The 72,089-nt window shown below is 47.3% G+C and overlaps 1 long non-coding RNA gene across 1 annotated transcript; it reads right to left on the bottom strand.

The window, feature by feature from the left end:
- Nucleotides 1–33,263: 33,263 nt before the first annotated feature.
- Nucleotides 33,264–60,097, bottom strand: LOC138301989 (uncharacterized). Its single transcript, XR_011205207.1, has 3 exons — nucleotides 60,054–60,097; nucleotides 45,191–45,343; nucleotides 33,264–33,845 (listed from the first exon to the last, which is right to left on the bottom strand). It is a non-coding gene; the product is annotated as an uncharacterized lncRNA (long non-coding RNA).
- Nucleotides 60,098–72,089: the final 11,992 nt, after the last annotated feature.

Genomic DNA, 72,089 nt, shown 5'->3' with positions numbered 1-72,089 from the left:
CTCTCATGTAGATTTTTAGTAGTGCAGGTAGGGATTTTAAATTCATAGATGTGGCAGGATGTTGGGACTTTTTATCTGTTTCTCATTTCTGGTCACAATGATAATAGTGTTGAGCTTTTTTTATCCTAATCATTGCAATTCATGCCTGTTAGACCTGACAGCCTTATGGTGGTCATCCCCCAACATTTTGCCTGCCTCGCTCCACTCTTCTGACACTGTTTTTGCTGGTTTTGAGACTTCACACACTTTACCACTGCTAACCAGTGCTAAAGTGCATATGCTCTCTCCCTTAAACATGGTAACATTGGTTTATCCCCGACTGGCATACCTGATTTACTTATAAGTCCCTAGTAAACTACACTACTGCCCTGCTGGCCTCTGACATTGCTCAGAAGGACTCTGCCTTCCCCAAAAATGCTCTTCAAGGGCTTGGATTGAGCTTGTGTCCTGACGTTTTCTGAAGTCTCAGGGCCAAAAAGACTTAGGGGGTCATTCTGACCCTGGCGGTAAAATCCGCCAGGGCCAACGACCGCGGGAGCACCGCCAACAGGCTGGCGGTGCTCCCTTGGGCATTCTGAGCGCGGCGGTACAGCCGCGGTCAGAAACGGAAAACCGGCGGTGTACCGCCGGTTTTCCGCTGCCCTGGGGAATGATTCCGACCCCCATACCGCCATCCTGTTCCTGGCGGTTTTGGCCGCCAGGCACAGGTTGGCGGTATGGGGTGTCGTGGGGCCCCTGGGGGCCCCTGCAGTGCCCATGCCAATGGCATGGGCACTGCAGGGGCCCCCGTAACAGGGCCCCACCAAGATTTTCAGTGTCTGCCATGCAGACACTGAAAATCGCGACGGTTGCAACTGCACCCGTCGCACCCCTTCCACTCCGCCGGCTCCATTCGGAGCCGGCATCCTCATGGAAGGGTGTTTCCCGCTGGGCTGGCGGGCGGCCTTCTGGCGGTCGCCCGCCAGCCCAGCGGGAAACCCAGAATACCTGCGGCGGTCTTTTGACCGCGCAGCGGTATTCTGGCGGTTCCAGCCAGGCCGGCGGCTTCTGCCGCCGGCCGGGGTCAAAATGACCCCCTTAATCTCTTCAGGAAACTCCTTGTGCACCGAAATACGATGCACCGAAATCGACACGAAGCCTGCTTTGCAACCGAGAAATCACTGCACAGCCGACAGCAACTAGACAGCCTGACCTCTCGAGTGGAAATTCGAAGCAGCACCTGCCTTGTGATGGAACAATTCAAGGCATCACCTACTGGATCGATGCAGCGCCCGTGCCTTCTTCCAGCGCATCAAGGATTTTCCCCGTATTGCCCCTAGGTGTCAAAATATCACCGCAGTGAGGAACCAAGACTGCATGCCGAAAAATGACGCAAACCCCTTGCAGCATGGAAGGAAACAACGCATCATCTGTGTCGTGCCGAAAAATTTGACGCACCATCCTATTTTTCCACGCATCTCCTCCTCTGCGGCCTCCGTGCGTCATTATTTTTGACACATACCAGGAATTGTGTATAACAAAGAGACAAGTGTTTATTTCTCATCACTAAGACTCTTTTAAACCTTTTAAAAGTGATATTTCAACTTGTGCTTATTGGATCTTTGTCGTTTTTACCTTATTTTATTCGGATAAATATTATCTATTTTTCTAAATCTGTGTGCTGTATTATTGTGTTTTTTTCACTGTGTTGCTGTATGATTTATTGCACAAATACTTTACACATTGCCTTCTAAGTTAAGCCTGACTGCTCAGTGCCAAACTACCAGAGGGTGGGCACAGGATCATTTGGATTGTGTATGACTTAACCTGACTAGGATTGTGGTCCCTATTTGGACAAGGGTGTATACCTCTGCCAACTAGAGACCCCATTTCTAATATTGGTGGAGATAGGACTTGCGTTTATGCAGTGCCATACAATAGCTATGTGTGCACTACACACCCATATTCAAAGATCACTTTTTTTATTTGTTTCTTTTTCCTCCAAATTTCCCTGCTTGAAATTTTCTAATCTAATCCTATACAAGATGTCTCTGGCTGGGTCCACAAATGGAGCTGAGGAGTTTGACCTAGCCAAGCTGGAGACATATACTGTCAACTCGCTGAAGGGTTTCTGCAAATGGATAGGGTGTCTACCCGGGGAGTCTCCAGGGAGGAGGAGTACCAAAAGGCGCTGAGGGCCTGGGCAGAAGCCCATTCACAAGAGCATGTTGAGTTGGGAGAGCAAGTGGATGGCTCTCAAGAGGATCTGCCAACAGCAGTTGGGGATGATACCCCTGGATTTGTGCCCCCCTGCTAAACCAGGGAGCAATGTCTCAAGTCACGGTCTGACCGCAGAGGAAAGGAGAGAGGAGAGAGAATTCAGGCTGCAGTTGGCAAGATTAAAAATGGAGGCAAAGGAGAGAAAGGCTGAGAGAGAGAGACTGAGAGAGAAGCTCAACAAGCTGAGAGATCCTTGATAGAAAAGAAACTACTTCTGGCTCATGAACTGAGTCTAAAAGAGCTGGAACTCAAGGCTAGGCATTCTGAGTCCAGCAGGGATGGTGGTAGCATACATACAGGATCTGCTGGAGACAAGAAGGTTCGTATACCCAAGGATGTGGTGCCAAGATATGTGGTGGGAGATGGCATTGACAAGTGGTTTTCTGCTTATGAAGTTCCACTAAGGGCTCATGGAACCCCATGAAGAGCAATGGGGGGCAGGCTTGTGGAACACGTGCCAATACTTGAAAGGGACACACTTCTGACATTAGAGGCTGGGGACCAGAACAAGTACACACTCATGAAAAACAAATTTGGACTGACCCCTGAAAAGTACTGCCAAAGATTCAGGAACAGAACCAAGCTCCCCGACCAAACCTGGGTAGAATATTTTTACTTTTCTAGTAAGGCACTGAATGGCTGGGTGAGGGGCAGTAAAGTAAATGATTACATGGGTTTGTACAGTTTCATCCTGAGAGAGCATATGCTCAGTATTTGATTTGCAGAGTTGCGCTAGCACCTAGTTGACAGTAAGCTGACTGATCCCAGGAAGCTTGGTGAGGTAGCGGACCTCTGGGCTAGCACCAGAGTGTCCAAAAAGGTATTGGGAGGGGACACCCACAAAGGTGGTCAAGTTCCTCAACAGAAGAAAGAGGGGGAGAAAAACTTAAAAATAAGAAGTTCTCAAAAGGCCCCCAAAATAATTCTCAAAGGAATAGTCCCAGTCTGAGTCTAAAAAAAAGGATTATTTGACAGTAAGACAGGGAGGTTTGTACCCTAATGCATAGAGTGCACTAAGCATGGTCACCCGAAGAGCAACTCCAAATCTCCAAAGAAGGCACAGCCCCACACTGGAGGGCAGACACCTGGGTTGTCTAGTGTAATGCTTGGGGAGGATGTAGCGCCAATTAGTTTTGGGGAACAGACAGAGGTAACCCTAGTGTCCCTGGGGGATGCAGAAATAGTGCCAAAAGCCCACATGCCTGCCAATACTTCCAAGTATAGACAGTGGGTCACCATTAATGGGCAATGGGTGGAGGCTCTGAGTGTCACAGGAGCCAGCATGACTACTGTCAGGGTTCAGCTGGTGTCAGCAGAGAAGGTCCTACCAAACACTATCCACCAAGTCATAGCCACTGACAATCATAACAGCCACCTACCGATAGCTCTGGTTCCCTTTGAGTGTGGGAGGGGGGTCTCTGGTACTCTGAAAGTAGCTGTGAGTCCTGCCATGCCTTTAGATTGTCTATTACGCATACTATCTAGAAGGAGGTAGAGCTAAGGTCTCACTTGGAGATGATGGGATTGCCTGAGTGGGTCTGCATGACCACAAGGTCCATGGCTGCTCAGAAGGGGAGTCAAGGGCGTCTGGAGCCTGGAAGAATGGCCCAGACAGCTGCCAAAGAGAGGGGCAAGGGGTGTGGGAAACTGGCCCCAGAAGTTCCCAAGGTGGTTGAGGGGATCCCTGAGGAGGAGGCCCCTGAGCCAACCAGGGAGGACATTGCTGCCCTGGGTGACCTACCTAAGCTTGCTGGCTGGCAAGTTGAGGGTGTGCCCACCAGGGAAGAATTCTGCAAGGCGGAGAAGGAGTGTCCCACTCTTGTGGGCTTGAGGAAGCAGGCCTCAGCCCAAGCAGCAAGCTGGGCAGCACGTGTCCTGGTGGTCCCCCAGTATTACCAGGCCTTCCTACTAGGCCTGGCTCACGACATTCCCCTGGCAGGACATTTAGGCCAAGACAAGACCTTTGCCAGGCTTGTCACCCACTTCTATTGGCCCTGAATTCAGACGACCTCAGACACCTTCTCTAGGTCCTGTCCTACCTGCCAGGCCAGTGGGAAGACAGGGAAAAGGCTCAAGGCCCCCCTGATCCCACTCCTGTCGTGGGCACCCCCTTTTAAAGGGGTCTATTGGGCAGCAGGTAATAGACACCAGGCTTATCCTGGTTTTGGTGGACCATGCCACCCACCACCCAGAGGCAATCCCTCTGAGGACAGTGGCTGCACCAATGGTGACCAGAACTCTGATGAGAATTCCCAAAGGAGGTTTTGTCTGACAGAGGCACAGACTTCATATCTGCATACATGAAGTCTATGTGGGATGTGTGTGGGGTGACCTACAAGTTCACCACACCGTATCATCCTCAATCCAATGTTCCTGTGGAGAGACTCAACAAGACCTTGAAGGGCATGATCACAGTCCTCCCTGCGGCCATGAGGCATAAGTGGGACGTCCTCTTACATGCCTTCTCTTTGCTTATAGAGAGGTACCCCAGAAGTGGGTAGGGTTCAGTCCTTTGAGCTTCTCTATGGGTACCCTGTTAGGGGACCCCTAAGCATTGTCAAAGAGGGATGGGAGAAAGCTACCAAGGAACTCCCCCAGGATGAGGTCAGCTAAATGTTGGCCCTCCACAACCAGATGTAATTCTTCTGGAAAAAGGCCAAGAACAATCTCAAGGTCAGTCAAGAGGTTATGAAATGCTGGTATAATCAGAAGACCACCCTGGTGGAACCTGGAGACAAAAATTGGGTGATGGAGCCAGTAAAGCCTAGAGCTCTCCAGGACTGCTGGACTAGCCCATTTAAGATAAAGGAGCCTAAGAGGAGGCCACTTACATAGTGGACCTCCAATTTCCAAGGAACCCCCTATGGGTGCTCCATGTGAATAGACTGAAACCTATTTTGAGAGTACTGAAGTCAACATGCTTCTGGTGACAGATGAGGGTGTGGAGGAGGAGAGTGAACCTCTTCCTTACCTCCTCTCTGCGCAAGAAGGTGATGGGTCAGTGGAGGATGTCAATCTCTCTGACTCCCTGACCCTGGACCAGCGAGGGGACTGTACCAGCTACTGGAGCAGTACTCCTCCCTGTTTTCCCTCATCCCTGGACTCACACACTTGTGTGTCCATGATATTGACACAGGAGACAGTCACCTGTAAAGAATAACATTTACAGGTTGTCAGACAGGGTGAAGGCCAGCATCAAGGATGAAGTTGCCAAGATGCTGACTGTAGGAAGCTGGCTCTGTATATACTATATCAAAATGAGATATAGTGTGCACAGAGTCCAGGGGTTGCCCAAGAGGCTTGACAGAGGCAATAATAGATAATACTAATGTTCTATTTGTGGTAGTGTGGTCGAGCAGTTAGGCTTATCAGAGGGTAGTGTTAAGCATTTGTTGTACACACACCAGCAATAAGTGAAAACACACACTCAATGACTTAACTCCAGGCCAATAGGTTTTTACATAAAAAAATATATTTTGTTAATTTATATCTAGAACCACAGGATTCAGTTTGCAGGTAAGTACATTAAATGAAAGGTACTTTGCATAGGTAAGTTCAACACTTTGAATTAAATCAACAATACATACAGTTTTCTTTAAAATGGCAAAAAAGCTATTTTAAAAAGTGGACACTGCAATTTTCAACTGTTCCTGGGGGAGGAAAAGAAAGCGCAGTTTTGGAGGTAAGTAACAAACTTACGATTTCAGTCTCTGGGGCATAGGTAGCCCACCATTGGGGGTTCAAGTCAACCCCAAGCACCCAGCACCAGCAACACAGTGTCGGTCAGGTGCAGAGGTCAAAGAGGAGCCAAAATAACATTGGTGCATATGGAGACAGAGGGGAGTCCGGTTCCAGTCTGCTTGCGGGTAAGCACCCGCGTTGTCAGAGGGCAGACCAGGGAGGTTTAGAGGAGTACTGCAGGGGCCCCAAGTAGGTACAGAAACCACACCCTCAGTGGCACGGGGCGGCACAGGGGTGGCATCAGTGTGGGTTTATTGTGCTGAGAAGTTTGATACCAAACTTGTCAGTACTCAGTGTAGCCATTATGGTGCTGTGGAGTTCGTAATGACAAACTCCCAGACCATATAGGCAGTACGGGTACCCTGCACTTACAATGTCTAAGGATTGACTTAGACACTGTAGGGGCATTGTGCTCATGCAACTATGCCCTCACCTGTGGTATAGTGCACCCTGCCGTAGGGCTGTAAGGCCTGCAAGAGGGGTGACCTACCTATGCCACAGGCAGTGGTTTGAGGGCAAAGCACTCTGAGGGGAGTGGAATGTCGACTTTGTCTTTTCTCCCCACCAGCACACACAAGCTGCAAAGCAGTGTGCATGTACTGAGTGAGGTGTCCCTCAGGGTGGCATAATACGTGCTGCAGCCCTTAGGGACCTTCCCTGTCCACAGGGCCCTTGTACCTTTTACAAGGGACTTAACTGTGTGCCAGGGCTGTGCCAATTGTGGAAACAAAGGTGAAGTTTTTGGGAAAGAACACTGGTGCTGGGGCCTGGTTAGCAGGGTCCCAGCACATTTCCAATCAAAGCTGGCATCAACACTAGGCAAAACGTGGGGGGTGACCATGCCAACATGGGCATTTTCCTACACTGACTGTAGGGGTAATTGAGAAATCGAGCAGTCCCTGGTCCAGCCATGTGGTGCTGGTACCAAAGGCTGCCGCACCCGGTGCCAAGCCAGAACTTAGGTTCTGCAAGGACTACCGGGGTCTCAATTCTGTCACTAAAACTGACGCTCACCCCATTCCCGAGCTGATGAGCTCGTAGATAGGTTAGGCACTGCCAAATTCCTCAGTACTTTTGATCTCACATCAGGATACTGGCAGATCGCCTTGACTGAGGAGGCCAAGGAGAAATCTGTTTTTTCCACTTCTGAGGGGCATTACCAGTTCAGAGTGATGTCCTTTGGTTTGAAAAATGCACCCGCTACCTTCCAGCAGTTAGTTAACGGGGTCTTGGCTGGTAAGGATGCGTTCTGCGCCACTTAGCTAGATTACATTGCCATCTACAGTTCCACCTGGGAGGAACACCTACTCCACCTCCAGGAGGTGCTCCAAGCAGGCCTGGCAATCAAGGCCAGTAAGTGCCAGATTTGGCAGGGTTCCGTGGTGTACTTGGGACACCTAGTAGGTGGTGGCAAAGTGCAGCCCCTCCAGGCCAAGATTGAGACAATCACAGCCTGGCAAACACCTAAAACCCAAACAGAAGTGAGAGCCTTTCTAGGCCTCACTGGATACTACCATGGGTTTGCTAAGGGTTATGGCACCATGGTGGCCCCCTTAACAGAACTAACTTCCAAAAAGTAACCTAGGTTGGTGAATTGGACAGAGGTTTGTCAGAAAGCCCTTGACTCCTTAAAGGAAGCCATGTGCATGGCACCTGCGCTCAGGGACCCTGACTACTCCAAGGAGTTCATCGTGCAGACAGACGCATCAGAGCATGGCATAGGAGTGGTTCTAGCACAGCTGAATGAGGAGGGCCTAGACCAACCAGTAGCCTTTATTAGCAGAAGGCTATTACCCTGGTAACAGAGGTGGAGTGGCATTAAAAGAGAAGCTCTTGCTGTGGTCTGGGCACTGAAGAAGCTGAGACCATACCTGTTTGGGACTCACTTTCGGGTTCAGACAAACCACAGGCCCCTCAAGTGGCTCTGGCAGATGAGGGGTGAAAATCCTAAACTCTTGAGGTGGTCCATTTCCCTACAGTGGATGGAATTTACGGTGGAACATGGGACTGACCACGCCAATGCTGATGGTCTCTCCAGAATTCTTCCACCTTTGTGATGAGAGCTCCCAGGGAGTTGGGTATGTCTCCCCACATTCTGCTGGGGGACACATGTTAGACCTGACAGCCAAAGGGTGGTCATCCCCAACTTTTTGCCCACCTCCCTCCACTTTTCTGACACTGTTTTTGCTGGTTTTAAGACTCTGCACACATTACCAATGCTAACCAGTGCTAAAGCATATGCTCTCTCCCTCAAACATGGTAACATTGGTTTATCCCTAATTGGCATTTTTGATTTACTTATAAATCCATAGTAAAGTGCACTACATGTGCCCAGGGCCTGTAAATTAAATGCTACTACTGGGCCTGCAGCTTTGATTATGCCACCCACATAAGTAGCCCCTTAACCGTGTCTCAGGCCTGCCATTGCAAAGCCTGTGTGTGCAGTTTCACTGCCACTTCGACTTGGCATTTAAAAGTACTTGACAAGCCTTAAACTCCCCTTTTTCTACATTTAGGTCACCCCTAAGTTAGGCCCTAGGGAACCCATAGGGCAGGGTGCTATGTAGGTAAAAGGCAGGACGTGTACATATGTGTTTTATATGTTCTGGTAGTGAAAAACTCCTAAATTCATTTTCCACTACTGTGAGGCCTGCTCCTTCCATAGACTAGCATTAGGACTGCCCTCATATACTTTTTGAGTGGTAGATTCTGATCTGAAAGGGGTAACCAGGTTATATTTAGTATGGCCAGAATGGTAATAGAAAATCCTGCTTATTGATTAGTTTGGATTTTATATTACTATTTTAGAAATACCACTTTTAGAAAGTGAGCATTTTCTCTGCACTTAAAAACGATCTGTGCCTTGAAGCCTGTCTCCAATCAACGTCTGGGCTGGGATGGTTGACAGCTCCTAGTGCATTTCACCCGGACACCCAGACAGTCACAAACACAGGACACTCAGTCACACCTGCACTCATCTGCATATTGAATGGGTCTTTCTGGGCTGGAAGGGTGGAGGGCCTGACACTTGCATTTCAAGGCCAGTGGCCTACCCTCACACAATGGACTGCCAAACACCCTACTGGGACCCTGGCAGCCAGGACTGAACTGAAAGAGGAACTTGTGCACTTCAAAACCACTATTCGACTTCAAAGGCAATTTGGATATCTAAACAGCGTCTCTGACCCCACCAACTCTTCTGGACCTACACTGGCATCCTGTCAAGAGGAATTGCCTGGCTGCCCAAAGGACTCATCTGAACTGCTTTGCTGAGAAGGACTGCTGTCCTACTGTTGCCCTGCTGCCCTGCTGGCCTGAGAAGGACTCTGCCTACCCCAAAAGTGCTCTCCAAGGGCTTGGATTGAGCTTGCCTCCTGTTTTCTGAAGTCTTAGGGCCAAAAAGACTTAATTCATCAGGAACTTCCCGAGTGTAAATTCGGGGCAGCGCCTGCCTTGCAATGTAAAAATTTGGCGCATCACCTACCGGATCGACGCAGTGCCTGTGCCTTCTTCCAGCGCATCAAGGATTTACCCAGCATTATCCCTACACCGCATTGAGGAACCAAGGCTGCGCACCGAAAAATGACGCAAACCCCTTGCAGTGTAGAAAGAAATGACACATTGTCTTTGTCGCGCCAGAAAATTTGACACAACACCCAATTTTTCCACACATCTCCTCCTCTGTGGTCTCCGTGCGTCGTTATTTTTGACGCATACCAGGTACTGTGTGGAACTAAAGAGACAACTGTTTATTTCTAAGGATTAAGACTCTCTTAAATCTTTTAAAAGTGATATTTCAACTTGTGCTTATTAGATCTTTGTCGTTTTGACCTTATTTTATTCAGATAAATATTATCTATTTTTCTAAATCTGTGTGGTGTATTATTGTGGTTTTTTCACTGTGTTACTGTATGATTTATTGCACAAATACTTTACACATTGCCTTCTAAGTTAAGCCTGACTGCTCAGTACCAAGCTACCAGAGGGTGGGCACAGGATAATTTGGATTGTGTGTGACTTACCTTGACTAGGATTGTGGTCCCTACTTGGAAAGGGTGTATACCTCTTGCAACTAGAGACCCCATTTCTAACAATGCCTCTTTACATAGAATGCAGTTGCTTCAATAAATATATTGAACCAAATCCTGCTTCTGTTTGTCATTGCAAATATATGAGATGTTTGTCACTGAGAAAAAGGGGTAAGAACTGTACCACCACGACTTCCCTGAGAACTCACGGAGTGTCATGCTTCAGGCTTCCACAAATCACCTTTACTTCTAGGTTTTGGTGGAGGTGCTGCTAGCTAGTCGAAAGGATTAAGCTGACAGTTACCAGAGGGTTTGGGATAAGACTCAGTTCCCCACATGTGGTGGTGCTGCCGATCTAAACCAGCACTCATCCCCATGACGAGAGTCATACGACAGCATATGTGGAGGCTTTATATTAATATGGAAAAGGACGAATGTTGCAACACCTTTGCCAGAAAAACACAAACACTTTTAAGAGATTTAAGGATACCAAGACCTGTGACCCTGACGTTTTGTATTTGTGAGAGAAATGTCAGATTGTGGTTGAAGATCACCCAGAGTTCTTTACCATTATGACTGATATACGGGAGTCTCCCAACTGTACTGGCCAGAGATCTGAGGTTCAGTGGTTGTTATCCCTCCAACAAACAGCACCTCTGTTTTGTCCCCATTTAAATTTAGGATGTTCCCCATCAGCCAATGCTGATTTCATATGAGAAATTATTAAGCTTAGTGATGGAATTGTCAACTCCTGGTCAAACTGTTTTTAAAAGCTGGGTGTCATCAGCATGTGAATAAGTGTCAAAGCCATAAGACCATATTAGGCTACAAAAGGACTGTACCTAGATATTAAATAGAATAGCAGACACGACAGAGCTACAGAGAACACCAGAGAAGAGCATGGTTTTAGGTGAACAAAAAGTGAACATAATCATCAACTCTGGCTTGCTTGTCAAAAATAAAGAGAACCAAGAGAGCTTTGTCCAGTTGAATATAGCGGGTTAATTAGTAAATTGTGATTAACTGTGTCAACTGCTATGGACAGATCTATGAATAGGATCCTTCCACATATACTTTTATCTTCCCAAGTCCTAAGTTGGTTCAAGACCACTAGAAAAAGTATGCCAGCCCCATTTTTGGGCCTAAAGCCTATACACAAATATATATACAAATGTATATATATAGATGTGTGTATATATATATATATATATATATATATATAGATGTATATACAAAAAATGTTTCTCCTCAAGGCAAATCAGATCATTAAAAATAAGAAAATATTCAGATCAAGTAACAGGTTTCAGTTCAATGTTATGAATGATCACTACAGTCTTACAAAAAATCAAATGTAGCATGTGGCATTTTACATGTGTGGCTTCTTTAACGTTTTGCCATAGATTTAAATCCTCCAGTTTAGTGGCTAATTCCATATTGTTAGTAGCTAAAATGCTACCTCTGTGATAGAATAGGCCTCCTACAACTAATATATGGGCATGTTTAACGGAGACCAACCTACGTAATTTAGGAATGCGGAAACGATAGGTTAGTATTCTTGCCAATGTCTTGGAAAGGGTGGGTTGCGAGCCACATACTAATTATGTGGGGATGATATTTTAAATTTCCTTAATGACTTACGACCTAATTGAATCTTTATTAATAGCCACCCCACCCCCTCTCTTCCCAACCATATTACAGTGCATAGGTTAAAATAAATATGCTATCTAACTTAACTTCCTCTAATGGAGTCATCCCCAATTAAATAGGAGCGAGAGGCCTTGCAAATGGAGAGAGCAGAAAGCCAGTATCTGAAAAATTGCTGCAGTCCAGTGACCAAGTGTAGGAAGTTGGCTTTGTATATACCATTTCAAAGTAAGAAATAGTGTGCACAGAGTCCAAGGGTTCCCCTCTGAGGTAAGAGATAGTTACGAGATAAGAGATGATTCTAATGCTCTATTTTATGGTAGTGTGGTCGAGCAGTAGGCTTATCACAGGGTAGTGTTAAGCATTTGTTGTACACACACAGGCAATAAATGAGGAACACACACTCAAAGACTTACTCTAGGCCAATAGGTTTTTATATAGAAAAATATCTTTTCTTAGTTTATTTTATGAACCACAGGTTCAAGATTTACAAGTAATACTTCAAATAAAAGGTATTTCACTCAGGTATTCTAGGAACTTTGAATAATCACAATAGCATGTACAGTTTTGACAAAAATGGCAATAAGCTATTTTAAAAGTGGGGACACTGCAAAAATCAACAGTTCCTGGGGGAGGTAAGTAAATGTTAAGTTCACAGTAAAGTACAACACTTAAAGGGTTAAATGTTGGGTCCAAGGTAGCCCACCGTTCGGGGTTCAAGGCAACCCCAAAGTTACCACACCAGCAGCTGAGGGACGGTCAGGTGCAGAAGTCAAAGAGGTGCCCAAAATACATAGGCTTCAATGGAAACAGGGGTGCCCCGGTTCCAGTCTGCCAGCCGGTAAGTACCCACGTCCTCGGAGGGCAGACCAGGGGGTTTGGTAGGGCACTGGGGGGGGGACACAAGCAGGCACAGAAAGTACACCCTCAGCGGCACAGGGGCGGCTGGGTGCAGAGTGCAAACAGGCGTCAGGTTTTGTATTGGAATCAATGGGGAGACCCGGGGGTCTCTTCAATGATGCAGCCAGGCACAGGGGGGGCTCCTCTGGGTAGCCAGCACCTGTGTTAGGCAGAGGGTTGCCTGGGGGTTGCTCCTGCACTGAAGTTCGGTTCCTTCAGGTCCTGGGGGCTGCGGGTGCAGTGTTGGTTCCAGGGATCGGGTCCCTTGTTACAGGCAGTCGCGGTCAGGGGGTGCCTCTGGATTTCCTCTGCAGGCGTCACTGTGAGGGCTCAGGGGGGTCATCTCTGGTTACTCACGGGCTCGCAGTCGCTAGGGAGTCCTCCCTGAGGTGTTTGTTTTCCACAGGTCGAGCCGGGGGCACCGGGTGCAGAGTGGAAAGTCTCACGCTTCCGGCGGGAAACGTGGAGTCTTTAAAGTTGCTTCTTTGTTGCAGAAAGTTGCATTTTGTTGAACAGGGCCGCTGTTCTCGGGAGCTTCTTGGTCCTTTGGATGCAGGGCAGTCCTCTGAGGCTTCAGAGGTCGCTGGTCCCTGTTGGATGCGTCGCTGTTGCAGTTTTCGTTGAAGTAGGGAGACAAGCCGGCGGGGCTGGGGCCAAATCAGTTGTCGTCTCTTTCTCTGTCAGCAGTCCTTCTTCTTCTTTAGGTTGCAGGAATCTCTCTTCCTTGGTTCTGGGGGCCCCTAAATACTGAATTTAGGGGGGTGTTTAGGTCTGGGAGGGCAGTAGCCAATGGCTACTGTCCTTGAGGATGGCTACACCCTCTTTGTGCCTCCTCCCTGTGGGGAGGGGGGCACATCCCTAATCCTATTGGGGGAATCCTCCTTCTACAAGAGGGAGGATTTCTAAAAGTAAGAGTCACCTGAGTGGGGGGTGACTCCTCCTTGTTTCTCTCATTATCTCCTCCAGACTTGCCGCCAAAAGTGGGGGCAGTGGCCGGAGGGGCGGGTATCTCCACTAGCTGGGATGCCCTGTGGCGCTGTAACAAGGGGGGTGAGCATTTGAGGCTCACCGCCAGGTGTTACTGTTCCTGCAGGGGGAGGTGAGAAGCACCTACACCCAGTACAGGCTTTGTTCCTGGCCACAGAGTGTCAAAGGCACTCTCCCCATGTGGCCAGCAACATGTCTGGTGTATGGCAGGCTGGCAAAAACTAGTCAGCCTACACTGGAAGTCGGGTATGTTTTCAGGGGGGATCTCTAAGATGCCCTCTGGGTGTATTTTACAATAAATTGCACACTGGCATCAGTGTGCATTTATTGTGCTGAGAAGTTTGATACCAAAGTTCCCAGTTTTCTGTGTAGCCATTATGGTGCTGTGGAGTTCGGGTTTGACAGACTCCCAGACCATATACTCTTATGGCTACCCTGCACTTACAATTTCTAAGGTTTTGCTTAGACACTGTAGGGGCATAGTGTTTATGCACATATGCCCTCACCTGGGGTATAGTGCTCCCTGCCTTAGGGCTGTAAGGTCTGCTAGAGGGGTGACTTACCTATGCCACAGGCAGTGTGAGGTTGGCATGGCACTCTGAGGGGAGTGCCATGTCGACTTTGTCATTTTCTCCCCACCAGCACACACAAGCTGAGAAACAGTGTGCATGTGCTGAGTGAGGGGTCCCCAGGGTGGCATAAGACATGCTGCAGCCCTTAGAGACCTTCCCTGGCATCAGGGCCCTTGGTACCGGGGTACCAGTTACAAGGGACTTACCTGGATGCCAGGGTGTGCCAACTGTGGAGACAAAGGTACAGTTTAGAGAAAGAACACTGGTGCTGGGGCCTGGTTAGCAGGGTCCCAGCACACTTTCAAATCATAACTTAGCATCAGCAAAGGCAAAAGCAGGGGGTAACCATGCCAAGGAGGCATTTCCTTACATCAAGCCAGAAGAAAAACTGTTGCAGTACAAAACTTATAAATGGAATCATTTTCAGATGAGTTTGGCATGTATTTTTTAAAGATACTTCATTGTGTTTTATTTGAGACCAAACAAAACACGAGTGTCAACATACTAGCATATCACCATTCTACACAAACTCCAGATTATGTTTATTTTACAGTTATCCTTAATGTATTACACTTTCAGCTTTACATCTACAGTTCTCCACAGAATATGACAGTGCCGCAGTCAATCCCAGCCCCCTGATATATCTCCGTAAAAAAACTGTTGTCCAGAGATTTTCATTTTTGATTTCTGTTTTTGGATCATTAGAGAAGTAATTTAGCTTGGGTAGACATTGCTGATCTGGGCCGAATTTTTCTGGATGACATTTTTAAAAATGGCAGATGTCATGCAGTGATGATGTAATATTTTAGGAACCATGAGACCTATATTTGGTCATTTGGTGTCAAAACATAGGTTTCGGGGAGCAATCAGTCTTATAGAGACAGAAAATAACTCCTCAGAGCAACACTTCCGCCATTTTCCAAAATGGCTGCTATAATACAGGAAGAATAGACATATATAGAAATGAACCAATAATAAGGTGTTTTAATCCTTTTATGTATACACCAAACAATGTTTATGATCTGAATTTAAAAAAATAATGTTTATCACTCCTGTTTTAGACACATTTTCATTGTTCACTTTATTAATGTGTTTCGGCAATTGCTCATGGTACATTTGCAGAATTTTGAACATTTGAGAAGGACAAATCAACATTTTTTGTAGCATAGGACTTCCAAGTGCATGTACATATTAGTTTTGTGAGAAGAGGCTGTAGAAATTTCATAGGTTTTAGCACCCCATCAATATCTTCCCAACCAAATTCACATGGATCTTTCTCTACATCTGCATGATCCAAAACATTTACACATCTTCTGATCAAGTAGAACGCTCTTATAATGTGTCCACGCACAGAATATGACGTCGGTGGAAGGTCAGTTAGCAGGACTGATCTATTAAACTCACTGTACAAAGATTGTCAAATGCGTGGCAGTCAGAACCCATTTTCCACACATGCACAAGGTATTTTTCTACATCTTTAAAGTCACATTCTTCTTCTGTCCCAGCAAATCCTTTTAGAAACTTCATAGGCTCAGCAGTTAAAGCTCCAAGCTTTGTTCCAGTTTTGCTCTTAGTGTCATCACCTGTAAGAATATGTGCCTTGATAAAAACACTGGGTATCTCTGGGTCAAGTTTCTTGTACAGAATATGAAGCAGGATTAGGGGCCTGATTATGAACTTGGCGATCGCCAGACCGTCAGATTCACGGGTGGCGGTTTGACCGCCACCAAAGTGGCGGTCAGACTGCCATATTTCAACCCTGCCGGTCCCGCTGTGATGGGACTGCCAGCTCCACCAGAATCAGGGATCCCAGCGGTCTGACAGTAGGTGGAGGTCCTAATCCACCAGGGCAGCGCTGGGACTACGACCTCGATCTCCGCCATCCATTTCATGGTGATAGCACCACAATGAAAAGGCCAGTGGAGAACGGGTACAGGGGTCCCCAGGGTGGCCTCTGCACTGCCCATGCACTTGGCATGGGCAGTGCAGGGGCTCCCCTGGCCAGCACCATTGCAAAGTTCACTGTCTGCTTTGCAGACAGTGAACAATGAGAGGGTGATGGTGCACTCTGCACCCTGCAGCATTGACGCCGACTCAATTATGAGCCGGAGACAATGCTGTAGGCTGTTTCCCACTAGGCCAGCAGGCGGAAACTCAGGTTTCTGCCTGATGACCTAGCGGGAAACTCTTAATGGGCCTTGTGGTGAGGTAGCCAGTATGGCTGCAATCTCCCTGTCGGAACTCATAATGAGGCCCTAAGTGTATTTTTTGGCCTGTTCCATTATGTATCCATACCTCTGACAATCCTTGACTTATAAACATTGTAACAAATCTAAGTCGCACAATTATAACAACTGTCTCATTTAACAGTACAATGACTCGACTGGAAACATTTTGAACAGCCCTCTCAACATGTGGCACAACACGAAGGTCAGCTTCCTCCAATTTGCTGCTAAGTTCTAATATGGCCCATAACTTTTGAATATAACTCTGCAGGCACCAACCCATCATTGACAATCATTCCACTTGCAGTAATTGGAAATTCAGTGTTCACTGGAGCATCAGCAATTTTTTTGTGTGTTATCTTGCTCGATGTTGATGACCAGAATTTGTCAAGTTGTACAGGTAAAGGTGTTGAATATTGATGCAGGTAAAGTCAATTGTTCCACTTGTAAACATTCATCTCATTCTCTCAAATTTTTTGACAGATAGTTCAAAGTAACTGCCAAAGACAATGTGCAGTTCTTGCAAGGTGCACAATGACTTTGATATCTGTAGAACAGTCTGAATGACCTCTCCGAAGTTTTGCATGGATGAAATATTGACCATTCACAATTGTGACATATAGTCCACAACAACAATTGAAATTTAAATCTTCAAGTGAAAGTTTTTTTTCAAGCTTTTGTATGAGTTTCTGCTTCACTGGTATGACTGGCTGAGTGATTGATTTCCCCCCGTTTTCTTCCGTGTATCCCGAGTGCTTGGCCCCGTGTGACTGGCTTGAGTGATTGATTTCTCCCCGTTTTCTTCCGTGTAACCCGAGTGCCTGACCCCCCGTGAGTGCCCGGTCCCCCTGCCACGTTCTCTCACCCCCGTTGTTTTCTCTCCTGCCCCCTCGCCGTTCTCTGGCCCTCGCCTCGCTTTTTGCCTCTTTTTCCTCGGCTTTTGTCCACTTTTGGCCCCCTCGCCGTTCTCCGGCCTCGCTGATTTTTCCCGCCGTTTTTCGCTTTTCCCCGCCTACCCTCCCGCCGCCCACCTCCCAGCTGACCCCTCCTCCCCCAGCTACCCCATATATGGCGGCCGCTGCGAGGCGGAGGTTGCGACCCTTGACCCCAGGGTAGGTCGCTCCCCCACCTCCGCAGCGCCACCAGTGCCTGACTGCCTCCTCTCACCAACTCTCAGCTCCGCTCCAGCTGCCGTCTTGCCCGCTGGTGTCCTGCTTGGCCCCGTGTGACTGGCTGAGTGATTGATTTCCCCCCGTTTTCTTCCGTGTATCCCGAGTGCTTGGCCCCGTGTGACTGGCTTGAGTGATTGATTTCTCCCCGTTTTCTTCCGTGTAACCCGAGTGCCTGACCCCCCGTGAGTGCCCGGTCCCCCTGCCACGTTCTCTCACCCCCGTTGTTTTCTCTCCGGCCCCCTCGCTGTTCTCTGGCCCACGCCTCGCTTTTTGCCTCTTTTTCCTCGGCTTTTGTCCACTTTTGGCCCCCTCGCCGTTCTCCAGCCTCGCCGATTTTTCCCGCCGTTTTTCGCTTTTCCCCACCTACCCTCCCGCCGCCCACCTCCCAGCTGACCCCTCCTCCCCCAGCTACCCCATATATGGCGGCCGCTGCGCCCGAACCCCTGGCCCCCGCAACTCCCGCCTGACCTACGACTCCGCCACCCTCGCCAACCTCAACCCCGGCCGCATGCCAGGCTGCCACCGCGCCACCCCGAAACGAACCCACGGACCCTTCACCTGCAGCAACTGCCGCTTCACCTGCCAACGGACTCACACCGCTCCCGTCAAGAACGACTCCCCCGGAAGCAATCTCCACTGCATCCTGGTCAACACCCGATCCGTCCACAGGCACGCCATCGAACTGTGGAACCTCATCAACTCAACGAACCCTGACATCGCCTTCCTCACCGAGACCTGGATGAAGCCCTCCTCGGCACCCGACATCGCCATAGCCATCCCCGACGGCTACAAAATCATCCGGAAAGACTGCACCAACCGCACCGGTGGAGGCATCGCCATCGCACACAAAAGCTCCATCCGCATCTCGACCCACACCGACGACTCACTCCCTGACGCCGAACATCTCCACTTCACGATCCACAGCGACCCCAAGACCACCCTCAGAGGCACCCTCGTGCACAGACCACCAGGACCTCGCACCAAGTTCAGCGAAGACATCGCAGACTTCGACAACCTTCACGCACTCTCGTCCACCGACTACATCCTCCTAGGAGACCTCAACTTTCACCTGGAGAACCTCACCGACAACAACTCCACCGCCTTACTGGACAACCTCGCCAACCTGGGACTGAAACAGCTAGTCAACACCCCCACCCACTACGCCGGACACACGCTCGACCCCATCTTCTCCTCCAGCAAACACATCACCTTCAGCCACGCCACCGAACTCACCTGGTCGGACCACAGCTGTGTCCACTTCTGCTTCAAGAAGACCACCATGCATCACCACACCCAGCAACCACCAAGAAGACACTGGAATCGTATTACCACTGAACAGCTCGCATCAACCCTCTCCCAGAACCAACCCACCAACACCACCGACCCCAACGAAGCCGCCAACAACCTCACAAGCTGGATCTCCGACTTCGCCAACCTCCTGGCCCCCCTGAAGACTCAAGCTAACACCAACAACCACAAGAAAAACTCCTGGTTCACCCCCGACCTCAAGGACTCCAAGAAAGAATGCCACGCCCGCGAGAAGAAGTGGCGCCTCAACCAGACCGAGGAGAACATGTCAGCTCTCAAGGACGCCACCCGCCAACACCACCAACACCTCCGCGCCGCACGAAAAACAGCCTACCGGAACAGACTTGACAACAACGCCCACAACAGCAAGGAACTATTTGGCATCGTCAAAGAGCTCTCCAACCCGGACGCAGAAAACAACTCCATCCCTCCCTCACAAGACCTCTGCGACTCCCTCGCAACCTTCTTCCACCACAAGATCACCGATATATACAACAGCTTCACGACCGCCAACGCGAACCCCCCCCCGGAACCCGCCACCAACATCACCACCATCCTCACCTGGAGCCCAACCACCACCGAGGAGACCACCCGCGTCATGAACTCGATCCACTCCGGATCCCCATCGGACCCCTGCCCGCACCACATCTACAACAAGGCCGACAACATCATCGCACCGCACCTCCGAGACGTCATCAACGCCTCCCTCACCACCGCCACCTTCCCGGAGAGCTGGAAACACGCAGAGCTCAACGCCCTCTTAAAGAAACCCACAGCAGACCCCACCGAACTCAAAAACTTCCGACCCATCTCTCTCCTACCGTTCCCCGCCAAAGTGATTGAGAAAATCGTCAACGCTCAACTCACCACCGCCCTGGAAACCAACGACTCCCTCGACCCCACACAGTTCGGTTTCAGGGCCAACCACAGCACCGAAACCGCCCTCATCGCAGCCACAGACGACATCAGAGCCCTGACCGACAAGGGAGAAACCGTGACCCTCATACTCCTGGACCTCTCTGTAGCCTTCGACACGGTCTGCCACCGCACCCTGATACGCCGCCTCAGCAACGCCGGCATCAGAGGCAAGGCCCTGGAATGGATCGTCTCCTTCCTCTCCGGAAGGACTCAGAGAATCCGCCTGCCCCCCTTCAGATCCACAGCCACGGAGATCATCTGCGGCGTACCCCAAGGATCCTCCCTCAGCCCCACTCTCTTCAACGTCTACATGACCCCCCTGGCGAACATCGCACGCAAACATGGACTCGACCTCATATCCTACGCCGACGACACCCAGCTCATCATATCCCTCACCAACAACCCCAACTCAGCAAGGACCAGACTACATGACGGCATGAAGGAAGTAGCGAACTGGATGACAGACAGCCGGCTGAAACTGAACACAGATAAGACGGAGGTCCTCATCCTCGGTCCTACTCCCACCGCATGGGAAGACTCCTGGTGGCCCCCCGCCCTAGGCAGCACTCCCCAACCCACCGACCACGCACGCAACCTCGGCTTCATCCTGGACTCATCCCTCTCCATGACCAGACTGTCACGTTGTAGATGCTCCTCAGACTCGGCGCGATGCAAATAAGGGTCCGCCTCCTGACTCCACCAAGTCACCTATATAAACCACGGTGCATTGGAGTAATCGGGTGAGGGAAGGAAGGGGAAGGAACAGCTGGGACGGGATATCTGTAAAGAGAGGAATACACAGTGTTAATATCACATTGCCTGTCTACTCTCGCAATGTCTCGCTAAAGTACCAACGACCGTACCTGCCCATAACTCATGAGGGCAGAACTAATCCAACACCTATCTGTGCTCCATCTGAATCATAGATGGACGCCCCAAGCCAACAATTAATACCGATGATCTCCAATGGGTTGCTCAACACCCACATTTATACAAGATAGTCACGAAATAATGAGGAGACAGAAACAAAGAGAAAGGGAATAAAATTCACGATGATAAGAACATATCTCGTAGTCCTTTCTATGACTCAGTTAATCCATTAAGCCCCAGGTCATAGTCACGCAATTTGTAGGAATAACCCGATGTTATTTCATTACGTATCGAAAAGAAAAATCGTCCCGGCAGTTCAATTCCCGCAAAAATAAACATTAACCCCTTGTCGAAGCCAAACATATAATGTTCTCTGGCCCCAAGGATAATCGTGCTTTATTGGTAACTCAAACAAAAGACCGCCGTGCTTCAGAAGTTACCAGTGTCTTTATCGAACTGAAAAAGAAAGGCGAGGGATTCCGGCACCAAATCGTCTCACCGCTACCACTTCTCCTTCGTGGCAGGTTCCTCTGGGAAAATAAACTAGACACTCCCCCTGATATTGGGAAGGTCCCAGGCTCCACGGAAAACCGAAGGAGGAATTAAACCTCCTAAGCAAACAACTCAACCTCGGAAACGCCGTCAGCAAGAGCCCTCGTTGCCCCTCCGACTGGTTTCTAGGAAACGAATAACGCACATTACTTCCTGTATGTGCTTGCTTTTTAAGCGACCTCTTCCCCTCTAGGCGTCATGGGATATGTAGTCCAAAAGGACTATGTTATCCCGATCGGCAATGTAGGCGCCGTGGCTAACACCTGACAGTACGCCCGCCTCCAAAGCGCCTCCTAGGACCAGGTTTAGAGGGATGACGGGCATGAAACAGCCGTACTGCCCTAGGGGCATGGACATTGCTTTCCGGCTCCCATGAATCGTCCTCAGCATTGTACCCCTTCCATGAAACCAAGTACCACAGCTGACCCCCCCCCGTCGTTTGGAATCCAACACTCTGCGCACCTCGTACTCCAGTTGCCCATCTCTGACCACCGGAGGCACCGCCTGCCGGGTCGCTGAAAGAGCCGGTTTCAAAAGGCTGCAATGAAATACCGGATGGATCCTTAAGGAAGCAGGTAAGTTGAGACGGTAAGCCACAGGGTTTATCTGGCGTAACACCTCATAGGGACCAATGTAACGAGGATGAAAGACGCTACGCATCTTGAAGCGTATATACTTGGTGGAAAGCCACACTCTATCGCCTGGCTGATATGCCGGCCCCTCACGCCGATGTTCATCACCCCACCTTTTATACTGTTCTTTGGCCTTCTCTAGATTGAGTCGTATCTTCTTTTGCACGGATTGCAGATTCTTAATCATGGCATGAACCGTAGGTTGATCCGTGACTTCCCTAGGTATGTTTATGGGCAACATTTCCGCGTGGAACCCCGTGTTAGCACGAAAAGGAGATTCTCGTATCGAGCTATGCCAAGCATTGTTGTATGATAGTTCTGCCAGCCATAGCAACGAAACCCATGATTCGTGAGCGTCCTTTGCATAGCACCTCAGATATTTTTTCAGGGTTTGATTGAGGCGCTCCGTCTGGCCATCGGTTTGTGGGTGGAAACTGATGGACAGTGCGGATTCAATGCGCAGCACCTTGCACCACATACGCCAAAACCTAGCAACAAACTGGGGGCCTCTGTCCGAAATAATGGTTCTCGGTAGACCATGTAACCGCACCACTTGAGACAAAATTAGATGGGCGGTTTGACTGGCTGTAGGCAGATTTCTACAAGGGAGAAAATGACCCATCTTGGTAAGGCTATCGATTACCACCATGATAGCGTTGTACCCCTGATCCATTGGTAATCCTACCACAAAATCCACGCTGATGGTTTGCCATGGTTTATCCGGAGTGGGCAAAGGTATCAGTTTGCCCTGGCTCTTCGCGTTTTCTCCCTTGGCCCGTGCACATATCTCACACCGAGCCACCCAGGCCGCAACGTCTTTAGCCCAACCTTCCCACCTGAAATGTCGTCGAACTATTTGCGCCGTTTTGGTGTAACCAGGATGACCAGCCGTTACCGCATCATGACACCAATTAAAGGCTTGCACTCGGAGTTCACGTGTTGGCAAATACAAACGATTACCTTGCAACGGTATTCCATGCTTAAGGGTACGGTCCTGACTTAACTCCGCCCATTTCTTCCACTGAGCAGCAGACTTATGCTTAGAAACCTTTTCTAAGAAATGGGAGATATGAAGGGCACAAAGCACTCTTTCAGGTTTGATGATTGCTTCCTCAGGTCTTGAAGCGATGGTTCTCACGTCCTCTTGTCGAGACAGTGAATCTGCCTTGCGATTGTCAACCCCAGGACGGAAGGTCACCACAAACTCGTATTCTGAAAAAAACAGCATCCACCTCATTTGCCGCTGGGTAAGTTGTCTTGCCTCCTTCATATACTGCAGATTTCGGTGATCCGTATATACCGTGACCGGGTGTTGAGCTCCCCATAGGTAGTGTCGCCATTCTTGGAATGCCTTTTTGATGGCTAACAATTCCTTTTCTGCCACCGTATAGTTAAGTTCCGCAGCCGATAGTTTCCTAGATAAAAACGCAACAGGATGAAGCTGTCCGGAGGTTTTGTTTCTTTGTGATAACACGGCCCCTATCGCTATATCCGAGGCATCCGCTTCGACGATAAAAGGGGCACCCGGCTGGGGATGTTGAAGTATAGGTGCGGAGCAGAAGGCCTGTTTCAAAAAGCAAAAGGCCTCCTCTGCTTCCTCTGACCAAACAAAAGACACCCCCTTTCTTAGTAACCTTGTTATAGGTGACACAATGTGAGAAAAATGAAAGATGAATCTTCTATAGTAATTGGAAAACCTAAGGAAGCATTGCACGTCTCTCACACTAGTGGGTACTGGCCACTCCTGAACAGCCTGTATTTTTCTTGTCGACATGCAAAACCCTTCAGGGCTTAAATCCACCCCCAAGAACTCAACCTTCCGGACATGGAACTCGCATTTGCTCAGTTTGCAAAAAAGACTATGCTGTCGCAATGCTAGGAGTACTAAGGAAACATGGTCAGAGTGGCGCTCCAGGGATGTGGAATACACCAGAATGTCATCTATATAAACGATCACGAAACGGTCTATGTATTCCTTGAGAACATCGTTCAAAAAATACTGGAATGCCGCCGGGGCGTTACACAACCCGAACGGCATTACCAAGTACTCAAACAGACCATAACGGGTTTTAAACGCCGTTTTCCACTCGTCCCCTTCGCGGACTCTGACCAGATGGTAAGCTCCCTTCAGGTCCAACCTTGTATAGATTACCGCCTCTTTCACCTGTTCCAATAACACAGGAATGAGAGGAAGAGGGTATCTATTCCTTACTGTATTCTTGTTCAGCATTCGATAATCGATGCAGGTTCTCAACTCTTTATTAGCTTTAGCTATGAAAAAGAGTGGAGAGGCTGCCGGAGAACAAGATGGTCTAATGAACCCGATCTCCAGGAAGTGATCCAAGTATTTTCTCAAATGCTTGGTTTCTGGGTCGGATAGAGCATATACCCTACAGGAAGGAAGGAGAGCTCCAGGAATCAGATCTATCTTGCAATCATATACACGATGGGGTGGCAATGTCTCAGCCTGACCTTCGTCGAACACATCCTTGAACTCGGCATAAACAGAGGGCAATATCACTGTTTTCTCCATCACTGTGGCCAACTGTAACCCTTGAGCCAATGCTAACATGGGGGATTCGTCATACAAGAAGCAGTTATTCTCACACCTCGAGGACTGAAAACTAACCGTCTTGGTTTGCCAATCTATAACAGGATTGTGTTTTCTTAACCAGGGCATTCCTAAAATAATTTCATACTGAGGAGCCTCTATTATATCCAGTCTAATTCTTTCTTTATGTTCCGGAGATACCCCATTGAAGATCAACCCAACGTCCTCAGTATGTTCTGTAAGGGGCCCAGATTTCAGCGGTGTACCATCAACCGCCAACACTATTTCGGGGTCCTTTCTCGGAATGCTAGGAAGTCCCAATCTCCTAACCACCCCTGCATCTATGAAATTTCCCGTGGCTCCGGAGTCTATCATCGCCCATACTGGAAAATTTCGTTCTTTGGACACCAGCTCCACTGCTAACAAAAGGTGAGACGCCTTTTGCTCCTGTGGAAAAAGGGCTAAGGAAGTTAACCGTGACACCGGTTGGGGTTCTATAACGGGCAATTCCTCTTTCTCCGCTGTTTTTCCTGTCGTAACCGCTGCCTTTTGGGTGGGGGAGTAGGAGAATCTCTTACGTGGTTTCTGGGGACACTCTCTTACATAATGACCCTTCCTGCCGCAATACATGCACAACCCCTGTACCCTCCTACTCTCCTTCTCGGACTTCGACAAGGGTGCCCTAATGGCTCCCACGTCCATAGGCTCCCCGCCTATATCATTGGGAGTAGAAACAGATCGCACTTCCCTTTCTGGAATGCCTGGTCGCCTATCCCAAGCTCTACGCTCTCCCCTTCTTTCTGCTAATCTGTGATTCAGTCTCAGGGTAAGATTCATAAGATCCGTACAAGTGGAAGGCTGCGGGTCTATTTGAGCGAGTATATCCTTCATGTCGTCTCGTAAACCTTGATAGTAGAGAGACATTCTCTTTTCTTCTGGCCACCCTGATTCTGCCACCAATCTATTGAAGGTCGTGAGATAAGAGACCAGATCAGACCTCCCCTGTCTCAACTCCAGTAATTCCCTGTCAGCACTAAAAGTGGTTGTTCTATGATCAAACACCCTCTCGAACGCCGTCCGAAAGGCATTCCAGTCTGATAACAAGGGGTCATCGTTCCTGACTAATGGTACGGCCCAATTGGCTGCGTCTCCCGAGAGATAAGAAATAGCGAACATTACCCTGGAAAGGTTAGAGGGAAAAGACGCGGGTCTACAAGAGAATGTAGACACAACTGAGTTAGAAAGGCCTGAACTTTCCTGGGGTCCCCTGAATACCGTTCCGGGCTGGCCAAAGGGATAGGAGGGGAGACATTCACGGTTACCTGTGGTGTGGATGCTGAAGCATCGAAGGGATTCCTAGTAAGCCTTTCTACCTTTTCCTTTAACGCTGCTGCCTCCACCCTAGAATTAGCCAACTCTTGTTGCACTACTACTAACGCCTGTAATACATCATCCATAGATGCCATCTTTGTATCACACCGAGCGGGAGGAGCGTTATTCGTGGGTGCGTTATTCTGTCACGTTGTAGATGCTCCTCAGACTCGGCGCGATGCAAATAAGGGTCCGCCTCCTGACTCCACCAAGTCACCTATATAAACCACGGTGCATTGGAGTAATCGGGTGAGGGAAGGAAGGGGAAGGAACAGCTGGGACGGGATATCTGTAAAGAGAGGAATACACAGTGTTAATATCACATTGCCTGTCTACTCTCGCAATGTCTCGCTAAAGTACCAACGACCGTACCTGCCCATAACTCATGAGGGCAGAACTAATCCAACACCTATCTGTGCTCCATCTGAATCATAGATGGACGCCCCAAGCCAACAATTAATACCGATGATCTCCAATGGGTTGCTCAACACCCACATTTATACAAGATAGTCACGAAATAATGAGGAGACAGAAACAAAGAGAAAGGGAATAAAATTCACGATGATAAGAACATATCTCGTAGTCCTTTCTATGACTCAGTTAATCCACTAAGCCCCAGGTCATAGTCACGCAATTTGTAGGAATAACCCGATGTTATTTCATTACGTATCGAAAAGAAAAATCGTCCCGGCAGTTCAATTCCCGCAAAAATAAACATTAACCCCTTGTCGAAGCCAAACATATAATGTTCTCTGGCCCCAAGGATAATCGTGCTTTATTGGTAACTCAAACAAAAGACCGCCGTGCTTCAGAAGTTACCAGTGTCTTTATCGAACTGAAAAAGAAAGGCGAGGGATTCCGGCACCAAATCGTCTCACCGCTACCACTTCTCCTTCGTGGCAGGTTCCTCTGGGAAAATAAACTAGACACTCCCCCTGATATTGGGAAGGTCCCAGGCTCCACGGAAAACCGAAGGAGGAATTAAACCTCCTAAGCAAACAACTCAACCTCGGAAACGCCGTCAGCAAGAGCCCTCGTTGCCCCTCCGACTGGTTTCTAGGAAACGAATAACGCACATTACTTCCTGTATGTGCTTGCTTTTTAAGCGACCTCTTCCCCTCTAGGCGTCATGGGATATGTAGTCCAAAAGGACTATGTTATCCCGATCGGCAATGTAGGCGCCGTGGCTAACACCTGACACAGACAGGTTAACTCGGTGACCTCGGCATGCTTCAACACCCTCTGCATGCTCCGCAAAATCTTCCGCTGGATCCCCACCGACACCAGGAAGACCGTCACCCACGCCCTCGTCACCAGCCGCTTGGACTGCGGGAACACTCTGTACGCCGGCATCACCACTAAGCTGCAGAGGAAACTCCAACGGATCCAGAACGCTGCCGCACGACTCATCCTGGACATACCGCGCCACCACCACATCTCCGTACACCTAAAGAGACTCCATTGGCTCCCAGTCAACAAGAGGATCACCTTCAGACTCCTCACCCACGCACACAAAGCCCTTCACAACCTCGGACCCAAACTCATCAACAACCGCGTCTCCTTCTACACTCCTCCGCGCACTCTACGCTCGACCGGACAGGCCCTGGCAGCCGTACCCCGCATCCGCAAAGCCTCCGCCGGAGGAAGATCCTTCTCTTTCCTGGCAGCGAAGACCTGGAACTCTCTGCCCAGCCACCTTCGCGCCATACCTGATCACCTCTCCTTCAGAAAGCAGCTCAAGACCTGGCTCTTCGAGCACTGACCCCCCCCCCCCCCACCAGCGCCTTGAGACCCTTTATGGGTGAGTAGCGCGCTTTATAAATACGAATGATTGATTGATTGACTGGTATGGCTGCAGCTTCTCAATCAAATAATGCATTTGTTGGAAGAAGACCATGCAAAAGAATGTCCTTGATAAGTTCACCCCTTTCTTTTGCTACATCCATCTCTCTGTGTGCTTGTGAAAGGTGTTTTTTGTAACCTGTTTTGTAGTGGCTGGTTGGACGAAACTGTTACTATGGCAATAAAACCGTGGAAGTTTAGCTTTAGTGATTATGTCAGTTTTTTCTCTTTCAATACAACTCTCTCCTGCTTTAGTTCAGCGTATAGTTTTGATCAATGTTTCAGGACTCTTGTAGACATGCTTTTATATTGTTATCCACATACTGTTTGGTCACAAAAGTTGTGTAGTCACACAGGTTCAGTCATAACAAAGGGTTTTCCTTGCTGCTGCATGAAATGAAGAAGGCTGTCAACATGTTTATTATAACGTTCCCCTCTCTTTCCCACAAGTTTGTAGTGAGGAACAGTTCCACAATGGTCCATTAATTTTGAATTTGTCATTGCTCTGAAAATATTGCAAATAGAAAGGACTGCATGGTAAACTAGCTGCTATTGAGCAACATATTTACTTTTTTGTGTCTGACCAACAATACCCTTGGAGCATTTCTGTGATCTCTTGATTGTCTGTTCCAGTTTCTTATCTGGGGCCACAGCAATGAACCTTCCCTCTCTGTCCTTCACCACAAAATGTCTTTGGATGAATTTTCTGTAGAGGTATGGTTTTTCCACCTCTAGCTGCTTCACTCTTTCCAAATACCAGGACCCATATCTCAGGTAGTTTATGCAATCGAATTTACAAAACACAGTAATCAGTGACTCCACAGTCTTCACGTGCAGCTCCCAATTACCATGTACCAAGTTTTTCACTAGAGCCATCATGTGTAAAACATTTTCTCTGTACTTGAAAAGTTCCGATTTTTCTTCACATTCCTTGACAAATTCTGCGAACATGGTTTTCAGGTTTTCTGATTTTGGACACAGTGTAATGAACATTGCCTGGCTTTGTATTATGTCTTTTGAATGAAGTGCACCCTGTGTCTTGTTCACTTTTGAGATAAGATAAGCAAAACCTAATTTGTCCTTCTTGTTCCAGAAAGCATTCCAACGCAATGTTTCTATAGCCTCAGATATGATGAGCATACCTTGTAACGAGCGAACATAGTGAGGTTCGCTCAAAACTGACTGGCCAGTTTTGCTTCCAAAGATTTCAGCCTCAATAAGTGCATCATCTATGTCACATCCACTGAGATAACTTTCTGCACACCAAATGCCCATCATTAGATACAGATCTTCAGATTCTACTGGATTGCTCATAAAAATGTCCGCTGCAAAACGGATCGAACGTTCATTGCAGAAAATTGGCAGACACACATTTTAGATTTTTTTAGAGCTGTGTATACTGTTGCATAGTTTGTGACTGGAGATGGTATTACTGGTAAAAACCCAACTATCTTCAGTGGAACGGTATTCTGGGAGATCAGAGTATGAATTCCAGCCCACAAAGGTACTGGCTTTTCTTCATCCTTCAGTCTGCACTGAACAAGCAATATGATAAATTCAGGTAAATCAGCTTTTTGGACCGCAGCATCAGGTAGAAGAAGATCCATGTCCTCAGCCATTTTTAAACTTTCTGGTAGAACGGGACGTGTTGATGTCTTGTAGCTATTTTACACATGTTGGAAAGGCAGTTGGGTTATGAGCTTTTTTTCCAGCAGCTACTTCGTTGGTACAGTCTTGAAAAAGCACCATGATAGTATCATGTTTATTGGATGTTCCAGACAATGAAGAGCTGTCTTCAAAATTATCAAGAGCAGCAAATGTAAATCCTTTCCTGGTGAAGTGGTGTGCTGTCGGATTCACAAGATTTTACAGCATGAGCTGCTAACAAGTTCCTGCTCTGTACTATGTCATTATAACTTCTTGATACACCAATCTAATTCATTGAAGTGATTATCTCTCTACTTTTGCACTTATCATAGATTGCGTGGGCAGTCATCATGTGTAGCGGAGTTTTCTTTTTGCCGTAATGTAATTCATAAAACATGTCAGTACATATGCACAGCATAAGCCTGTAGGTTCCTGAGACTCTCTTCCACTTCTGTGCTTATATCTTCAAAGCCATCATCAATGCTTCTGTTCTGCTTCTGTTCTGAACTCAAGAATTTTAGTTTGTAACAGTTTTGCTGATATTAAACAATGATATAGAAAATGTTAAGACAACATCAGGCATTCTTGTTGACTCCCATGATTTGCGGAGATCTGGGACATCACAAACTTTGTCATTAAGTCCAAAATCTAAATCTTTCAGGACGTTTCTTAAAATGGTTCCTGCTGATTTTTCTGCATCCTGTGATCTTATTTTGCCAGCAAGAACTTCAGGAGTCAAATCAGCTGAGAACACCATAAGTAGCTCATTCTTTTTGTTAGACTGATAAAAATGAATTCCGTCATCTCACCAGAAAAATCTTAATTTCATTAATATGGATCAATAAGGTTTCATCAATGTTGACCATTATTTTTCTGATCTCACTGAGTGTGAACCCATAGCCAGTTTCCAGGAGTAGCTTTAAAACTTAATTTGCTTTTTCAAAGAGTGCAAACTTAACTGAAGGCTGACGGTTACATTGCTGCTTTCGAAAGTATGTATACATGCAGTTCAGGCGGGCATACAAAACCACTGTAAATACATTCACCTCATTGTGTAGATCAGCTACTGGACTGAAAACTTAATCTGCAAGAAACTAGCTGCACATAAAAACATATTTGCTATTTGAGAATCACATACTCTGTAGTTTGTTCTTTTGGCAATCCCTTTGGCCCTTGTTCTGGCTAAACCACAGATAACACATTGAAGATCCTCTATGTAGGAGGCTGGCCTGGTTTATAGTGGGTACCTTGTGGTACTTACACCTTGTGCAAGGTCCAGTTATTCCTTATTAGTAGAATAGAGGTGTTCTAGCAGCTTAGGCTGATAGAGGTAGCTATAGCAGAGCAGCTTATGCTGAACTAGGAGACATGCAAAGCTCCTACTATACCACATATATCCCATAGCACTATATCATAAGAAAACACAATACTCAAAGTTACTAAAAATAAAGGTACTTTGTTTTAGTGACAATATGCCAAAAGTATCTCAGACGATATACTCCCTTAGGAGGTAAGTAATATACACAAATTAGATGCACACAAACCAAAATCAGGTAAGTAACAGTTAGAAAAGTAGTGCAAACAATGTAGAATCACAATAGAATGGAATAGGGAGAAATAGGCCTAGGAGCAACCCAAACCATATACTCCAAAAGTGGAATGCGAACCACGAATGGACCCCAGGCCTAATGTAGTGTATAGAGGGTCACTGGGAGTGTAAGAAAACACTAAGGGTGTCCAAGACACCCCACCCCAAGACCCTGAAAAGTAGGAGTAAAGTTACCCTACTACCCCAGAAAGACAGTAAAGTCGAGATAGGGAATTCTGCAAGGACAACAACTGACTGCAAAACACTGAAGACAGATTCCTGGACCTGAGGACCTGTAAAGGAAGGGGACCAAGTCCAAGAGTCACGCAAGTGTCCAGGGGGGCAGGAGCCCACTAAACCCCGGCTGAAGGTGCAAAAGGGCTGCCACTGGGTGAAGAAGCCAAAGATTCTGCAACAACAGAAGGTGCCAGGAACTTCTGCTTTAGTCAGAAGATGTCCCACAGCATGCTGGAGGATGCAGAGATGGTTCCATGCAGAAAGACCGCAAACAAGCCTTGCTAGCTGCAAGAGTTGCGAATGAGGATTTTGGGTGCTGCTAGGGCCCAGGAAGGACCAGGAGGTAGCCCCTTGGAGGAAGAGACAGAGGGGACCCTCAGCAATATGGAGAGCCCATGCAGAAGCAGGCAGCACCCGCAGAAGCACCTGAACAGGCACCTAGAAGATCTGAGGACAGCGGTCAACTCAGAGTCACAAAGGAGGGTCCCACAACGTCGGAGTCCAACTCAGCGAGTTTGGCAATGCAGGACAGAGTGCTGGGGACCTGGGCTAGGCTGTGCACAAAGGAAGTCTTGCAAAAGTGCACAGAAGCCCGAGCAGCTGCAGTTCGCGCAGTACACAGGATTAGTGTCTGGCATGGGGAGGCAAGGACTTACCTCCACCAAATTTGGACAGAAGGGCCACTGAACTGTCAAAGACACTTGGACCTAGCTCCTGTGTTCCAGGGACCACGCTCATCAGGATGAGACGGGACCCAGAGGATAGGTGATGCAGAAGTTTGGTGCCTGCGTTGGCAGGGGAAAGATTCTGTCGACCCACAGGAGATTTCTTCTTGGCTTCCAGTGCAGGGTGAAGGCAGACAGCCCTCAGAGCATGCACCACCAGGAAAGCCGGCAGGATGAGGCGCTACAATGTTGCTGGTAGTCTTCTTGCTACTTTGTTGCGGTTATGCAGGCGTCCTGGAGCAGTCAACGGTCGATCCTTGGCAGAAGTCAAAGAGGGAAGTGCAGAGGAACTCTGGTGAGCTCTTGCATTCGTTATCTGGTGAGATTCCCACAGGAGAGACCCTAAATAGCCCACAGAGGAGGATTGGCTACTGAGAAAGGTAAGCACCTATCAGGAAGGGTCTCTGATGTCACCTGCTGGCACTGGCCACTCAGAGCTGTCCATTGTGCCCTCACACCTCTGCATCCAAGATGGCAGAGGTCTGGGACACACTGGAGGAGCTCTGGGCACCTCCCCTGGGAGGTGCTGGCCAGGGGAGTGGTTACTCCCCTTTCCTTTGTCCAGTTTCGCGCCAGAGCAGGGATGGGGGATTCCTGAACCAGTGTAGACTAGCTTATGCAGAGAGGGCACCATCTGTGCCCTTCAAAGCATTTCCAGAGGCCAGGAGAGGCTACTCCTCCCAGGCCCTTCACACCTATTTCCAAAGGGAGAGGGTGTACCACCCTCTCTCAGAGGAAATCCTTTGTTCTGCCTTCCTGGGACGGGGCTGCCCAGGCCCCAGGGGGCAGAAACCTGTCTGAGGGGTTGGCAGCAGCAGTAGCTGCAGTGGAGACCCCGGAAAGTTAGTTTGGCAGTACCCGGGCTCTGTGCTGGAGACCCAGGGATGCATGGAATTGTCAACCCCAATACCAGAATGGTATTGGGGTGACAATTCCATGATCCTAGACATGTTACATGGCCATGTTCGGAGTTACCATTGTGACGCTACATATAGGTATTGACTTATATGTAGTGCACATGTGTGATGGTGTCCCGCACTCACAAAGTCCGGGGAATTTGCCCTGAACAATATGGGGGCACCTTGGCTAGTGCCAGGGTGCCCGCACACTAAGTAACTTTGCACCTAACCTTCACCAAGTGAGGGTTAGACATATAGGTGACTTATGAGTTACTTATGTGCAGTGTAAAATGGCTGTGAAATAACGTGGATGTTATTTCACTCAGGCTGCAGTGGCAGTCCTGTGTAAGAATTGTCTGAGCTCCCTATGGGTGGCAAAAGAAATGTTGCAGCCCATAGGGATCTTCTGGAACCCCAATACCCTGGGTACCTAGGTACCATATACAAGGGAATTATAAGGGCATTCCAGTGTGCCAATGAGAATTGGTAAAATTAGTCACTAGCCTGCAGTGACAATTTTAAAAGCAGAGAGAGCATAAACACTGAGGTTCTGGTTAGCAGAGCCTCATTGATACAGTTAGGCACCACACAGGGAACACATACAGGGCATACTTTATTAGCACTGGGGTCCTGACTAGCAGGATCCCAGTGACACATAGGCAAAAACAAACATACATACAGTGAAAATGGGGGTAACATGCCAGGCAAGATGGTACTTTCCCACACTCTGCATTCTGATCAGTTGTTGAAGGTGGATGCGGGGTAGACATCGATCTTCTAAGTGGATGGGCACTGGGTTTGTCTGCCATCTCTTTCTCAAAAGACTAGGATTCTTGTTGTGATTCAGTGGTTTCTACCACATTTTGACAATTTTTTTCCAGGCTTTTTTCAACTGTGTATGACTTGTAGCATTGTTGTTACATATTTCAAATATTTGATCCTGTCCACCTATCAGTTTCAAGCTTTTGTGAACTTCGTGTTTCTGTATTTCTGCAACTCTCTTCTGTCTAGCCGCACTTGATATTAGCTTTTCTTTCTGATTAGTTTGGGATATGAAACAGTTTTCTTTGTTGAAGGATTCCTCAGATTTTGTAGTTAGCAACATTCTGTCAGGAGGTAAAGATCCTTTGCTATCACCTGCTTTGCTCATGTTTACGAATTTGAATCAATGGAAAACCTGAAACAAAAACAATATTAAAATAAATTACCAATGTGATGGCTAAAACACATCATTATAGAGCCGCCATTTTGGAAAATGGCAGAATGGTTGCTATGAGGAGTTATTTACTGTCTTTATAGAACTAGTTGGCCACCAAAACACCAAAATGAAGTATATAGGTCTCATTGTTTCTGAAATATTACATCATCACTGCAACACATCACCATTTTAAAAATATGTCATCCAGAAAATATTGGCCCGGTTTAGCAATGTGTACCTAAGTTAAATTACTTCTCTAATGATCCAAACATACAAATCGAAAATCTCTGGACTACAATTTTGCTACCGGGGTATATCAAGGGGCCAGGACAAAGAACATTTTTTCCATAAAACGTCTGCTATAGATGTCTGGCTCAAGGTGCCTTATTACTCGGAGGGTTTATTCATTTTGTGAGCATTTCTACTCATTTAACGAGATTCTCAGTCAATTTCTCGACTATGGCATGAATTTAGATTGAGGTTGAAAAACACTTTCTACAGATCGTCCTCTATCTACTTCTATTGTTTCATTCATCCTCTATCTACTTCTATTGTTTCAGCTGTATGTTCTAAACTTAATGTATTTGTGTGTTTATCACCTAATGATAAGAGAAAATGAATGTTTTCGCATTCTCTTAATGTGATTTCTGTCAGCAGTTCCAGAGGTTTAATTGCACCTTGTATGAGAGGTTCCAAAGTGATTTTTTGTTCTTCCAAATTGTTAAAAATAGATTGATTATCAAATTAGTCATATAAACATTTTGATAATACAGTTTATACACCACTTTGATTCAAAACACTTATTTCTTCACAATTCAGAAATGTATTAGGAATATTTGCAGCTAAATTATTTTTGATTAGTTTTGATTTTTCATGGTGTCATTCTATATTCATTCTAATATCCTTTCTTTTGTCCTTTCGGCAATCTCCGTCTTCAACTTTTGTTGCCACCTCTTTTCCCTTTTTTTGTTTTTATTATTTTTGCTGGTGGCTTCCCTTAATTTATATTTGGGGTCTTGACCGTTCTGATTCTTTTCACCTATTCTAAAAAGAAGATGTTGGGGAATGTCCAATATTGCTTTCAGGCCCTATAATGTAAGATACTAATTTGGATGAAGAAATATGTGTTCAAACTGATCTCTTTCTTTGTTCATTCCCATCCATCTTCTGAAATTAATCACATTTTTTGCGTAAGCATGCATGTTGGCCGGAATATAATCACTTGCACCTCTTCAATATATATATATATTTTTTTTACTTCTCTTTGAAATCTAGCTAATACTTTTTCAAACAGTTCCTAATTTGATTTGATACATTGTCAAGTTTCAAATTTTATATTTTTATTAAATATTTGTACATCTGTCATTTATTTGCTTGTTCCGATTCATCTTCAATATCATATTTACGAGCCATCCTCTGGAGATGCAAAACATGTTAATGCTAATAACGATTGTTGCTTGATTTATTATTATTTTTTTTCAATTCTGTTTATTGAACATTAAACAATGAACATCAAGCATTCCGGGTTATCGTAAATATAATCGGTCATGAAGAAATCAAAACTGTACATATAAAGCCACGCAGCACACACATGTCGACCATAACATATAATATCCATGCAAGTGTGGTGTAAGAGAGAAGGGAAAAACAGGCATCATTTTGATAGTGGTGCCGGAATCATGTTACAGGGGAGGAGCCCAATGTACCCCCTTGCTGAGTGAGAGGAATGTAGGTATAATTTATGCATGTATGTGCATACGAGACCACATTAGTCTCCAAGTACTAGGCATTTCACAAGATATCCCTTTGCGACCTATGCGTGTAAGTGTTGATCGGGTTTCGACCTATATTTGAACTGGCCCTTGTAATCCTCGTACAACCCAAGTTTGTGTTTAATTACTCTTTTGCCTGGTCACCCCGTGTGCTTTCCGTGGCCCGCCAAGCGAAATCTGTAGTCGGGTCTTTCACAAGGTGCAGTTAACCAGTATATGATGTGAGATCTTACACTTGTTCCGGACCACAGAACATGCACGCAGTTTAAGGTGGGTGTGTATCATTTTTGGCTTCCATAGCAACGATGAAGGCATCCCATATGTTGGATCCTCCCTGAGTTAATCCCTGTCACTGGAGCTGCCGGTGTGTGTATGCTTCTGCTTGCGAGGCCTGCATCAGGTCACGCTGCCAGTAACTGTGACCGGGGGTGTGTGACGCTTTCCAGTGTGTCGCTATTAAACGCTTAAATAGTGCGAAGGCCAAATCTATATATCTGTGTATTTGTTTGTCCCCCTTGTTGCGCCGGCGCAGACCGAGCAAACACGATTCTGGCATCACAGGCAATGTACTGTTTGTAATCTCTGCGACAGTGTCAGTGACATTCTGCCAGGCCTCTGCCATCTGAGCACAGGTCCACACCATGTGATAAAAGTCCACCGCTGGTTACGTGCACCTAGGGCATAGCGGATCAGTGTCCGGGAACATTCGCTTTATTCGGGCCGGGGATAGGTAAGTGTGATGTATGTAATTAAACTGAGTGTAGCGGAGACACGTGTTGCAAGAAATGCTTTTGATGGAGGAGAGCGCCGCCATCCAGGCACTTTGGGACAGAGGGGTGGGTAATACCTCGTCCAATCTTGCTTTGGCACGTAACAGTTCAGGACAAAGCCGATCCAGTAGCAGCAAGTATAATCGAGAAATTGCGCCTCTTGTGTTGCCGAGGGATAGAATTAATGTGAGCAATTGTGATTCTTGTGCTCATCGTTGCCCCCTCCCCACGTGGCTCCCAGCAAGTGTCTGATCGCGCAATATGTGATGAAGGCGCCGACCGGGATCCCCGCCGAACTCATGAGTTCGGCAAAGGTCTTTAGTGTAGAGTCCTCATATAGCTCACTCAAGTTTACTAGGCCTGCCTCGCACCATAGGGCTGTGTCGTGGTGTGCTATTAGGGTTTGAGCCTTAGGTAATTGTGTCCATGTCAGTATAGGGGAATATGGTATTGGGTCGCCTCTATTGTGGACATATCTCTGCCAGCACGATTTTGCAGCCAATAAAAGGACGGAGTCCTGTGTCGAGCAACACGATCGGTCCGATAGCCAAGCGAGCACTGGGAGCGATGCTAACATCTTCATCACCGTTGCTTGTTCTGCCGATGGGGCTCCTCCCAGCCACAGTGCCGGCCACTGCAGTTGGGCCTCTGCGTAATATAATTCAAAACTGGGAATGCCCAGTCCTCCCCTTAATTGTGAGTACTGCGTTATGGATAACGCTACTCTGCGTCTGTCCCTGCCCCAGAGTAGATCGGTCATAATGGAGTGTAATTTTTTTTAAAAAGGAGCGGAGAAGGACTATCGGGAGCGCTGTAAAGTAATACAAAAATCTCAGGAGGATAAGCATTTTGGCAATAGCTATCCATCCCATAGGTGATAGTGGGAGGAACAGCCAAAATCGTAAAGATCCTCGCACTGAGCATAGAACCCTATCTATATTGCCATCCTTGAGATCATCCATGGCATGGTAAATCTGTATGCCCAGGTATTTAAAAGTGGTATAGCACCATGGTAGTTGGTAATGTTGGAGGTCAGAGCGGCGCTCCGGGGATACCAGGGAAAGGGGAAAGATACAGGATTTTGACCAACTGACCCGTAAGCCAGATATGGACGCAAAGGTATCAAGTGTCTCCATGACTTCCTCCATGGAATCGGCGTGGTTTCGTCGGTATACCAAGGCGTCATCCGCATATAATGAAATGATATTATGCGTATTGAGTTCCGGGATACCCCACCTAAGCGCCCGCATGCACATCTTAGCTGCCAGCGGCTCCATGGCAATCGCAAAAAGAGGGGGAGACAGCAGGCAGCGCTGTCTGGTGCCTCTGTGTATTGGAAAACACTCAGAAATAACTTGCCCCATTTTCGCACGTGCCATTGGTCTCGCATATAGCGTCTTAATCCACTGAATGCAACCGGTCCCAAATCCCATAGCCTCCAGCGTAGCAAAAAAAAAAAAAACATCCCACAGTGTTGAACGCTTTTTCTGTATCTAGTGATATGGCCACTGCACGGGCAGGGAATGCCACCTCAGTGTTATGTATTGTATGTATAAGTCGTCGTATATTGAGTAAGGTGCTCCTGCTGGGTATAAACCCCGATTGATCCTCATGTATTATACGCATCATGTATGGAAGGAGTCTGTTGGCTACAATTTTCCCTAGTAATTTACAATCCGAGTTGAGTAAGGAGAGAGGGCGATATGAGCGTACATCAAGAGGGTCGCGACCGGGCTTTGGGAGGACAGCAATTAGTGCTTCATTCATTGAGTCAGGCAATTGTATTCTATCATATGCCTTGTTAAATACCCCCAGTAGTGGCTGCAGGAGATTAGTAGCCTGTGACGCCAGGTACTCTATTGGTAAGCCGTCTGGCCCTGGGGCCTTGGCGCGGGCCATCTGTGATAGTGCCAGACGCATTTCCTCTATGGTAATTAAGCCATCCAATGCGTCTGCCTGTTCAGGCTGCAGGCGTTTCTGAGGAGAGGATACCAAAAAGTCAGCCAGTCGTGCAGCCGGTGGGGGGGTTGGGCGAGTATAGGGATCGATAATACTTGTAGAAGGCCTCATTAATTTCTATTTGTGAGGTTACTATCTGCCCCATGTCCAACTTAATTGCACCTATAGGGGAGGGCTGGGAGGGTTGTCGGACCAGCCGGGCTAGCAGTTTACCCGCTCTATCCCCCTCTGCATATTTACGTGTCGTGTAGTGTCTGTAATCATATTTGCTGAGTCTAATATCTGCTTCTCTGTAACTCGTCCTCAGTGTTTGCAGCTCCACCACAGTCAAACCGCTGTTTAACACTGCAGTCTCCTCCATGCACAACTGGGACTCTAAGTCCGAGATCTTTCTCAGCAACACCCGTCTGACTCCTATTGAGGTAGCCATACAATAGCCTTGTACCACCACCTTATGGGCATCCCATTCTATCGCACGACTAGACGCTGAACCGTCATTTGTAGAGAAGTAAGTGGATAAGCATTGAGCCAATTCAGCGCAGAAGGGGGGGTCTGACAGTGCCTCTACCTGTAATCGTCATGTGGGGATCCGTGCACGCGGTTTCCCCCACCCTAATGTCGCATGCAAAGGGTTATGGTCTGATAAAGTGCAAGCCAGGTAGTCCGCTGTGTGGAGCTTGTGAACTACAGCCGGTGATGCAAGGATCATGTCTATCCTAATGTATAGGACGTGAACGGGGAAGTAGAAGGAATGTTCGCGCTGATCCGGGTGATGCATGTGCCACACATCACGCAGCCCATTTGACAACCACCAAGCATTTAGATCGCGCAAAATTTGGCCACTCTGGGTGGACGGGAGTGGCGGGAAGGAGCTATCCATGTGGGCATCCATGACACAGTTGAAGTTGCCTCCCCAAATGCAATCTATTGTTGGGTACAGAGCATGCCTACTGACAATGTATGGAAAAAATCTAGTTGATTAAAGTTGGGGGCATAGAGCGCTACTAATGCCAATGGTGTACCATCTAAGCTTCCGTCCACTACCATGTATCTACCATTGGTGTCCATACGTGCACCAGCAATCTCGTAAGGGACCCCTGGTGCAATCCAGATCGCCACTCCGCGAGCAAAGGACGAAGTCCCCGTGCCCAGTAGCTGTCCTCTCCAGTTCTTTTGAGTGAGGTCTAGAGTAATGTTTGATAGGTGTGTCTCCTGGAGCAGGGCAAAATGTACCTGATGGCATTTCAAATAAGTATGTATTCGCTGTCGCTTGCGTGGATTCGCCATCCCCCTCACATTCCATGTCAGGACGTTGAAACATGGTGTATGTGATTGTCTTTGTGTTGTCATGAGGGTGTGGAAAAGTGGAATGAGGGGAAGGCACAGGAGCCCCGCCCCAGGATGGCCATGTGGGGCATCCGGTGTCCCCCCTCCTAACCCGCTCATCCTTTGAAACCCGGCCTGTGCCCACCCTCCTCATCGTTGGTTGTGCCGTGTAACATTGATATAAGAGTCTCATATCTAGACCATGGGTGATCCCCGAAAAAAAAGAACTAAAATAACAATAACACTGATAACTAATAGCACTAAATGTGAAAACAGCGCCCGCTACTATGAGCAGGTATAGTGTCGAACCGGTCCATATGGAGGTCCCGCTGCTAGCCCAGCGGATGAACTTACTCCATCCACCGCGAGGCGCGTCGCATAGCGCGGTCCCAAACCATATAGTACATTATCTCCTCAATTCTTCCGTCTGGCCGCCCATGGTAATTTGGCCAAGTCTACGAAAATCCCAGGTGTCCCTAGTCCAGGCTGCTGACAGTATCAGGATATATATCAAATGTCGTCCGCCAAACGTGGAGTGAGAAGCGGACCCGTATGTGAGTCTACAGAGGCAGAATGAGTTTCGTGTTCCTGGTCGGAGTTTCCTACTTCCAACGTCTCTGCTAGCGGGTCCGCCTCGAAGCGTGTCGTTTCTCGCAGAAGCCGGGAGCGCTCCTCTGCCACCTGCTCCATGGATGGCTTAGTCCCCGTATGTGGTCGTCGTCTTAGTTTTTCTTTGGGAGATATTTGACCTTCTACTGAGTTTTCCTGCTGCGCAGGGCGGGCAAGGCCCTTGGTGTGCAGCCAGGTCCACGTGTCCTCCGGGGAGGTGAAGATGTGCACTTTAGGTCCATCTTGAACACGCAGTTTAGCGGGGAACAGTAGTTCCTGAGAGCACTTTTTTATCTGGTGGAAAGATCTACTTTTCTTTTGGACTTCGGCGGTGAAGTCTGGATATGCCGTGATTGATGCGTTCTCAAAATGCTGTGGGCCTCACTTGCGAAACAGCTATTATGAGGTCTCTGTCACAGTAATCATGTAACCTGGCTATTATAGGGCGGGGATATGCTCCTGGTGGTGGTGCTCTGTTTGGAACCCTGTGAGCACGTTCAATCGAAAAGAATTTAGGGATGTTGTCTCGAAGCACAGTGTCCGCAAGCCAGTTCTCCACGAACAGTTCGACACTGGGGCCCTCGGCCCGCTCTCGGAGCCCCACCAGTCTGATATTATTTCGCCTTGATCTACCTTCGGCATCCTCTGCTCTGCTCTTCAGTCCGTCCATCTCTGACTATAAGCGTTGCACTTGTTCTTGCAATGCCTGCACCGTTGGTGTTAATCCGCCTATGTCCTTTTGCGTCTCAGAGACTCGGTCTGCTAGTGCTCGTTGATCCGCTCTAAGTAGCCCAACATCTGCCACCACTGCACCAATCTTTACCTCCAGAGTAGTTCTGATTTCAACAATAGTCTGCAGGACCTTCTCGAATTGTGAAGTGTGATTGCGTAGCGTAATTTGCATCTGCCGTAATGCCTGTGCGGTAGGGTCTTGCTCCATAGCTGGGGGATCTGGGATGCTTTTGGCCCCAGAAGGTGCTTTCACCATTTTTGGCTTGCCAATTTAGTCAGCACTTACGAAAAAGGAGGTCATGCAGTGCTTAGGATTTTATGTTTACGTGCTCACAGGTACAGTTGGTATACGTGTATTTACTTCCATGCATGCTCCCGCACAGCTACTGCTCAGTGCACGGCGGCCAGTATACCCTCAGGGATATATGGGACAGTCTATCGCACTGAGAAGAAATACGATGTCTGGTGTTCTGGACCGTATCACTTTGATCATATGATGTACCGGTATGTGACAGGGGCAAACTCAGAACCAGACGCCGGGGGCCCCCGCCCTCCAATCTCCTCTCCGGGCATTGCTCCGACCAGTTGATCTGTAATGTGTAGAATTGTTGTAGCGCTTTCCCTGTGTGTCTCATGGCCCATAGGCCCATGTACGGTAATCTCTGCCAAGGGTGAATGCGGGGCGTAGGCCAGGAGTCCACGTCCTACATGCAGCGTGCCACGTCGCGGACCGGTGTATGCCACCGTACAGCCCGCCACGGCCCCCAGCACACCTCCTTCATCGCTCTCGGCCCGCCTCGACACTCCACCCCGGATCCAGCCCAGAGCGTTGGGTCACAACAGGGAGCCGGAGTGGCACCAGGCAGCCGGTGAGTGTCCCAACCGGACCGGGCCCGCTCCTCTTCGCGTGGTGCCTACCCTCCGCGCCACGGGCTCTGCATCCAGTCCGACCGGCTCAGGCCTCGCTCACCACCCACTAGCCCTGCAGCACCTCCGCTCAGGTCACGTCCTCCCGGGGTTCCTTGGATGCACCTGGTCAGCAGGAAAATGCACGATCCTTGCCTAGGATCAGTGCAAGTCGTAGATCCAAGGCCCGCGCCCACTGCACTGCTCGCCGCAGCCGGATGCGAGCGGCCGAGCAAGCCACTGCACCTCACCGCACACTTCCCTTGCCGCTCTCGGCCTGTCTTATTAGTCCACTCAGGGTGTGCCTCGGAGCAAGGAATCACATCGGGGAGTCGGTGCGAAACAAGGCAGTTGGCCAGTGTCCCCGTCGTTCAAGGCCCGCTCCTCTATGCGCGGAGCCTGCCCTCTGCACCACCTGCTCCGCCTATAATCCGCTCGGATCAGGCCTCGGTCACCGCCATCCAGTCCGCCTGCGTCTCCGCTCAGGTCGCAGTCTTCTGGCCCCCTCGGACGCACCGGGATGGTGGGGAGATATGCGATCCACTGAGAAAGATCGGGGAACGCTTATATTTCAGGAGATTTTACAGGGCCAGGATCAGAGCGCAGATTATGCTGCCACTCCGGTCGCCATCTGGGCCACGCCCCCCGTTGCTTGATTTATTTTCATAAATCATAAACAATTAAGTCTAAGAAAACATATTGATATAATGAGTAGTCACATCTCCCTTGGCCTTTCTGGATTTTTTTTTTATATTTGTAAATGGTATAATTCTTTAAAATGAAGGAATTTGACGAGTGGTATACTAAGATCTATTGGAATGATATAAGATCTATGAAGTTGCATTTATTACTTTATGCATTTTCTAGCCTGAAAATGTGAATTGAAATGTGTGAAACATATGCCAATAGCTGTTAGAAAGAATAAGCCAACTTAAATAGCCATATTTCGTTTTTTCATTAAAGACTAATAATCAACCTTGGTTGTGACACCGGACAAAACAATTGGCAATCAATTGAAAGAATACATATGCAAAACGATTGGTTCAAGTATTTTCCTTTAAATAGACTAAGTGAATGTAGCATAGTGCCCCCTTAAAACAGGTCACTAACATTATTACTGAGGGTCTCGCGCAATGATGTCAAGTCAGAAGCCCACCCTTGACAATATTTAGGGCATGCCCCTTCATCGGGCCAGAAGAGCAGTGTCATTAAAACAAAGGGGATCAGACACTAGCAGCTGGCCCACTTGAAAGCCAGACTAATTAAAACTGAAGGCCCAGACACTGGTCGCAGGTCAGAACCAGAGACTGGTCGACATTAAAACCGGGGGCTGCTAGCACAAGCATCAGGCTAGTATCTGAACTCCCCGTGTCATTTATTCAAAGGTTCACAGGTATTCACAGCATGCCAGAACCACGCTGTTCTTAAAGCTAATGGCCACTGACCATGGAAGGAGGGCAGAATCAGAGACTGACTAGGTAAAACTAGGACCTCTGAGCGCAGGCATCAGTTGATTATCTGAGGGTCACAGACACCGACAGCATGCCAGAACCACGTTATTCTTAAACCGAGGGCCTCGGATACTGAAATCAGGGCAGAACCCCACTGCCACTAAACAATGAAAATTCAGACACTGTCAGGCAGCCAGAAGTCTCCTGTCTTTAAAACTGAACCGATGAACATTTGGTGCAGCACAGAACCCTCTGCCATTTAATCTGAGGATCCCAGACACATGCAGGAGGCCGAGATCTCACCGCTATTAAAAATGAATATTGCATGGGGACACAGTATGGTAAACTTAACACTGGACAATGCTAGAAGACTGCCAATTTACTTTGCAGGGGCTCCATCGTTCTGTATGACTACATTGCCTCGAGCCAGGCTAGCTTGCAGGATGATGGTCACGCCATCAAGAAGCTGGACCACATGAAATTAGATCATGGATGTGTAGAAGTATCGCAGATCCCATAACTCCCCTAGTCTAATGCAGTTCACTGATAGATGTGGGTGCAGACAACCTCCCATGCGCTGAGATCGTGATCACTGGCTTGGGAACTATTGAGACAGTGTGACTCATACACAGTGGAAACCCAGGAGCTATTTGCTCATGATCAAGGGGTGCAGGTTTTATGTTGCAAACAATGCACACTGCGAGAGCTGACTCTCCTCTAAACACTCTCAGTGTTTTCGCGCACAAATAAATTAAAGGGGGGCCAAGGGACATCAAGGTATTTACCAAGGATCAGACAGTTTGATAAAGTAGCAAGTAGCCCTTCAAGAAATCCTCTCGGGGGAAGCCCTTTGTGAACCTTGAGTGAATTCACAGAATTAAATCAATGCAGAGTGAGTCTTTTTTTACAAGTTCTTCACTGCTGACTGACGCTCAGGTTCTGTAAAACACATTGCAGTTTCCGAACGTCAAGTGTCCAGTACTTTCGCAAAGAAGTCTTCATCTTTCACCAGCAAGCAAAAACGCAGGAAATACTTTTTAAATGTTATCATTTTCTAGAAAGTAATTTCTCTAACATTCCCTGCAGATCATTTCTTAAAACCCAATGTATCTATCCCCTTTATTCAGAAAAGGGAAATTTCGAAAAAATCACTTTTTTTGTACTTTCATTTTTTCAAATCAAATGATTCTCTGTTTCTTCAAAAAAAGATAAAATGGTGTCATCATTGACAGGCATCATTATAACCTGCAGGATGGCTCAATGGGATAAAAGTTCACCAACCAATCAGCAGGTTATGAGTTTGAATCCTGACAAGACTAACTCATCTTTCAATGCTTATGAATTGACTACTTTGGGAAATAGTGACATCTGTAATTTGCAGGGATCTGAAGCAACAGGTGTGTGGCATGAGCCTCAATGCACAAAACAAGATATTATTAACTCGCCATTTCGTACTTAGGCCCTCATTACAAGTGGCTAAATTGCACCTGGTGCGATAACTCCCAGTTAAGTTCTACCATCTGCAATAAAACATTTTCTAGCTTACTCGTCAAGAATTTTCAATTCTATTAAGGACACGGAGGCGAGGATTATGCTTTCTCTTGCTTTACTGACTTAAATAGCAGCCAATCAAATACAAGTAAACCAAAAAAAACTAAACATCCCATGATGCCTTGCATATCATCACATGGCCCAATCACCAAGCATGACCTCTGTCCATAAGTCTCTTGACCCTCAACGTCACTTCCTTTTTCTTTGGTAAAAACAGATAAAGTTAAAAAAGAATCAAAACTTCTTACACCAATCTCGAAAAACAGGAGTCAGGAACATCCACTCCCACCGGATAACCAGAACTTGAAGAGCTCAACTTGAAGGGAAACAGTCCCAGGAAGTAGCTACGCATGAAACTTTCCATGAAGCCGTGAAATTTCAGGAATTCTTCTGATCAGAACCTATAAATAATAAACAAGTAGGTAATATCCAAAATGGATTGAACACATTTCAATAAAATTGATATTTCTATAAATGACAATAAACTGGGTGGGTAAAATAACAATAGATCATCAACTTCAACCTTAATTTATTACCCAATATCAAATTGTTCTTAAGGGTGGGATAATCCTTGCCTCCGTGTCCTTAATAGAATTGAAAATTCTTGACGCGTAAGCTAGAAATTGTTTTATTCTATGTCAGGACCGGAGGTTCCGATTATGCTAGTTTAAAGCTGTTCCATTACTACAGTGGCTACGTCCAAGACAGGTTTGTGACAAAACTTACGAAAAGTATTTTCTGAAGACCAATCTGCGGCCCTCATAATGTCTTCTAAGCGGGAACCCAAAGCATATGATTTAGAGGCCATAGCTCCTCAAGCAGAATGAGCTCCAAAAAGATTGGTATCAATACCCGCTTCATTCATTAACCATCTCATCCATCTAGCTATAGTAGCTGAGGTAACTGGTGTAAAAGGTTTTTGCAAAGGAATTAACAATTGACCTTTAACATCCTGTCTAAACTCTTCTGTGACAACTTCATACTTCTTTAAACATTGGACTACACATAATTTAGAATTGTCAGGATATACTGGATAAGATACTGACCTGTAATTCGTTTTAGTCCTTCTTGCCACCGAAAATGTAACCCCATCCGGGGAATAAACTCTATCAGCTAAGTCTAGAGCTCTGACATCCAATACTCTTTTACAAGAAATGAGACATAAAAGCATGGTCAATTTTGCCGAAAGCTGATTGCGAGACAAATACCTGTTGGCAGGCCAAGAATCTAAGAATTTTAGAATAACATTAACATCCCATAATACAGAATATTTAGCTTGAGGAGGTTTAGAGAGACGTATACCCTTCAACAGTTTACAAATTAAAGGATGTTGTCCGACAGGTTTACCTTCCAGTTGAGAGTGCCCCGCTGAAATGGCTGATCTAAAATTATTGACCGTCCGGTAAGCTAAACCAGAACTTGCTAATTCTGCTACAAAGTTAACAATCAACTCAATATGTGCTTCCACTGGATTGGCACCTTTTCCATCACACCAACTAATCCATCTGTGCCAAGCTGAGGCATATGTTTTATGGGTACTACCGGCCCAGGCCTGTTTAATGTAGTCCGCAGCTTGTTGCGAAATGTCTGGGGTACTCCATCTTGACCTGAAATCAACCAGGCTAACAGAGTCAACTTCCCTGACAAGATCATTGGATTTTGAAGGCCCTCCGGACTCAAGAGAAGATTCCAATGAGGCGGAATGAGAAGAGGAGAGGCACAAGCTAAATGTAGAGCTATGGGGAACCAAGGTTGTGCTCTCCAAAAGGGTGTCACCAGAACAATCTCTGTCTTCTGTCTCCGAACCTAAGACAAAACCCTGGCAATCATCAGAAATGGCGGAAAGGCATAACCCCGAAACTGAGACCAATCTTGAAGAAATGCATCTGTATTCATCGCACAAGGGTCTGGGTGCCAACTGTAAAATTTTGGTATCTGAAAGTTGAGCCGAGAGGCAAACAGATCCACTTTGCAATTGCCCCATTCCTTGACTATCTGGGAGAAAATGAGAGGATCCAGTTTCCAGTCACTGGAATCTGTCAGGTATCTGGAATTCCAGTCTGCTATAGTGTTCTGGTCCCCTGAAAGGTATTCCACTATGACTACTAGGCATTGTGTCAGACAATAATGCCAGAAATCCTTGGCAATCTCTGCCAAAATTCTGGATTTCGTGCCCCCCAATTTGTTGACATACCTCACTGCTGAGGCATTGTCCATCCGTAATAGTATGCAACAGTCTGTCTTCTGAGGGGATAGACTCTTTATGGCAAAGGAACCCTCCAGAAGTTCCAGGCAATTGATATGCAAAGTTTGTTCCCATTCTGACCATCTGCCTCCCGTCACTAGAGAGTTGCAGCAGGCTCCCCATCCCCATCGGCTGGCATCGGATTCTATCACCACCTCTGGGTGAGACCCGAAAATCGCTCTGCCATTCCAGGCTTCCATATGATGAAGCCAACATTGAATCTCCAATCTTACCTTGGCAGTCAACGGAATCTGTTCCAAGTAACTCAGACCCTGTTGTAGATGCCTGATCTTGAGTCTCTGCAGAGAACGGTAATGTAAAGGGGCAGGGAAGATCGCCTGAATAGACGAGGCTAACAAGCCCACTACCCTGGCTATATTCCTTAATGGGACAGTCGGACTGGCCAGAATCGATCTCAATTCCCTTTTGATGTTGCAGATTTTTTGAGAGGGAAGAAGAAGCTGACATAGAATTGAATTTATCTGAAAACCCAGGAAATCTATCACCTGAGTCGGTTTCAACAATGACGTCTGCACATTGATAAGGAAACCTAAATCTTGCAGAAGACTGATGGTCCAATTCAAGTGAGATAGGAGGACTTTAAGGGACTGAGCAATCAGAAGGATGTCGTCCAGATATATGATCAATCTGACTCCCCTGGATCTTAGCCATTCCATCACAGGCCTCAGTAGCTTCATGAAGCACCAAGGGGCTGATGACAGACCGAACGGAAGAGCAAGAAACTCCAGGCACTGGCCTTTCCACTGGAATTGAAGAAATCTCCTGTGAGGAGGGAAAATTTGAATCGACAGATAAGCATCCTTTAGGTCCAGACGAACCATCCAATCTCCTTCTAACAGAATATCTCTTAACATGTGAATGCCCTCCATTTTGAAGTGCCTGTACAGAATCCAATGATTGAAATCCTTCAGGTTCAAGACTAAACGGTGTCCTCCCCCTTTCTTGTCTACTACAAAAATAGGGCTGAGAAAACCGTAAGGGTGAGGGGAGGAAAACTGATCGGCCCCTTTGTCTAACAAGGCCTGAACCTCTTTGTCTATAAAATCTTGATTTGCTAGGGAAAAACACAGCTGGAGAGGTGGAGAGAGTTGTCTGGGGGTACTGATAAACTCTAGGCGAAATCCCATGACCGTTTGGAGGATCCACGGATCTCCGGTGATCCTATTCCAATTTCCCAAAAACAATGGCACTCTGTCCCCAAGTTTGACCTGAGAAAAATGAATAATGCTCACCTGTGAAACTTGTATCTTGTATGGCTCCTTGTTGACCTCTGCGAGATCCTCTGAGGAAGTGAGGACGCCCTCCTCTGGGGCGAGTAGGATAGAAGGTGGGTTCCTGTTCACCGTACCAACCACCTCTGCCTCTGGGGTAATAGTTCTGGGGACTATTGAATGTTCCTCGGCCGGGCATGCGTCCTCTTTAACGACCGGCCCTGACAAAAAGGCCTCGTGTAAATACCTTTTTGAGAGACATTTGGACTTTGTCTAGAGAAGAAAAGGTGGAACAGAACTTAGCCAAATCCTTAATAAAATAGGACCGGAAAAGAAGCCCCTCAGTAGAAAACTAAGTTGCTAAATCTGACAACTTTGGGTCAATGCGCATTAGAATAGATTTCCTGCGTTCGGAAGAAATAGCGCAATTAGTGTTTCCTAGTTGGCAAATGGCTCTTTGGGCCCAACCGATGAGAACGTCTGTGTCTACAGAAGATCCTGATTCTTTAGCTAGATACGCCATCTCAAGGATCTTGGTCAGAGGACCGGAAAGATCCAAAAGCTTGTCCTGGCAATTACGCCATGATCTATCTAAACCTTTTTTGGGGTCCTTCGCAAACTTTCTCATGAACGTAACCATAGTAGGGTCTATTTCCGGGGTGTCAGAAACCTTGCCCTCTAAGTCTGGTCTGGGACATTCGGCTCTTAGTCGAGACTGGACTTCCTTATCAAAACTTTTCCTTAAGTTAGATTGAACATACTGGGCCACCTCAGGAGTAGGAACCCAGTTGGAACCTCTGGGGTGCATGATTTCTGTGGGGTCAAAGTCCGAAACCTGACAAGGTGGGCCGCTTTTTTAGCTCTCTTACTGGGAACCGGAGTATCTGAGTCTTCTGAAGCCTCAGATGAGGAATCTTTATCAGAGGAAGAAGGGGAGAAAGAGGCTTCCTTTCTTGAACTATAGTTATGTTCCCCACTACGCTTCTTGTGAAGTTTTTCAAAGGCGTCTGCGTGAATTTCGCTAACATCGGCTCGAGTCTCCTCCAGATTTTTTGCCTTAGCCTTTGCTTTTTTACCTTCGGGTTGAGGTTGTTGTCCTTGCACCCAACCCTGGGAACGTGCGTAATCAAAAAGTTGCCCTGAAAAGGGACCCAAGGCTCTCACCAGGGCATCATTTACTGATTACTGGACCCTAGTATCAAGGGCTTCCACTAAATTCAATTCCAATTGATTGCCCAATTCTTCAGTGTAGTATTCTGCCTCTTTGTCATCCCAGTGAGCCATGACCAAATTATCAATGGACAATATTATTTAATAAAAAATGAAAATATATATAGGAATAGGTAACTATTTTATTTTGCTTTTATTATCTTTTAATATGCTTTGAAAAGCCAGGGGGAGTACAAAAACCCCAAATCAGGCAAAGTAATAAGTACCCCAAATAAAGTGTGGAGGGAGTTGCCTGATGGCACTCTCGGCAGTGGCCCTGTCAAAAGTTTACAACCCAAGCTATTATTCTTTTATAGCTGGGCGTCAGGAAGCACACGAAGCAAGGGCAAGGAATTAGCCGGGACACTTGCGCTGCACATCGAATGAGCCGATCGATTCAAGGAAAAGAAATAGACCGGCTCGTTTTGATGCATGCGCGCGCCCACGGGCAAAAATAAATGGAAAGGAGACTGCGTAGGACACGCAGCTCCGCTCCCACTCCACAAAAATATACAGGCATAAAAAGATCGGCAAGCCGATAACAAATACAGCGCGAGGCGCGCTTAAGAAAAACAATGAAAGTGCGCTGAATCGCGACGCTTATGAAAATCTAATCACAATAAGATAATATTATAAACACATACAATAACAGAGATAACATTTGAGTATACTTATCTGCTGCGAAGCAGCAAAGAAAGAGGGGGTGACGTTGAGGCTCAAGAGACTTATGGACAGAGGTCATGCTTGGTGATTGGGCCATGTGATGATATGTTAGGCATCATGGGATGTTTAGTTTTTTTTGTTTACTTGTATTTGATTGGCTGCTATTTAAGTCAGTAAAGAAAGGGAAAGCATAATCGGAGCCTCCGGTCCTGACATAGAATTTCAAGTCTCCCTGCGTCCATAATTATGGGGTCTGCAAACTTCAGATCCAATAATTCTGGGCCTGTCTATACTGCTGCGGGGGCAAGGGCTCCAAGAAGCATCACAGCCTGACCCCTACAGCAGTACTGGGGAGCAGGTAGTGCACCCCCTGGACAAATATAAGCCTGTCCTGACCACTGAGTCCAACCATTACTGCCCTTTTCCAGACATTTCACTCCTGTGCAGAGCATGTTGAAAATGTCTGTGGCTTTCTTGCCAGAATTCGGGAAAAATCACATTGAAAAGACCCAGTATCTTCGGGTCTGAGTGGTTATTCCCCATTCCAGGAGATAATCATGTGCTTCCTACTATTTGATGAGGGGATACCAGATGTTTTTGGGGATTCTGCTCCCACAGTATCCCAGCACCAAATATTGGCTATCTAATGATAAAGGCGTGTCTTGGGAAATTACCTCTCCTAACAGTTATGTTATCCCAGCTGTAAGGAAATGCCTCCTTGGCATGGTTACCCCCTGGCTTTTTGCCTTTGCTGATGCTAAGTTATGATTTGAAAGTGTGCTGGGACCCTGCTAACCAGGCCCCAGCACCAGTGTTCTTTCCCTAAACTGTACCTTTGTCTCCACAATTGGCACAACCCTGACACTCAGGTAAGTCCCTTGTAACTGGTACTCCTGGTACCAAGGGCCCTGATGCCAGGGAAGGTTTCTAAGGGCTGCAGCATGTCTTATGCCACCCTAGGGACCCCTCACTCAGCACATACACACTGCTTCACAGCTTGTGTGTGCTGGTGGGGAGAAAATGACTAAGTCCACATGGCACTCCCTTCAGAGTGCCATGCCAACCTCACACTGCCTGTGGCATGGGTAATTCACCCCTCTAGCAGGCCTTACAGCCCTAAGGCAGGGTGCACTATACCACAGGTGAGGGCATAAGTGCATGAGCACTATGCCCCTACAGTGTCTAAGCCAAACCTTAGACATTGTAAGTGCAGGGTAGCCATAAGAGTATATGGTCTGGGAGTTTGTCAAACACGAACTCCACAGCACCATAATGGCTACACAGAAAACTGGGAAGTTTGGTATCAAACATCTCAGCACAATAAATGCACACTGATGCCAGTGTGCAATTTATTGTAAAATTCACCCAGAGGACATCTTAGAGATGCCCCTGAAAACATACCCGACTTCCAGTGTGGGCTGACTAGTTTTTGCAAGCCTGCCACACACCAGACATGTTGCTGGCCACATGGGGAGAGTGCCGTTGTCACTCTGTGGCCAGGAACAAAGCCTGTACTGGGTGGAGGTGTTTCTCACCTCCCCCTGCAGGAACTGTAACACCTGGCGGTGAGCCTCGCCTCAAAGGCTCACCCCCTTTGTTACAGCGCCCCAGGGCATCCTAGCTAGTGGAGATGCCCGCCCCTCCGGCCACTGCCCCCACTTCTGGCAGAAAGGCTGGAGGAGATAATTAGAAAAACAAGGAGGAGACACCCACCAGTCAGGACAGCCCCTAAGGTGGTCTTGTGGATGGAGGATTCCCCCAATAGGATTAGGGATGTGCCCCCCTCCCCACAGGGAGGAGGCACAAAGATGGTGTAGCCACCCTCAAGGACAGTAGCCATTGGCTACTGCCCTCCCAGACCTAAACACACCCCTAAATTCAGTATTTAGGGGCCCCCAGAACCTAGGAAACTAGATTCCTGCAACCTAAAGAAGAAGAAGGACTGCTGACCTGAAGCCCTGCAGTGAAGACGGAGACGACAACTGATTTGGCCCCAGCCCCACCGGCCTGTCTCCCTACTTCGACGAAAACGGCAACAGCGACGCATCCAACAGGGACCAGTGACCTCTGAAGCCTCAGAGGACTGCCCTGCATCTAAAGGACCAAGAAGCTTCCGAGAACAGCAGCCCTGTTCAACAAACTGCAACTTTCTGCAACAAAGAAGCAACTCAAAGACTTCACGTTTACCGCCGGAAGTGTGAGACTTTCCACTCTATACCCGACACCCCCGGCTCGACCTACGGAAAACCAACACTACAGGGAGGACTCCCAGGTGACTGCGAGCCCGTGAGTAGCCAGAGTTGACCCCCCTGAGCCCCCACAGCGACGCCTGCAGAGGAAAATCAAAAGAGGCTCCCCCTGACCGCGACTGCCTGTAACAAGGGATCCGACGCCTGGAACCAACACTGCACCCGCAGCCCCCAGGACCTGAAGGAACCGAACTTCAGTGCAGGAGCGACCCCCAGGTGACCCTCTGCCTAGCCCAGGTGGTGGCTACCCCGAGGAGCCCCCCCTGTGCCTGTCTGCATAGTTGAAGAGACCCCCAGATCTCCCCATTGCTTTCAATACAAAACCCGACGCCTGTTTGCACTCTGCACCCGGCCGCCCCTCCCTGTGCCGCTGAGTGTGTACTTTCTGTGCCTGCTTGTGTCCCCCCCGGTGCACTACAAAACCCCCCTGGTCTGCCCTCCGAGGACGCGGGTATTTACCAGCTGGCAGACTGGAACTGGGGCATCCCTGTTTCCATTGGAGCCTATGTGTCTTGGGCACCTCTTTGACCTCTGACCTGACCGGCCCTGAGCTGCTGGTGTGGTAACTTTGGGGTTGCCTTGAACCCCCAACGGTGGGCTACCTTGGACCCAACTTTGAACCCTGTAAGTGTTTTACGTACCTGTAAACTTAACATTTACTTACCTCCCCAAGGAACTGTTGATTTTTGCAGTGCCCACTTTTAAAATAGCTTATTGCCATTTTTGTCAAAACTGTACATGCTATTGTGATTATTCGAAGTTCCTAGAATACCTGAGTGAAATACCTTTCATTTGAAGTATTACTTGTAAATCTTGAACCTGTGGTTCTTAAAATTAACTAAGAAAATATATTTTTCTATATAAAAACCTATTGGCCTGGAATCAGTCTTTGAGTGTGTGTTCCTCATTTATTGTCTGTGTGTGTGTGTACAACAAATGCTTAACACTACCCTCTGATAAGCCTACTGTTCGACCACACTCCCACAAAATAGAGCATTAGATTATCTCTTTTTGACACTATCTTACCTCTAAGGGGAACCCTTGGACTCTGTGCATGCTATTTCTTATTTAGAAATAGTACATACAGAGCCAACTTCCTACATCAGCTCTGTGAGCCAATTCAATGTTGCTGTGAGTGTCTGTCACGGCAATCTGTCTGCCATAGCCTGACGCTTGTTTCTGTAATGTGAGTGAGAGGAGACAGAAGTATGTGACCTGTGAAGTATGTGACCTGGTACAGTAAGTCACAACTGCACTGGCCCTGTCAAAGGACCAAAGAAGGCTTGAGGTCACGTGGGCAAGTCAGGGGCTACTACGGATGCACCGGTTGTCTGGAAGCCTACGGTGGGCGTACATACTGGGCCCTATAATGAAGAAAAACATAAAAACACCCATGGAGATTTACATCTCTGCCTGAATGTATTTCTATGTTTTTATATTCTCAAGCATTCCAATTTGTGCCCCTGAAATGCTGTGGAACAACTTAGACTTCCACACAGGATGGAATAGATATCCGGAGCTGATCAATTTCCCATCCCACTTTAGAAGGGGTGGAATGTGTTTCCAAATATTTCCAGGGTGGGAAGAGGTCAGATTGGAGTATGTTAGACTTTTAATCCTTGGCGTGGTTTCCCTTAACTTTTTGCCTCTGTTTCCCAGGTTGTTGATGTGTGCTGGACTCTGTTTTTGTTACACTGGGCACTTTACCACTGCTAACCAGTGTTAAAGTGCAAGTGCTCCTATACAAAATGTGTATGTAATTGGTTCATCCATGATTGACATATTTGATTTACTTGTAAGTCCCTAGTACAGTGCACTAGAGGTGCCCAGGGCCTGTAAATCAAATGCTACTAGTGGGCCTGTAGCACTAGTTGTACCACCCACATTAGTAGCTCTGTAAACATGGCTCAGACCTGTCACTGCAGTGTCTGTGTGTGCAGTTTTTGACTGTAAATTCGACTTGGCAAGTGTACCCACTTGCCAGGCCTAAACCTTCCCTTTTATTACATGTAAGGCACCCCTAAAGTGGGCCCTACGTAGCCCCAAGGGCAGGGTGCAGTGTATGCTTAAGGTAGGCCATATAGTAATGTGTTTTATATGTCATGACAGTGAAATATTGCTAAATTCGTTTTTCACTGTTGCAAGGCCTGTCCCTCTCATAGGTTAATATGGGGGCTACCTTTAAATATGATTAAAGTGTAGATTCCCTTTGGGAGCGGATAGACATGTGGAGTTTGGGGTCTCTGAGCTCACAATTTAAAAATACATCTTTTAGTAAAGTTGATTATAAGACTGTGTGTTTGAAAAGGCCACTTTTAGAAAGTGGTCATTTTCTTGCTTAAACCATTTCTGTGACTCTGCCTGTTTGAGGATTCCCTGACTGGGTCAGTTTGACAGTTGGGCTGGTTGCACCTCTCACTAGACAGTGACACAAAGTGAGCTGGGGTGTAGTCTCCATTTCATGATGAGCCATCTGTGCTAGGAGGGAGGGGACGAGTGGTCACTCACACCTGAAAGGGCTGTGCCTGCCCTCACACAATACAGTCTCCAACCTCCTGATGAGTGCTTGGGACCTGGCCTCGGCAAGGCATGATTTCACAATCAAGAGAGACTTTCCTTTGAAGTAAGTCTACTTCAAAGGGCAAAATAGGTATAAGAAGGGCACCCAAAACCACAGACTTTAGAACACTTCTGGAAACCAAGAGGAACCTCTGCCTGGAGAAGAGCTGAAGAGCTGAGGAAGAAGAGCTGCCCTGCCAGGGGCTGTGCTTTGTGGAGCTATCCTGCAGTTGCTGCTTCTGCCTGTGCCAGAGGACAAAGACAGGACTTTGTGTTGCCCTCCTTCTTGTGAAGAACTCTCTAAGTGCTTGATTTAGAGCTTGCCTCCTGTTGTTTGAAGTCTCAGGGACAGCATATACTTCTCTCTGCCAGCACCTGGAGCCTCTGGAGAGACTCCTACTCTGCCAAGTGATACCCATCCAGTTCCTGGGGCCCTGAAAAGAGAAGATGGCAGCCCAAGAGTGAGAAAGCCACGCACCAACCTCTGTGCGTGGAAAAATCGACGCGCCACCGGCTTCGCGGCTCAAAAACGATGCTCGCCTGCAATGCGACCAGAAGATTGACGCCCGTGGCTGGAGAAACGACGTGCAGCATCGCTGATGGAGACTGCTGAGATCGCCACCCGCGCTGCGTGGTTTTCGGATCATCGTGCGGCTGAATTTCTGATGCAAACACCACTAGGCATGTCAAAACTACGCAAGGCCTGCCCGGACCCGAGAGTGTTGACCGGATCCATGCATCACTCTCCTGCAGAGAGAAGAAACAACGAACACTGACCCGACTAAAGGAGAAACTAGGCAAAGTCTCACTCGTGAGTGAAATCGATGCATCGCCAGCCCTTTTTGACACACACTCGCCCGTGCTGGGTTATTTTTGATGCACCCAAGGTACATTTTCATGCTAACACCGTTAGCGTTGTGTTTAAAATTACATGAAGACTCTTTTTGCATTTTTTGTGATAACTTGCCTTGTGTATTGTGGATTTTTATCGTTTTGGTCTTGTTCTGTTTAGATAAATATTTTCTATTTTTCTAAACCTGTGTTGTGTCATTTTGTAGTGTTTTCATTGAGTTACTGTGTCTGTTGGTACAAATACTTTACACCTAGCACTCTGAAGTTAAGCCTTCTGCTCATGCCAAGCTACCAAGGGGGTGAGTGGGGGTTAACTGAGGGTGATTCTCTTTTACCCTGATTAGAGTGAGGGTTCTTGCTTAGACAGGGGGTAACCTGACTGCCAACCAAAGACCCCATTTCTAACAGGGAATGCCTGCAAATGTACGAGTTGCTTAAACATATGTTAACAACCAAATACATCTGTGAATAGAGCCCATTGTGTTGAAGAGGCTAGATTTGGGGTCATAGTGTTGGCAGTTGATGCTCAGGCTGCTGGAGAAGAACTGAAATAAGAGCTGTAGAATGTCCTTTCAGTTCACAGGAAGATATCTTTGGGAATGGAACAGAACATACGAGTCCTGTCCCAGGACGGGTGGTTCCCTGTTAATGGAATGGAATTCAGGCCATAGTGAGATAGTTGGTTCAACTCCAATGGCTGAATTATGTAGTAAGCATCCTTGCTTTTGCCGCAGGAGCTCTCTAACGTGACCAAAATCCACAGTTAGTGTTCGTGTAGTACATTTCATGCCCCCAGCTGTAATCCCCCTGCAGATGTATTATGGTAGGAGTTGGGGTTTCAAGAGTACAGGCTTCTTCGGTGGCCATAAGCCTTGCAAGCTTTGGCCTAATGGCTGCCAGTGGCATCACCACAGCTCCTTGAGGCAGATGGGTGACTGAGATTCCACGTCCATTCTGTCCTTTGCCAAGGACCGGAGCTGAAGATTACTCATGTTGTAATAGAGACATTTCGGGACAGGCTGTTCTCTCTGTGAGCCTGGGGGGTTGGCAAAAGTAATCATATGTAAGGTGCCAAGACAGTCAGAGTAAAAGACATTAGGTGAGGTGGACGCCTGCCTGTCTCTGCGGTCCTCTGAGCACCTCCTGGAATTAAAGTTCTTTACCACCCACAGTAGAAGCAGGCATTGCCAAAGCCAATAGAATTGTCACATGCACTGGTGCACTAAAAAATTGACAAAAATGCCTTCTGCAAATATTACGAAAAGGTTACTGAGTCTACACAATGTCTATACAATGCATACATGTGTAAAGACATATGTGTAAAGGCAACGCGTACGTCTCAGATTTAAAATACTCCCTTCTGCATTTATATTGAGGCTGGGAATACACCAACGAGCTCATAGAACGAGGGCAAAAAACCTATTCCTGTATGCTGATCCAAGATATGATTGACAATTCCTCAAGCCGACGGCTGAAGTTTCTTCTTAAAACTCTAAGGACCAAGCAAAAAGGGGCAGAACGCTACGGATTTCTGACAGCCCGGAATGGCATTCACTGTGGCTTCAAGAAAAATGGCTGGCAGACTGTGACTGTTTGGCACGTACTATTGGCAGGAGGCAAGACATCTGCCCAGCGGGTGCAGATAGCAAGCTCAGACTAACAGGGTCCCTTGTTATCAGTCTGCAAGGCAAGGCGACTCTTTTCCTCACCATAAACGATACATATGCATCTCATAATCTATAGTTGATGGGTGGTCTGCGCTGTGTGTCACACCTTATATTATTTCTACCTTTTAGCCTACAGCACATTGCATTTTGGGATTTGTGGTTTCGCTTTCAAGGGCTCAGAAATCCCAGCACAGAAAGTGCTGTTGGCCAAAAACGCCAGGAGCAGTTGAAGGAGTGGCACATGATATTAGAGCACTTGCCAGCTGTGATGCTGTCTCGTGTGTGATATGTTGGTATGTTTGTAACTCCCAGGGTTTAGGCTGCATCAAGCATTCTGAACCTGTCATCCGGGATCATGTTTTTCCTTACGCAATAGCAAAACGAAATAAATACAGGCTGTATAACAGGTACTCGAGTGCACTGGAATTACAGCCCTGGCGGAAGGGGTGGGAGGGTTCTCATGCCATGAGGGCGAAGCGTCAGCACGGTCAAAGGTCGAATAGGCTGTAAACTTCATCCGCACCGCAGGCTACTTTATATGAACCTGACACAGCGGCGGGTACTCATTTGTATGTGGCAGACGTTTGTGTTTTTCATGTTTTCAGTGGTTGCAATATCTGTTAATTACAGGCATGACGTAACTTTTTTTTATGAATCATGGGGTTGTATGCTATTACTGAGCGTGAAACAAAACACCCAATTTACGTAATTCCAATAAAATACTCGCAGCCATTGGTTTTACTGCTATGGACCCCTTCTTCCTGGCAGAGGGCCGAGAGCTTTGACTGCTATCGACATGTGTCCGACTTAACTCGGTGACCCACAGGCAGGACGATCTTCAACTCTCTGCCAAGTGGTGGCGCCACCCTGTCTCGTTCAGAAAGTGGCCTTAAATATCACAGCCCCCGAACCCCGGCTCTTTTTCTACCAGGGTTTAACCGCTCCAAATCCCAGGAACAATGTAAAAGGAAAACATCTGAGAAAAATTAGATGAAAATGAATGCCTTACTCCAAGTGATCACCGATGATGTACACATGATTTATGGAGCGCAAATGACATCCAAACGTATTGTGATGTCATCTTTGTGAAATGATACATTTTCTGCTGCTGGTTTGATGACATTTATTTGATATCTGAAATACATATTTCAGATTTAATCTACATGGTCGGCGGCTGGCCAATAAATGCATTAAGTGGAGACCACTTTTGGTGGTCAGTGATGACCTGTTGGCGGTCATAAAGTTCTCAATGTACCCTCATTTAAACGGTCCACTCCTCATTTCACTTTCACTTTGTAACAGGAAACGTGCACATGTATGTATGTATGTATGTAGATTTGAATAGGGTGAACCGAGCTACAAAGTAAAGGAGCGCTGCTCACTAAGGCGGTTGAAAGGGGGGCGGGTGGGGGGTATTAATCCAGGACGAGAGGAAAGGAAAGAAAAGGTGAGGAGGGAAATATGTAAAAATGACTGTTTTCTTGCGATTACTCCAAAGTATTTATCCAGCCCAAATTCAATGAAACGTTGAAGTTATTCCTCCATTTTGATTTTAGAGGACCCTCAACACAATGTTCGCAAGAGTGTAAGGTCAGGGCGCCGATGACACCATATCAGGTGTTTGGTGCTATAGCTAACTCGAGGTGGCCAGGACACTGGGGAATATCACCAATTCACAGACAGCCTGGGGCCCTCGTGCTCTAGTGATGGTAGACTTGCATACAAAACAAAAAAACGCTGAACGTGTGGCTCAATCTACCACATCCTCAACTGTCAACCTGTTCCGCTACCTGCCCACTGCAGCCACACTGCACTCTAACTCTTGGCACATCCAGCGCCCCCTTGAACCATGCAACGCATCCTCGAACCTCACACTTGAACATGTGCCTGCCCCCACCCATCATGCGCTTCGACCCCTGCCTAACCTCCCTGCAGCACTTACATTTCTACAAACTAGAGGCCTCGCCCTCATTGTGTAGCTTTGCTTGCACACCTACCCCTCCCTGGGCCTCTACCCGAGGCCTCTCTCTGCATCACGATGCTGGCCCACTATGCACACGCCCCTTAACGTACACCCCTCTCCCAGTGCCTGCAGCCGCCGCCACACACTTCCCCTCTACCTGCTGACTCCCGTACCCAGACCCTGCATTCAGCACACGCACCCTTATTTATTCATTCCTTCGTTCATTCATATTTATATAGAGCGGGCACTACCCTACCCTGCGCTCTACCCACACCCACTTTTACCCTGGATCTCTACTCCCGCCCTGCACTTTCCCCTACACTGAAACCCCATCCTACCCCCTGATATCTGCAGCCCAACTCCCAGCCTACATTCCACCCCACTCTAGGCCTTCTCCCAACCTCAAAATCTGATCTCACCCTAACCCCCCCCCCTCCCCTCCGCCCCCCTCCCCCCCCACACCCGCTCGTACCTCGCACTTTCACGGCCATCCTCTACCCCCTTACTCTCTCCTCAGATTCCCCGCCCCTCCCTCCCGCATGGTACACTCCAAGGCTGCCCCAGAGCACAAACAGAAGTGAGGCCCTGATGTGAGCTGGGCACGGCGCCAGCAGACGGAACAGGAACACAATGTACCGAGAGCCGAGGGAACAGCCTGACTCAGCAGCTGGGGAAGTGGGTGTTCTGTGCGAGCAGATAAACCGCGCAGCGACGCAACCCTGACTCTCAACAGCTGAGCGCCAGAGGAAAACCCAGCCTGTACTCTGTACCAAAAAACATCCGTCCGCGCCCTATAGACACCGCCACCCTCGAGCCCCCGCCCTGGAGAGAAAGCAGGGTCACCTTCAGGTCTCTCTCCTTGCCGCTGCTCCCTATAGACACCGGCGCCTCAAGTCTCTTTAATTATGCGACAGGGTAGGGACAACATATGTGTCAGGACTCAATTATGCGACAAGAAAAGGCAAACTATATAACACAATGCAGCACATTTTGTGATAGCTTAACTTCATTATTTCCTCATTTTCTACTTGTTAACACTGTATGGACATAGGTCGTACCTCATAAATAAATAAATAAATGTTTAACCCTCAAGTATGGACTTAAGCAACAGAAATGTGACCAGTTAACCTCTGTAAAAGGCCTTCCACTGCACCTCAACAAATGTTGCTGCGTTTGTAGTAACTTTTGAACTAGAAACAAATTTGTTTTGTTAAAATCTGCAGATTATACAGCAGATGTTTTGATTACGTGGCAAATGCGGCAAATCCATGATTATGCCAAAAAAAACCTCAACCCCACAATCACATAATTTCAGTGGCCCTGATTATAAACCTTAGTCCACGTCTCAGAGACCTGCAGGCCGTCACTGCCTGTGTTCTCCTGCGCTGAAATCAGTGTCTCCCACAGGACGCGCCCACAATCAGACATCAAACGCTTCCATTAAAAAAAAGTCACCTAAAGAATTTACTCTGTAAGGAAAGACAAATATTATCTGAATAAAGGGCCATGATGCACACATTCCTTGCCATGATGAGTGAGTGAGGCATTGGGTATCGGGCATTTTAACTGGTAAATTAATAATAAAGTAACTAAAAAAAAGTCCAGTTTAGCCACTGGTGAATCAAGATTCATGCAAACGCACAGGCAGCCATCTTGAGTGCTTTTTGTTGTACTCAGGACATGGACGTTATTTAGAGGTCACTAGGGGTCTTGGCTTGCCTCTTATGACCCATAGCACTTCCTTTGCGATCCCTGGCCTTGGAGGTGTCAAAATCAGTGCCTGGAACACAGGGGCAGCTTGTCCTAACGGGCTTTTGTTGGGGCTCCACTTACCTGATTTTCTGCCAATGTTTTAATTACACAAATAGTGAATAATATTATTTACTATTCGTATAATAAAAATGGAGTACAAAACACTGGAATACGACCCTATATGGCAGCAAGTGTGAGTAAAAATGCTTCCAAATATTTGTGGTATGCATGTTTGAGTGTGTATGTGTGAGAGCGTGTGTGAACGTGTGTGTGTGTGTTTATGTAAGTGTGTGTGTGTGTGAGTCACAGTAAAGGTCAAATGGTATGTGATGTCACCTCCACTACCCTTGGCATTTTGGTGAATTGATGCCCATGCTTTAGGAGAACAACAAAAAAAACAAGGAAACCACTGGTTCATTAGCACACATGCTTAATCAGGTGCTCACACAGGCATTCATGCTAGAATGTTTTTTCATCTAAATAAAAATCGTTCCAAATGTACAGGTGCAGCCATCTTAAAATATATTTTTACCTCCTACTTTTTGAATTACCATTCCAACATGGATACTGGCCATTTCCGAGCAGTAAATTATGAAAAAGTATGCATAGTATACTATTAAATTCACTGAAGCAAGTGGCCTGGTAGCAGTGTACAATAATAAATAAAGCAGGAACAGGAATGGGGGGGGTTGGGGGGGGGGATCAGGCCAAGAAACCATCAGATGACCAGAATGGGAGGCAGAAAGAGAGACACCAGAAGCAAGGAAGGCAGAAAGACCAATGGAAAGCTCTCGCAGGAGAGACAGTAGACAACATAGTCCTTCATGCCTTGGAATGGAAGAACAATACAGGAAGTATAAGTATGTAGAAACACCCAATAGAATATGAGAGCCAATTGCCTGTGTGTTGGTATAAAAATGTGATTAACAATTCCTAAAGCCAATGGCTGGAAGAACACAGAAAGTCAATGATACGAAGTGGGCTCGCCAAAAGCCAACTCTAAGTACATGTTAAGTATTAGCTACACTAGGTCTGTTGACCACAAACGAGCTGAAGTTGTTCGTAGGCGAGTCCTAAAAAAGATGAGCCTCTAGAGCCCTACAAAGGTTTTATGATTTAGCATCAGTGAGTTGCTAAGAACAGCTGATTTCAGGTTTAAAAGTGACTTGCCACCGAGTACCCTTAAAGCAAAGAATAGCCAACTGCAAGGGGGCACCAAAAGGAGCAAGAGCAAAGGGTGACAGAGGTAAATCTTAGCCCAAATACACTTAGATCCTTCTATGGTCTCAGACTGTGCAAAGCCCTGGGTGCAGGGAGCCCTACAATAAATCTACTATGTCGCATGGAAGCTGTGTAACCCACAGAGAGTCCCAGGGATTGAACTATCTAGCTATTATAGCATATTAGAAGGAATAATTATTGAAATACAATGGATCCTAAAACTATAAAAATATATAGATTTCCTAAGAAAGAAAGCTATACAAATGAGGGAGACTGCATCCAGATATTTGTGCCTTCTTTCCATAATCACAGCCAAGCACCTAGACTCTCCTAAATGTGATGAGAGTGACAGAAAACCCTTAAAACTACAAGTACAATAATATATGTTTATGTTAAACTTATAAAGATGTCTTGACCTCTCCGTGTGTGTGGGTGCATGCATGTGTGTAAAATAGCATCTAGAAGAAATTTGTGAGATATGACAACTATGTGCAGGATAAACCCATTGCATATTATATTGCTTTGTTAAATTAATAAAGATGGATTGATCCAGAGTGTTTGTGCAGACAAAAAGTCACATCAAATAAAGACCTTGATTGTTTTTCTTTTCTGCCTGTTTCTTATTATAACACATCAGGACAGTATGTAGTCTCTTTCTTTACTCTGAATGATGCCTGTTGTTTCCCTTGCTGTCTTTACAAAATCCCATGGTCACAAGGGTTACCTTTGATGGAATTTACATGAATAATTGATGGTCTGGTGAAAATAAATGTAATTTTCAGGCTTACGTAACAGTCGCATAACAGTCTAAGTGATCTTTGAGGTTTCACAGACTTCATTAAAGGTCCTCAGACTAAACAGGTGGGCCTTACTCCAATGGAATAAGACTTGAATTGTTTAAGATGCCGGCTGAGCGAGACATTGCTTCACCTAATGAGACTAGAGATGCCTACTGTATTAAGTGAATGTTTATTGAGAAGTCTGTTTCACCCAGTAATAGAGACTTAGGGCCCTATTACGAGTTTGCAGACGGTTTAGGCCTCTGCCGAACTTCAGATGGGGAGGTTGCTGCCATAGTGGCTACCTCCCCGCTGGGACCAACAACAGTTTCCTGCTAGGTCAGCAGGCAGAAACCCTACAGTATTGTCTCCGACTTATAATCAAGCCAGCGGCAATGCTGTAGGATGCACCATGCACCAGCACCCTTGCAATGTTCACTGTCTGCAAAGCTGACAGTGAACATTGCAATGGTGCTGGCCAAGGGGTTCCCTGCACTGCCCATGCCAAGTGCCAAGTGCATGGGCAGTGCAGGGGCCCCCCTGGGGCCTCCTGCACACATTATCCACCTGCCTTTTCATGGCGGTGCTACCACCATGAAATCGCTGGCGGACAATGAGGTCGTAATCCCCAGGGCAGCTCTGCTTGCACCGCTGCACTGGCAGATTAGGACCACCGCAACTGCCAAACTGCCTGGATCTTTGATCCTGGTAGTGCTGGCGGTCCGACTGTGGCACGATCACCGTGGTCATAATATGGCGCTCAGACCGCCAGACTCGTGATGAGGCCCTTAATGTGTCTCATATGTGAGACTAGGGTGTCAGCTTCACCAGTGAGAATTGATGGGACTGCTTTAGCCAGTTAGAGTTCTGGTACCTGTCACACCCAGTGAGAGCTGAGGTACTTGCTTCATCCAGTTAGAGCTAAGGTATCTGTCCCACTCAGTAAGGAGCTGAGGTATCTGCTTCATCCAGTTACAACTGAGGTATCTGTTACACCCAGTGAAGGCTGAGTTATCTGTTCCACCCACTGAGAGCTGATATATCTGTTCCACCCAGTGAGGGCTGAGGTATTTGCTTCATCCAGTTATAGCTGGGGTATCTATTCCACCCAGTGAGGGCTGAGGTATCAGTTTCATCCAGTTAGACCTGAGGTAGGTGTTCCACCCAGTAAGGTGCTGAGGTATCTGTTTCATTCAGTGAGAGCTGATGTATCTGTTCTGAATATATGTCGGAACAACGCATGCTGAAACCATGCATGCCTGATCTACACGGTCGGAACAACAACCACGTTGTTACCACTAATGCCCTTACCACGAATGCCTTAACAACGATTTTTCATTGTAAAGGCATTCCTGGTAAAGGCATGAGTGTAATGGCATGCATGGTTCCAGCATGCGACCTCCATGACACCCCCACCCTGCCCCTAAAACTACCGCAACACCCCACCCCACCCCTAAAACCTAACTACCCCAACCCCCACTACCGACCCTAAAACTACCCCAACTCCCACTCCTGCCCCTAAAACTACCCAACCCTTCACCCACACCTAAAACCTAAAACTACCCCAACCCCCCACCCCGCCCCTAAAACTACCGCAACCCCCACCCTAAAACCTAAAACTACCCCAACCCCCCACCCGCCCCTAAAACCTAAACTACTCCAACCCTGCCCCTACAGCTACCCGGACCCCCCTACCCCGTCCCTAAAACCTAATACTACCCTGACCCCTCTACCCCAACCCTAAAACTACCCTGACCTCCCTATCCTGCCCCTAAAACCTAAAACTACCCCAACCCCCACACCGCCCCTAAAACTACCCCGACCCCTAAAAACTAAAATGACCCCATCCTTAAAACTACTGCGACCCCCACCCCACCCCTAAAACCTAAAACTACCCGACCGCCACCCCACCCGTAAAACCTAAACATACCCTGACCCCCACTCCGCCCCTAAAACCTAAAACTACCCCGACCCCCCACTCTGCCCCTAAAACTACCTGACCCCCACCCGCCCCTAAAACCTAAACTACCCCGACCCCTAAAACTACTGCAACCCCACCTCCGCCCCATAAACCTAAAAGTACCCCGACTCCCCACCCTGCCCCACCCCTAAAACCTAAAACTACCCCGACCCCTGACCCTAAAACTAATAAAAACCTAAAACTACCCCAACCCCGCCCCTAAAACTACCCAGTCCCCCCACCCGTCCCTAAAACCTAAAATTAGCCCCGAACCCCTACCTCACCCCTAAAAACAAAAATTGTCAACACCCCTAAGCTACCCCCAACCCTACCCCAGCCCCACTTACCTGACCACGTTCTCTCCGTACCCGAGTCTGTTTTCCTCTGCCTTACCACACATGTTCGTTGTTCAGACATGCGTGGTTAAGGCAGAGAAAAACAGGGTAGTTGTTCAGGAAAGCTTTGTTCCTCTTTCAACACCCGTTGTTGTTCAGCCGTCTTTGCTCAGGCTGCTTCCCATCTGTTCCACCCAGTGACAGCTGAGGTATCTGTTACACCCAATGAGGTCTGAGGTATCTGATCCACCCAGTGAGAGTTGTGATATCTGTTCCACACAGTGAGTGCCACAGTATCTGTTCCATCCATTTAGAGCTGAGGGATCTGTTCCACCCATTGAGAACTAAGGTATCTGTTCCACCCAGTGACAGCTGAGGTATTTGTTCTACCTATTGAGGGCTGAGATATCTGCTCTATCCAGAGCTGAGGTATCTGTTCCACCCAGTGAGAGGTGAGGTATCTGTTCCACCAACTTAGAACTGAGGTGTCTGTTCCACCCACATGGAGCTGAGATATCTGTTCCACCCAGTCAGGGATGAGGTATTTGCTCCATCCAGTTAGAGCTGAGGTAGCTGTTCCACCCAGTAAGAAGCTGAGTTATCTGCTTCATCCAAAGAGAGCTGAGGTATATTTTCCTCTCAATGAGAGCTGGGGTATCTGTTCCACCCAGTGGGAGCTGAGGTATCAGCCTCATCCAGTTAGACTTGAGGTATTGTTCCACCCAGTGAGAGCTGAGGTATCTCTTCCACCCAGTGAGAGGTGAGTTATCTGCTCCACCCAGTAAGAGCTGAGGTATCTCTTTCACCCAGTCAGTGCTGAGATATCTGTTCCACCCAGGGAGAGCTGAGGTATCTGTTCCACCCAGTTAGAGATGAGGTATCTGTTCCACCCAGTTAGAGCTGAGGTGTGTGTTCCGCCCACTTAGAGTTGGGATATCTGTTCCATCCAGTGAATGCTAAGGTATCTTCTTCATCCAGTAAGAGTTGTGATATCTGTTCTACAAAGTGAGAGCTGAAGTGTCTGTGGGTAAATGAGATGGAATTCACAAGAGTTGCACAACTATTCTTGGGCTACCACAGATTACTAGAAGGAGTTGTTGAATCATTAGCAAACTTTATTAGAGTCAGGAATTTACTCCGATTGTAGTGGGAAATCTACCAAAGCAAATTGCTGCTTTCTACGAATCTGGTCATTACCTCCTCGTCTGTCTTCCTCGTCCCAGTCCTATCTAATGAGTCTACCGCCTCTAACTTAGACCATCCACAATAATAATGATTAAAAAATAATACACAGGTAGAACACCACCCCCTTAACTGCTGCTGAGATAAAAGAGGGACTAACCCTTCTTCACATCCTGTTATCCCAATCAGAAAATAAAAAATACTAACAAGTAGACCTTATAAGGAACATTGGGAGGGGTGGAGGGAATGCAGGACTGTGACGAGGAAGACTATGACCCAGAGTAATGAAGATCACCAATAAGTAATCCGAGCATTTTACAACAGGCTTGGGAGGGCAATTTACTCAACCTCAAAAATATTGTGCAAAAACAACTTTTAGAAAGCACTTGAACAGATGTAATCAGACCTTATAACAGGAAAGGGTTGTGTTTGCCCAAAACTCAGATAGGCACACTCTTCCCTCAGCCTAAAATCCTGATTTTAATTTCATTTGGATTGACATTCAGTTCTGTTTGTTGTGCGTATAGAGTTTATTCAAGTGACGTTGTAGGGGCAAAAATAATGAAACATCAGCCAATGTTAAGACATCAGCCCATGTTAAGCAGCACAGTCAGGGCTTCCCGAATTTCTGTGGCCAACCGTTTCTTTTTCTGACCTAGTTCACAGATTAAAAAACAACGGCAATAACAAGAGTGTGCTTTAAGCCTTTGTATGTATTGATTCTTTGAGTTAAAATATTGGCGCTATTGTCACCTGAATGGTGTTAAGTCGGGGCCTCTGTCAGGGGCGTAGCTTCAGGGAGGGGTGTTACCCCACTAATAAATGTTATTTCTGATAAAAAGTTTAGTGCAGGTGCTGTCAGTCGTGTATTATGAGATGTCATTCGGATTTCAGCATGAATTTTTACATACACACAGACAGAATTCTATATCAGGACCGGAGGCTCAGATTATGCTATCTCTTTCTTTACTGACTCTAACACAGCAGCCAATAAAACAACAGTAAACAAAAAACTTCATATCCCATGATGCACATAGTCTCATATCACATGTACCAATCACCAAGCGTGACCTGTGACTATAATAAGTCTGACCCACAACGTTATATCCTCTTTCTTTGCTGCTTCGCAGCAGATAAGTGACATTTTACCTTTTCTCTTATATGTATTGCTTAAACAGTGATTGTTCGTTATTTTATCTTGCTATTAAAATTCAGCAACGCGATTCCGCGGCGCTTTATTTGTTCAGACGAGTAATTTATCGTCTCTGCTGTGCTCAATATCAGTGGAGCGCAGCGCGTAGTCTGTTGTTTATTTCAATACGCTTTGCTCGGCGCGTACGTTTTACGAGCCAATCTCTGCCCCAGAGTTCTTTCTTAAGATCGTCTTGTGACTCCAGGCGCGTCTGAACAATTTAGTTTGATTTATGTACACAGGCTCCAAAAGTGCCTCCCTGACGCCCAGTTATTTATTTTCTGGGTTGTAAAATCATCATAAGGCTCTGCCTAGAGTGACTACCAGGCAGCTCCCTCCACTCTTTATTATGGGCTCTCTCCTCACATTTTGGTGCCTGTAAGTTTTTTTTTCACTCCCCCTTTATTTTTGCTTGCATAATTCCACACACTGTACTGTGAAATAGCTCAATGGAGTGACCAAGACACAGGGTACTACCCTGATGATAACGATAACCAACTTGAAGTTAATCTGGTAGAGGCACTCAACTCTAGAGTGCAACAGTCAGTGAATGATGCCTTGGTGAGAGCGTTAGGTCCTTTTTCTGGGCAATTGTTAGAATACGCTCACTCTCAAGGTTGGATGTTGGATAAGTCTCCTACTATTCCTGAGGGGAGTAACCCTCAAGTAGCCTCAAAATCTAAGGCTAAAACGAAGAATCTTGGAAGCGAAGATCCCTCTGAGGATTTGCATGCTGATGTGTTTGAGAAACTGCGCAAGAAACGAAATGCTGTGCATAATTACAGCACTTTGAATAATTCTTCCACTTCAGGTGACTCTTCTGATCAGGATTCGGACGACCTGATCTCTCCAACCCCTAGTAAGAAGGCGAAAAAGCATTCCACTTCTCAGTTGCTAGATTTTGATCCCTCAGAGATAGTACACCCCAGACCCTCCTATTGGCTTCCATCTGCAGAAGTTGCGCAGTATGTCCATGCTAATTTAAGAAAAAGCTATGATAAAGAAGTCCGAACTCGCCTCAGGGCAGAATGTCCTAGACCTGATTTAGAGAATAACATAGCCGATACTCCATAGATTGATCCGACAGTGGTTACCTTTCTGAAAACAAATTCCAAGGACCCTAAAAAAGGTTTGGATAGGTCATGGCGTTCATGCCAAGATAAGCTTCTAGATATGTCGGGCCCCCTGACAAAAATTCTGGACTTGGCGGCAGTTTCAAAGGAGTCAGGCATCCCTGTAGATACAGATGTCTTGTTGGGTTGGGCTCAACGCGCCTTGTGTCAATTAGGCAACACCAACTGTGCTATTTCTGCTGAGCGCAGGAAATCCATTCTCATGCGCATGGACCCTTAACTAGTCGATTTAGCCTCATCGGAAGCGGGTCCAGCTGCAGAGGGTCTTCTATTTGGATCATCCTTTATTAAGGAATTGGCTAAATTTTGTTCCACCTTTTCCACCCTTGATAAAGCACAATTGTCTCTTGTTGGACCCGGCTTTTTGACTGGGTCATCCCTAAACTTTTTGCCTCCTTCCTCCTATTTTTTCTGGCCTGTTGTTGTTGGCTTTTGAACTCTGGGCACTTTACCACTGCTAACCATTGCTAAAGTGCATATGCTCTCTGTGTAAATTGTACTGTTGATTGGTTTATCCATGATTGGCTATTTGATTTACTTGTAAGACCCTAGTAGAGTGCACTATATGTGCATAGGGCCTGTAGATTAAATGCTACTAGTGGGCCTGCAGCACTGGTTGTGCCACCCACTTCAGTAGCCCCTTAACCTTGTTTCAGGCTTGCCATTGCAAGGCCTGTGTGTGCAGTTTCACTGCCACTTCGACTTGGCATTTAAAAGTACTTGCCAAGCCTAAAACTCCCCTTTTTCTACATATAAGTCACCCCTAATGCGTGCCCTAGGTAACCCCTAGAGCAGGGTGCTGTGTGGGTAAAAGGCAGGACATGTACCTGTGTAGTTTATATGTCCTGGTAGTGTAAAACTCCTAAATTCGTTTTTACACTACTGTGAGGCCTGCTCCCTTCATAGGCTAACATTGGGGCTGCCCTCATACATTGTTGAAGTGGCAGCTGCTGATCTGAAAGGAGCAGGAAGGTCATATTTAGTATGGCCAGAACGGTAATACAAAATCCTGCTGACAGGTGAAGTCGGATTTAATATTACTATTCTAGAAATGCCACTTTTAGAAAGTGAGCATTTCTTTGCACTTAAATCTTTCTGTGCCTTACAATCCACGTCTGGCTAGGTTTAGTTGACAGCTCCTTGTGCATTCACTCAGACACACCCCAAACACAGGGTACTCAGCCTCACTTGCATACATCTGCATTTTGAATGGGTCTTCCTGGGCTGGGAGGGTGGAGGGCCTGCCCTCACACAAAGGACTGCCACACCCCCTACTGGGACCCTGGCAGACAGGATTGAACTGAAAGGGGACCTGGTGCATTTCTTAGCCACTCTTTGAAGTCACCCCCACTTCAAAGGCACAATTTAGTATAAAACAGGGCCTCTTCCCTACCTCATCAGACACTTGCTGGAAACCTGAACCAGAACCTGCATCCTGCCAAGAAGAACTGCCTGGCTGCCTAAAGGACTCACCTGACTGCTTTCTACAAAGGACTGCTGCCTTGCTGTTGCCCTGCTGCCTTGCTGAACTCTTGCCTTGCTGCTGAAGTGCTCTCCAAGGGCTTGGATAGAGCTTGCCTCCTGTTCCCTGAAGTCTCAGGACCAAAAAGACTTCTCTTTTTCATTTGGACGCCTTGTGCGGCCAAAAATTTGACGCACAGCTTGGTCCGTGGTGAAAAATTCACTGCACGCCGATCCGGAAAGACGCCGCTCGACGCGACTCCTGCCATGCGACCGGAACTTCGACGCACGGCCTCGCCTGGACAACGCCGCACGACTTCAGAAAGGAAATCGACGCGACGCCTGTCGTGAGGGAGAAGATTCCACGCACAGCCCACCGGAACGACGCGCAGCCGGAAAACAAGCCTAGGATTCCACGCACAGACCCCTGGACATCTGGTAGTCCCGCGAACCACAGAAGGAGACTGTCCACGCGCCGGAAAACGACGCACGACTTCCCCACGTGAAAAATAACGACGCAAGTCCATGTGTGACGGGGCGAAACCGACGCACACACCATTTTTCCACGTATCTCTTCCTCTGCGGCACTTTGCGGAGATTTGCCACTTTAAATCAGGTACTTTGTGCTTGAAAGAGACTTTGGGGGTCATTCTGACTCCCGCCGGGCGCGGTCACCGTGCGCCCGGCGGGAGCCGCCAAAATACCGTACCGCGGTCGGAAGACCGCAGTGGGTATTTTGAGGTTTCCCCTGGGCTGGTGGGCGGCCTCCAAAAGGCCGCCCGCCACCCCAGGGGAAACCGTCCTTCCCACGATGAAGCCGGCTCGTAATCGAGCCAGCGGAGTGGGAAGGTGCGACGGGTGCTGTTGCACCCGTCGCGTATTTCACTGTCTGCCAAGCAGACAGTGAAATACTCGTAGGGGCCCTCTTACGGGGGCCCCTGCAGTGCCCATGCCAGTGGCATGGGTACTGCAGGGGCCCCCAGGGGCCCCGCGACCCCCCCTACCGCCATCCGGTTCCCGGCGGGCGGACCGCCGGGAACTGGATGGCGGTAGGGGGGTTCGGAATCCCCTCGGCGGCGCAGCGAGCTGCGCCGCCTTGGAGGATTCAAAGGGGCGGCGGTACACTGGCGGGAGACCGCCAGTGTTGCCGGTCTGACCGCGGCTTTACCGCCGCGGTCAGAATGCCCTGCGGGGCACCGCCGGTCTGTCGGCGGTGCTCCCGCCGACCCTGGCCCCGGCGGTCTAAGACCGCCGGGGTCAGAATCACCCCCTTTGTTTGCTTTTTAAAGACTTAAGACTCTTTATATCACTTTTCAGTGATATCTCTACAATTTCATATTGCATCTTTATTCGTTTTGACCTGCAAATATCCAGATAAATATTATATATTTTTCTAAACACTGTGTGGTGTATTTTTGTGGTGCTATATTGTGTTATTGTATGATTTATTGCACAACTGCTTTACACATTGCCTTCTAAGTTAAGCTTGACTG

The sequence above is a fragment of the Pleurodeles waltl genome, chromosome 6 (assembly GCF_031143425.1).
Source record: "Pleurodeles waltl isolate 20211129_DDA chromosome 6, aPleWal1.hap1.20221129, whole genome shotgun sequence".
Lineage (NCBI taxonomy): Eukaryota > Metazoa > Chordata > Amphibia > Caudata > Salamandridae > Pleurodeles > Pleurodeles waltl.
The sequence above is the reverse complement of the archived record's forward strand: the minus strand, read 5'-3'. Positions and strand labels throughout refer to the sequence as shown.